This window comes from Trachemys scripta, chromosome 11 (genome assembly GCF_013100865.1).
Source record: "Trachemys scripta elegans isolate TJP31775 chromosome 11, CAS_Tse_1.0, whole genome shotgun sequence".
Lineage (NCBI taxonomy): Eukaryota > Metazoa > Chordata > Testudines > Emydidae > Trachemys > Trachemys scripta.
Genome location: NC_048308.1, coordinates 31,228,558 through 31,300,646, shown reverse-complemented (window position 1 = coordinate 31,300,646; position 72,089 = coordinate 31,228,558). Strand labels below are relative to the sequence as shown.

The 72,089-nt window shown below is 40.9% G+C and overlaps 1 protein-coding gene across 4 annotated transcripts; it reads right to left on the bottom strand.

Moving 5' to 3' along the window:
* Positions 1-15,931: 15,931 nt before the first annotated feature.
* TANK (TRAF family member associated NFKB activator) lies at positions 15,932-56,645 on the bottom strand. 4 transcript variants are annotated; one of them, XM_034785718.1, is made up of 10 exons: positions 56,500-56,645; positions 52,335-52,520; positions 42,023-42,169; positions 38,575-38,683; positions 37,448-37,578; positions 28,988-29,167; positions 27,799-27,875; positions 25,387-25,505; positions 22,498-23,084; positions 17,349-17,543 (listed from the first exon to the last, which is right to left on the bottom strand). In XM_034785718.1, exons 3-10 carry the CDS (start codon positions 42,119-42,121, stop codon positions 17,349-17,351), a joined length of 1,497 nt encoding a protein of 498 aa, XP_034641609.1. In that variant the 5' UTR covers positions 42,122-42,169; positions 52,335-52,520; positions 56,500-56,645. The 4 variants fall into 4 exon arrangements, with proteins under 4 accessions (XP_034641611.1, XP_034641610.1, XP_034641608.1 ...); XM_034785720.1 differs by lacking the exon at positions 42,023-42,169 and having other exon boundaries at positions 15,932-17,543; positions 56,500-56,644; XM_034785719.1 differs by lacking the exons at positions 42,023-42,169; positions 52,335-52,520; positions 56,500-56,645 and adding an exon at positions 40,373-40,575 and having other exon boundaries at positions 15,932-17,543; positions 22,552-23,084.
* Between the last annotated feature and the right edge of the window lie 15,444 nt (positions 56,646-72,089).

The following is a 72,089-nucleotide window of genomic DNA, read 5'->3' as shown; positions in this document are numbered from 1 at the left end:
TACTGCCAACACATTTGCCAGTACAGATGTTTACCAGATCCTGACAACCAAAATCTCAGCTGAATTGAGTACAAAAGCCACAGAAGAAACATACAGCCAACTCCCCCCCTCCCCCACCCAGCTGTTTATGGAAATTCTTCTCACCCCGGAACACGAGAGAACCAAAAAACATTCAAAACCTTCAACACAATGCTCAGCAAGAAATGGGAGATGACCGTTGTCCATAATCTGAACCCCAAAGTGTTCTTTTTGAAATGTCATCCAGGTTATGCAGCCATTCCTCAAGGGGAATTTTGCAGCAGACTGTGACTGTTATACCAGAGCATTTCAATCATTTGCCACTAAAAATGAAATTTCAAATCTGAAAGGGTTAGGCAAGTTCATGTAAGTAGTAAATTCCCCTGACAATGTGAAACTAGATGTCTTGGTTTTTTGAAACAGTCATCAAGACATATTTCCCAACTTCAGCAAAGTGGTATGGTGAGCTTTGAGTGTAGCCACTAGATCAATTAATTTGGATTGCATATTTTCAAAATTGGACTACCTCCAAGACAGCAAGAGGCTCAACATGAGTGAGGATACTTTGAAGAAAATTATGTGAGCATACACACACTAGAATTTCTGGAAAAACTACTGGTTCTGAAAGAGACAAAATATAACTTTGTACATTAAAAAAAGTTTCAATTATACTATATTAAAATGGGTATATTACAAAAGGGGTTTTTTTTGTTTCTTCTTTTTCCCTGATTTTTTAATTTTTAACCCAAATTCATCCCAGTTTTAATGTCTGAAAAATAAACACTGAAAAATTCCTGGATTTTTTTTTACAAGTAAAAACTGAAAACATGGAACACTGGGGATACTATAAACAGACTGTTGAATGGGGACTGTAGTAGTATTGGTGGAGGGAACTTAAATAAATGGTACTGTGAATGCACCTCCTGTAGAGTCTGTGCTGTTTCTGTGGGGCAAGAAAACAGGATTAGATGTGGGGTATTGTCCAGGATCATGATTTTCCCCATCTGTGGTGACAGAAGACCAGAAGTGGTAAGCTGGTGCAAGGAGTTGGTGTTCGGGCAATGGAACAGACTCTACAATGGTTGGTAGAACAACAATAAAAGATGCACAAGACCATGCATTTGTTCCAGCAGTCCCACTGGATGGAATGCCAGTCCCTCCTTGCCTAGCAGACTGAGCAGCAAATGAGCCTGCAAGAGTTCATAAAGGAATTGGCACAGGTGCAAAAGCAATGGATACAGAGGGTGGTGAGTCCCACAATGGGAAAAAGCAGTAAGACACAGGGTTATCCTGTGTAAGATGGGCTCAGCATTTGACCTTGATGCATTTTTACCAACTTTTGAGGGGGTAGCAATGGAAGCCATATAGGATAAGAGATCATGGGCTCTCAGAATGGCACCCTATTTGTCAGAGGAAGCCCAGGTGGCTTATATGACCCTGAGTAAAGAACACGCCTGGGACTGGGACTATTATGGCGTAATGGAGGCCATCCTGAACAGGGTAGGCCTCTCCACTGAAAAATACAGACAGAAATTTCATGCTGCTATATGGACTGGAGGTGGACAGCCCAGGGTATTTGCATAAAAATTAACAGACTGGGCAACTCACTGGCTAAGGCCAGACACCCAAAGTGAAGGGGAAATAATAGACACAATAATATTGGAGCAATTTTTCCAGAGCCTCCCTGAAAGCACCTGCATCTGGGTCTGGAGGCAGCAGCCAACAGCCATAAAGAAAGCAGTGAAGCTTGCAAAAGAGTTTGTGGACATGGACTTTCCCAAGAAGGAATTACAGCTGTTTCAGGGACCAAATTCAGGGAAGAAGGGGGGCAATTTTTCTTCACCAATGACAATCAAGAAGAAAAAGGAGGTGATGAGGAGACCTCGTTCAGGGAACTGGGGCATGGTTTGCTACCAACATGGATGCCCAGGGCATATAAAGTGGTTATGGAATGTGGGCTCACAGAGTTTTGTGGGTGGACTATGGCTAGCAGAGACAGGCAGAAAAGAAAAACTCATAGCATCCCTGTAAAGATGGGGAGGAGATATCAGAGGGGACTGGTGGACACTGTTTCAGGATGTTCACTGATCCAAAGAGATTTATTGAAGCCCCATTGGATGCTGTCGGGTGAGAGCTTAAAACTAGAATGCATCCATTTTAGGTGAGAGGAGACTCTGTCTAATGTTAGAGATATCCCTAGAGGTCAAGAGGGCATTTAAGTGGAAGCAGGTAGGGGTGAAAGATAAACTGCTCATACAGTTGTTATAGGGAAAGACTGGATTCCCTTCCCTTATAAGAGAAAAATGGAAGTCTGGAGTCCCCTGTGACAAGAAGTGGAGCTAATCAGAAACTGGGCAAACGAGCTTGACATACTAAAAATCAAAAAACCCTAGACCTAAAGACACAAGCCAGGAGGAAAATAGGACATCCCTGGCAGGCTAGGTAAGATAAAGAGCCAATTAGCCCATCAGCATGGAAGGATAAAGAGACACAGAAAGGAAGTGCTGGGGAGACCAGAGCTAGGGCTAGCTGAGCCCAGTCTCATAAGGTATGTCCACACTACAATTAAAAACCTGTGGCTGGCCTGCACCAGCTGACTTGGACTTGTGGGACTTGGGCTTAAGGGCTGTTTAATTGCAGTGTAGACATTTGGGCTTCTGCTGAAACCCAAGTTCTAGGACCCTCTGAACATCTACATTGCACTTAAACAGCGGCTTAGCCTGAGCCCCGCCAGTCAAATTCAGGGCGTGGGCCAGCCATGGCTGTCTAATTGCTGTGTAGACATACTCATAAAGACTTCAGGGAAAGGTAACCTCTGCTCTTTTCAGTTCCTGAGGAGAGGACCAAAAGCACAAAGGGTATTGTAAATAGACTGTTGCATGGGGACTGTAGTGTTGGTGGAGGGAACTCAAACAAATGGTGCGGTGAATACACAATGAGTAAGGCTATGTTTTAGTCACGGATATTTTTAGTAAAAGTCATGGACAGGTCATGGGTAATAAACAAAAATTCACAGCCCCATGACCTGTAGGCACTGCTGGTGCTGGGGGGACCACCGGGGCTGCTGGTGCGGACCTGGGGTCAGTCACACTTGCAGGCTGCAGAAGTCACGGAGGTCCTGGAAAGTCACAGAATCTATTACTTCCGTGACTTCCATGACAGACTTGCTGCCTTAACAATGAGTAATCTGTTCAATTTCTGCAGGGCAAGAAGAGAGGAGGGAAGGCATTCCCTGTTATAGAACGTGCAATATGTTCTGCAAAATCATCACATACTGGAGTGAATTAATGACAGAGGACCAAATTCTGCTCCCCTTAATCAGGCATTTGGTCCCATAACTTCACTCTTAATTTCTTTGGTTGGTTAAAGATGAATCCTAAACATTCTTCAAGCTTTTTTTTTTTTGTAGAGTTAGGTTTTAGGTTTTTTTTTTAAAAAATAGTATTATTAACATGCTTTTCTGGAAGTGTGTTGACTAAAGAGACTGAAATGGCTCCTTTGCGGTTACTGTCTGGTATTAATATGAATTGAAATACATAAGGGTATATATTTATTAGGTAGATCCAGTCCTGCTCCATCGAACAGAAGTCAATGACAAAACCTTCAACTGGACAGTTATCAGGCCCTTTAATAGATGAATCCTTAAGAGCACTTAGCCTATAAAACTGTCAGGGTTTTAATATGGACAAAAACAGACTATTCTTCACACGTTAGTAATTTTAGCCTTTCTAATGTTTTTAAGTAATGTCTCTCATATTCCACAACATTTCAGTTTTTAGTATAGAGCGGGGGTTCTCAAACTTCATTGCACCGCAACCCCCTTCTGACAATAAAAATTATTACACAACCCCAGGAGAAGGGACCAAAGCCTGAGCCCGCCTGAGCCCCACTGACCCTGGCAAGAGGGGGGTGGCACAAAGCTGAAGCCCAAGGGCTTCAGCCCCAGGCAGGGTGTCCTGTAACCTGAGTCCCAACACACAGGGCTGAAGCTCTCAGGCTTTGGCCTCGGGTGGTGGGGCTCAGGTTTCAGCCCTGGGTCCCAGCAAGTCCAAGCCAGCCCCAGCAACCCCGTTAAAATGGAATCACAACCCACAGTTTGGTATAGAGTACAAAAATGCAGCCTAAACTACTTCACTTATTTAAAGTTTTATTTTTTCACTTCTTAATCAGACTCTTAAATAAGTTTTACAAAAAATGTACAAAAATATTGAGATGGAGACTTTGTAATACAGGCTTAAAAAATTCTTTGGGCTAAGGTGGTGTACGCACACTTGGAAAATTAGGTTTGTAATGGAAATGCAGACAGAAGACTATTAACTGTAGTGGCACTAGCAAGCAGTGGTTTAATAATAGATTTTTCATGTAGGAGACAAAGCCATTAATTCCACCTTGTGTATGTGTGTGTATGTACATTGGATGGACACCCCAGTAAGACTCATAACTTTATGGAGAATTGGCAGCCATCGTCAATACACAGGCAGGCACAGAGGTGACAAACTCATCTGTGTGGAATTATTGTTTATTGAATTTTCGCTGTATGGATTTCTGTATGTGTCCCTGGTTAAATTAATATTTAAAGAAGTCAAACCAAGCTGGTATTTTCCGTTTAGATAAGGATTCCACAATTCACACTCTGGAAGCTCAAATGTGTCATTAATTGTTGCAATTCCCCAAAGAACTTATTGTTTTAAGGCGCTGATAAGTGGAAGCCAAATGAGTGCATATGCCAAATGAAAATCAAAATGTATGACTCACGTTCTTTACATTAATATTTTCTTTACTTGGTGTAACGGGGCTTCCACCTATCCTTTGGGGGCTATTGGGAAAAAGACTCTTTAAAAAAGTATGCAGCAATGGATAGTTATTCCTTCTAACTTTATTTTTCTTCTCTGAGTCTATTAGCTGTCTGGAAGTCTGAAGCTCTGAAGGGAAAGCCCTGTTTTGAAGACAAATGGGAAGTTACTTTGGGCGCTTGGGTGAGCGTTGGAGGGGGATTTGATGTTATTAGAAATCGTGGATAGTTTGTAAAGCCTTCCCTCTATTGGGCATGAAGTTTCTCTTTACAGATCTGCTTGTACATTGGTGATAGATTAAATAGACTTCTTGATGGTGACATCTCATCTGCATCACGTTCCCAAATTGTCTCAGCTTGCAAGTCAGGTATCCTTGGGGTGTAAGAACAGGAAGGGTTTTCAACTAAAGACATAGTTAATTAGCAATGCAATGGCAATTAATAAGTGTGGGAGCGTAGATGCCACAGGGAAAAGAAAGCAGAAATGGCGATTTTCTGATCTGCATTCACGCTGCAGCATTTTATAATCTGCCTTTTCCTCCCAATTCCAGAGACGCTGAGCGCTTTAGACGTGAAAATATGACTATTACGAATTCACAGATTATGGAAAACATTAGCTAATCACCCCATCCCCGTGCTGGAAAAGAGAGGCGTTGGGAAAGCACTGGGGACAGTCTGGTGTGAAATGCAGTAGTCCTGCGAAGGGCTTTCCAGATTCATACCCCTAGCACAAGAAAAGGATCAAGTGAGAATGCTGAGAAATGCAACGCGCTGAATAAAACAATCAGGCTTCATCAATTGGGAGCCAATTCGCTTGGCTAGTGAATTTAGCCTGGATTGCTGAGGCAGGGTGGGTGACATTTGTAAACCATATCCTTGTCTATTGCTTTAGCATTGGAAAAGTCGCCCTAAGGAGCTGGTATGAAGGCTGTAACGGCACAATCCCAAACATTTCATCTGCTTTGTAGAAAGATGGTAAGCAGTTATTTCCGAAAAACAAAGGACAAGATCACCGGTAGCAGCGATTCCCCTACTCGCTGGAAGCGAGGCGCCTTGGGTATTTTTTCCGTGGGGTATCCTATTGTTATCTTTCATGATACAGGCAAACTCGGCAGGACAACAAAGATTTGATCTTTGTGTGAGAAGAGAAGGTAATAGAGTGAAAGTCCTCTCCAGAGAGTAATTAATTCCTGACCATTCAGAATAGAAGCCCCCGTTCACTGTTAAGGCTAATGTTCAGGTAGCTCCGCTCTATTTTTCTTTTTTCAAAAATCTTTTTTTTTTAGCAGAATGTTATACTATTAATTGCCAATTTGCATATGTGTGCAGCTGCTGTTTTGGCTCCGATCTCCCATCCGATAAGCTTGCTGGAGGTATCACAGAGCACTTGGCAGCTTTCCTATTTGAAAAGAAAGCCTTCCTAACTACAGAACAGCTGATAGTCTATCAGTGATAGACCCTGATGGCGTGAATTACAATTACACTACTTTTCACACTAAATCTGGGTGATAGCTACTTGGAAAGAAGTTTCATCATTTTTTACCACAAACTGGAAAAAGAATTACATGGTCATGCTGTGCTTTTAAAGGCAGTTTGGTTCACTTTTGTCTATTTAACACCTAATTCGGAGGAGTCCATAGGCATCTGGAGATCTGAACGCCGCGTAATGAATTCACTGTTTAGATGGGAAATTTTTTAAAACTACCTCAAATTACATTTATTAACAAGGCGACCAGGAAGTGTTATAGTTGTTAGACGCTTCATTTATTAAATAATTTGTGGGTATTTTCAGTTGTCATATCCAGAGTCATGGGGGTTTACTTATTTTTAATTAGCAATTCCAAAACAATGCTACTGCAATTTAACAATTCATCGCATAATCTGGGGCTCTTCGGTTCAGCTGCTAATGTTAGATCATTCAGATTGTTATTTTGATCTATTTATAAATCATTTTGCTGTGGTAAGGGAACTGCTGCCTTGAAATTAATAGTCAGGATCCTCGTACTTTGCTAGAACCTACCAGCCAGCAGTGTCTACCTTTGGGTGACCATTTAAAAAAAAAAAAAAAAGGTTTGGTATGTGTCAGAGGAATAGTAATTTTAAAAACTCACTTATTTTTTCTCTCACTTTATGATTGGTCCCCATTTCCTGTTGGGTTCCTTTGAAAATCAGCTGTGAGAAGGAGAGAGTGGGGGGGAATAGAAGTGTCAAAGCAAATTTAATTGTAAGACTAAGTCACCCGCATTGCTTCTGAGGTCACAGTCTAAACTTTCCTTTTTATGCAAGGAAGTGAATTCAGCAAGATGCCTTAAATGTTATATAAATATAATCTGAATTTAATATTGAAATGCCCTCTGGAAAGCACGAGGCCTGACGTAGCTAACCTAACAGAAAATAGACTGTTTTCCTTTTTTAGTTGCTTGCTTTATTAGATTTCTCACTCTCACAGATTATCCAAAAACGACCCATTGATTGATCGCCCGTAGAGCTGCATTTGGTGTAAAGAAAAACTTCACAGCTTTATTGGCTCCCAGGAGACAAAACAAACAGAACAAGATATTCTTATTAATACAAACAATGCAACAAATGAGAAAATCATCACATTTAAATAAGATAGTAAAGTCAGTCCACTGTACATCCCAGCCGCCAATATACCAGGGATGACAGCTAAGATAACGACCAGCTCTCTGAGGGACAAGTTCCCCTGAGAATTGCAATATTGCTCACAGCATCTCATCATAGGGAACACAGTTAAGCTAAGTAAATGCCACCGAAGTCAACTATAAGAAAGTAAACTAGCCTGCCTTTCCCACCCTCTTACAAGGGTGTTCCAATACGAAATTGCAACTCTGGATGTAAAAGGCAAAATGAGTTTATTCTTCCGAAAGCGTTTTGAAATCCTTCATGGCATGGGAGATTTATGTAGACTGTGATCTGAATGCAGCTGGTCAGAGTTTTGAGGCCCTATACGAATAATCGCAACCACTATATTTACCTGTGTGAGAGATCAGATCCAAACATCCTGTCACGTCTTCCGCAAGAATAGAAAGATCGTTCCTTACTCTTTAATTAAGACTCCCACGTTACAAATCAGTCTCCACTCAACTTTCCACGTGATTATTTAAAGTGAAACAAATGTCCTCCACTTTTTAAAGGAAGCCAGCAATCGATTAACTTCCTTTGGGGGAAAAGTCGGACTGATATTTGTTTGGAAAAATAAAACAGAAAGTGAACCATTTTCAAGCTCAACGACCCAGTAAGTCAACCACGTGCCCGCTTTATTGGCTGCTAACCCATTAGAGGAAGGGTGTACCCAGCCTCTTGGTTAGTAACATCTCCTCAACTTTACATGGGAAAGCCAGGGAGGCACAGTGAGGAATATGGACTTTTTTGAAATGTTGTGGAAGTCTTAACAGCCTTCTAGTCCTGTTACACTCAGGTAAAGAGTCGGGGGATTGCAGTTCTACCATTCCAGCAATCTCTTCTCTCCTAACAGACAGCCTAAAATCAAGTTAAAGAAACATTTGTCCGAAGTTTGTGTGCTTTTGCTAAACACAGAATGTCCCCCTGTCTGGGTGGCGGCCACCTGACTTCTATGGAGCCCATGGGAGTTTTGAAAAAACTGCACCTGTGCCGCGGCCTTTACTCTTCTAGATCTGCAAAGAAAAGCTGAAAGGATTGGCTCTTATTGTGTGTTTGCAGAGGGCCGGGCCCAACGGAGTGCCATCGTGGTTGCTGCCTCTAGACCCTATTGTGATACAAATAACATAAATAATAACGAGAATAATTAATAAACGCCTACTCCACTCAAACCCGTTGACTTGCGTTTGGGCCTGTGCGCTTGAGAAAGGGCTGCAGGCTCTTTTTAAGTATCAGCTGAAGAACACCAGCGTTCTTTATGCACCGCCAGCTCCCAGGGATAATAAACAGGATCGAGGCCATTCATTCCAGTGGGCATGTTGGGTGCACAAGGGATGCAGAATGGGGCCAGGTGAGCATATATACACACGTGGCCCTGTGTGTGTAACGTGTATGCCCCCTTACACGCTTAGTGGCCAGCTGACTTCCATGACATCAACGAGAGTTTTGCCAAGGCTTCTCTAGAAACAGTATATACATATTTAAAGAGTAAAACAATTATGTTTTTACAGTCCAAATGGAATTGCTTTACCTTTAAAAGAAATGTCACCATTGATTGAATTTGGGCCACACTACTCTTGGTTGGGGCAGTGATTACATAAATGAGTTTCTATGATTAATAAATAAATTATTGCAATGAAATTATAATACCTGACATTTGTGATTTTTTTTAAGTTGTAATCAAACAAGTTCCATTAAAATGCTCGATCCTTAAAATCTTAATATATTACTGTAGGCTATTTCAGGCCAAAATAGAAGCAATTTTCATATTACTTTCCCATCACGTTTTCTTTTTACATTAATTTTGATTGAAAGAATATTAGTAAAACATTAATCGGAACCCCCTCGGAAAACGTTGATATTAGTGTGTTGGGTAAGATTTGCACAAAGGAATGCAAAGCCACTTTGATTATTAAGAAAACTTGCTGTGCCTATTCCTGGTGCTGTAAAATGACTAGACCTGGCAGACTAAGCTATCAAGAATGTTTACCATTTCTTGGATGCCAATGGGCACTATATTCCATGAGCAAGAAAGCCAGATTAAGTAAATTAGGGATGACATTCCTTTTGCCACCGTCTCTTTTGTTGTCACTTGAAACAATTGCGGATCTATAAGTAACAAGTGTGCTTGGTAGACTCTATACAAACTGAAGTTAAATGGACACATGGTTGAGAACTTTATTAGAAATTCATTTTCTGTGGTTTTGGCTGCTGAGTCTCCGTGGGCTTTCACATCTTGAATGGCATGGAGCCCGAGGTTTCTTTTCAGTGCTCCTATTGAGCTTGGACGTGGCTTTTTACGCCCCCACCCTTATGTCCACAGTTATGTACAGTATTTCCACATACTGAAAATGTTGTCTACACTGCTGAGACTGACAAGGCTAACAAAGGCTCTTGGGGCGCATACACACCAGATCTATTTGTGCTCTGGAACACAGCTCTCAAAAACAGCTAGTTTGACTGATCTAGTGCTGGACTGGTTGATAGTATGCATAAAACCGGGATTATATTTTTCTGCTCCTTTATCATTATATACCGCCTATGACTAAGATAATTCCCAAAGGAAGACGTGGATATTGCCGTTTCCTTTAACCCACCACAAATAACCTGCTGTTCACAAGTTGATGGTTCGGATGCCCTTTCAACTGGTTGCCACCTCTGAAACAAGTGCTAATGCACTACATTTCTAGATTGGATTCCCATCCTACCTACGGTTCAGTTTATGCTATGGAGGCACTGTATTGTCACTCACAGACTCGACTTCTCACACGCAATCTGCATGTGCATTCCTGTTGAACGTGTATTGACCCTAGAAATAGCTTTAAATGGTTTTTAGGGCACCTGCTGTAAACACAGCATATTTTACAGACAGCTTCTAAGTCCAGGATCTCAATGTCTTGTTTAATTCCACTCTCCAATTAGTAATTGTTTTTAATAGACGATGTACATGCGCCTAGTGGTGGCGACAAGGGCATTTGATCAGTTACAAAATAACTACAACATTATTTGTCGTACCAATGTTCACGCTCAAATATAAAAAAGATGCTTGTATTGATGCTGTCCGAAGGGTAACAGTGCAGCAACACAGGCTGCCCTGGTGCATCCATCTCTTCCAGTTTGTGGGCAGGTACCGAATCACGTCCCAGCTGGCAGGCAAACGGAGTTAGCAGGAGAAGAGGCTCTTTTTGCGTATCTTCTGTGAATCCTCAGGGAACACAATAGCGTTCCTGATCTCTAGTGCTTGTAATTAAGAGGATGGCATCTTGGGCTGGAGTGTACGGGAGAAAATCACTTTCACAGCACCTGGAGAGTTTGGTGTGGTGCTTGCTGACAAATAGGGAGCTTTTATGAAGGTTCCATAACCTTTTGCCCTAACAGACTGTACATTCGACACAGCAGAATGGCATAATATAGATGTTTGTGTATAGGTGATAGTGCGGGGATTTAAAAAAACCCGAGAGGTTTATTAAAGTATTTTAATGAATAATGAAACCCTAACAAAGCGTCCGTGTCCCTGGTAAGAGTAAAGCCTAATTGCTAGCCAGCTACTGTTTTGCTTAGAGAGATTTTTGTATTGCAATCAGATATAGAGAAAAAGCTAGCAGGTGAGATTCACATTCAACGTTTTCAGCTCTTGACCTCAGAAATGTCACGCCACTTTTCTTCTATACATTCCCCTTTACCTATGGAGCTTTATAAAGAAAGTGGTAAAACAAACAAAACAAACAAAAAGACTTCATTCGCATTCGGCGTCTGCCTTCTGTCTCACACATATTAAATTTCACAAAACAGAAAGAAACAATAGAGCTTATTAAGAAAAACTTGTTCGGAATGGCAAATTAAGCATAACGGAAACACACACGTTTTTACAAGTACGTGGTTCTTTTCACTAATTGAACATTTATAACAATTATGAAAGTATATACTTGTCTCTGCAAAATGTTTCCGTTTTAGTTCACTTTCACCATATCACCCTGTTACATACATCTGTAATTCGGTCAGTTTTCAGAATCCCTTCTAAATCAGAGCACTCTTCGCCTTTATTTTCTGGGCAGATATTAACCAAACAAGTGTAATCACTGCTCGTTGATTTTCTTTCCCAGTGAAATAGCGGGGGAGATGCAATGCACTTCTGTAGGTACAGGTTAGTCCCCACTGAACATTCTTATGGAAGAAGTGATTAATATGATAGCCAGGGTGGAACCCACAGTCTCAGCATTCCTCCTCACGGCCAATATGTGTATCATATGATGATATATATGTTAAACAATCTTGGAAAATTATGTCAAAGGAAGCAACAGCCCAATAAGCCATATGTTCAGGGAACTTAACCGGTTTCCACTAGGGATCAAATATCAGTTCATCTTTGTCTTCTTATGTGCAAATATTTTAAAAAAATCTCATGTAGATAAAATATAAAGAGAGCCGAGATTGCATCCCCCATCGCTAGATTAAGAAGCAGAGATGAACAATCTCCTACTTAGCAAAGGGCACAAAGGTTAACATGAATGTCTCCCCCTATTTGTGTATCCAAGAGATCAGTATTATTTACATATACAAAATTGTGCACCTAGAGTTTTTAACAGTTCTAAAAATGTAAAGAAATGTAATGCTGAGCATCGCGAGGTACTAGACTTCTCCGCATCCTGGGTATTGTAGCGATCTGGGGAATTGTTTTTTGCAGCCTGGGATGTCAGAAAGCCACAGACGCATGAAAATCTCACCATCTGTATGCTCATGGAAATTCTCATCAAATAGTCTGAAATACAGGCTTAGCATAATTTAAAAAAAAATAACTAGCGATATGCATATTTGAAAACAATTAAAAAGCTATCGAAAGTAGTGTTCAACCTGGATTAGCAGGGTCTTCACCGCAGGCCTAAAACTAGCACTTTTCTTTGTTTGCTTAACTCCAAATCCCCTCCAAATCCACACCAAAATGATTTTAAATATCGCTTATAAACAAGGGGTTTAAACTAAACCGAGATGTGTGGCTAGTGGATTTCGGTAAACCACCCTAGGTTTAGGAAAGGGGTGGTGGGCTGACTTTGGGATTAACTAGTATTCTGAACAAAATCCTCCTGTACGTATTTCTCCTGTCTATTCCAGAGCACAAGGGGTGTGTATTATTAGGAACCACCTTCTCCCTCTTAATGCAGAAATTACATTGTTCATATAAACTCCTGCAAGTAATACAGCATCAATATGTTATTCCCTTAACATAAAAACACCCAGTTTGTGTAAATCTGTAATAAATAATATTTTAATGTTAAGGAGAAGTGTATAGTAATCAAAATCTTTAGGGGCAGGATGGAATAGAAACTGAGAAACATTTGACAGTAAACAATCCAACGCTCATTCTTCTGCCTCACACTAGGAATATGGCGCACTTAGCTATATTAGTGCTGCAGATGCTATCGCACTAGGAGCTGCCTTAGTGAACTCCAGGGGTGTTGGAAGTGGGGGGCAGTGAGCAAGGGCCGAGCAGGGCCTGGGCAGACAGCGAGTCTTCCCTCCCCGCCTGGAGTAGGGTGGGCTGCTCTCCGCGCAGGGACGCGGTGCGCGCATGTAAAGCAATGTAGAAGCGAGCACCTTCTACAGCACCTTTTCTCCCACTCGAAGGCCAGTTCCCTTTGTGCCTCCTCGCAGCCAGCACGCTGGACTAGCATGTGCCGCGCTTCAGGCTTGCAAGGCCAAGCGGTCTGCAAGGCATGAGGCTGGGCTCAAGGAGAGCCGGGGCAGGCTGCTGATCTGCCAAAGCCTACCAGCGAGACAGCAGGGACCCCCCCGGGTTAGGGAGCTGCAGAGGCTGGAGCCCTAGTAACAGGGCGCAGCCCTGCGCTTCTCCCGCCTGGGCGCCCTCACTGTGGGTACCTCTTCTCTGATTCCTCGGCCCGCTACACTGCCAGGAACTAAGGAGTCCAGCCTATCTCGGGGCTGGGAGGGGAGCGGGCATTGCCGTGTGAGGAACCCCCAGGGTTTGTGCACGTTGCCCGGGGCCCCCGCCCGGGGACTGCCCGATGAAGGCCGGGCCAGCGGGAGCTGGGTGCCCCCCGGGGTCGGGCCGGGTTCCAGCCTATACACAGGGCGCGCTGTGTGGTTGCGGAGGGCCCTGGGCTTGCCATGCGGCGGGCGGGAAGGAGGGATCGCGGCAGGCGGGCGGAGGGAGGAAGGAGGCCGGGCTGATTAGCATGCAGAAGCGCTCGCAAGCCCGGCTCCATTGTTTTAACACCTCCCCTCTCCTCCGCGCCAATCTGTCACCGTTCAGCAGGCGAACGCTGCTGCCTCGAATGCTGCTCTTCTCAAATGAGACGGATAATTAGCTGCCCCGCACGAATGGCGCACTCTTCTCACCCCTGATTGCTATCACCTTCTTGCTCCTGGCAGTTTTGACACCTCGTAATCAGCCTGCTGCTTTTTCTCTTTTCTTTCCCTATTTCTGATTTTTTTCTCTCCCCCTTCTTTCAGTTTTTTTAATGCAATCCCAGTTGCCATTTGGATTGAAACTCCTCTGCTGAGTTAACCTTGTGCGGTTGCGGGGGAAAGGAGGATGTTCGGCAGGGAGGGAAAGAGACAGAGCTTCCTCTGAGCCCCAGCTGCTGAGCTCACCAGGGGTGGGAGAGAGGAATAGCTTCGTTTGAGCCTCCAGTGCCCTTTTCTACTGAGGGAAGAGCTTCCCTCAGCCTCCTCTCAATTCACCGTATTGTGTGTGTGTGTGTGTGGGGGGGGGTACTTGGAGTGCCACCGGCTCAATTAAGGGAGGGGGGAAATTGCATTGCTGCAGTTTTCTTACGCTTGGGGTATGGGAAGGGGAGTTGAAAAGTCCAATGGCCATTTGGAGACTCTCTTCTGCTGGGAGGGGGAAAGACTTTAGCTTCATCTGAGACTCCTCGAATGAGGTGACATATATCCAGGGGGGGACAGCTCCCACTGGAGTATGGCAGAGGGGACTGATTCCAGAGAGGTAAGAGACCTCAATTAATATCCTGACTCTCTCTTAGCCATCACACAGAGGAGGACTCGTAGGATCTGTCACAGGAGTGTTTTCCTCTCCTCTAACGAGCACTGACATGACAGGCGAATTACTGGAGCTACACGCAGCTGTCGCGGTAGCAGCCAGCCAGAGGAGCTACATGTGTGCTACCGGGCCGCCAGCACCAGGCATTCGGATGAGCCAGTGAAGATCTTAGTGGATCTGACCCCCAACCAGGCGGAGTGTTTCCTCTGCCGATGCCGAGAGGTCTCCCCTACACCAACGCTACCCGCAGGGGAGACCTCTCGGCATCGGCAGAGAAAACACTCTGCGTGGTTGGGGGTCAGATCCACTAAGATCTTCACGGGCTGCTGGCTCTGAGCATGTGTTCGTTGCCACCCACTGCCCTCACTGGGGACAGAGGACTGCAAGTGAGGCAGCAGTGGAGGCTTGTAAACCTCTGCAGCGCAGGGCTGGCGGGGACTCGGCTAACGCCACTAGCCCGAGAGAAGAAGGGGGAGGATGGGAGGGAGTAGATAGAGGGAGGAAAGCAGCCGAATACCTTGGCACGAACCTGCTGCTCCTGCCCTAATTCTGCTTCCTTCCTCCCACCCGTGATGGGTTCTTAATGCACTTCCCATGCGGACTCAGCCTCCGCTGCTGCGTTAAGCTTGTGTAGGGGAGGGGGGAGGAGACATCGCTGCAACTGAACCTGCTCTGGTGATGAGCGTAGTAAAGCAGATGTCCGTGAGCCGCAGCACAGCCGCCGCCTCCTCCTCCAGGAGAGCAGCAGGAGAGCGGCGCCCTCACCTCCCACTGCTCCAAGCGGCTCACAGCTGGCCAGGGGGTGCTTTGGGGGGTGGGGTTTTAAATAGATTCTTACACCCCTTGCTGGGGTCCGGGCACAGCTAACTGCCCTGGACGTGGCGCCCCCTCAGGCGCTCACCAGGCCGGAGTGTTTGCAATGCAGACTTAACTCTCTTCGGCGTCAGGTCCCTGGGGCTGATGGGCAAAGTGGATTTGGACTCCCCATCTTTGGCTTCTTCCTCTTCTCCCCCCTCCCGTGCTCCCGGGGAAGGGAGGAGGCGTTTCTAGGTCTGCCACCCCTGTTGTGCAAAGAGGAGAGCTCTGGCCCCTGGGCGGACACTCTTCGGCTCGGAGCAGGAGAGCCGGAGGGGGGAAAACGCAGGCACGCGCAAAAAAGGTGGCAGGGATAAAGGTAAATCGCGGTTTGCTCAGCTTTTGCCAATGTGAGCTGCGGGTCTTGCTTTTTACGGGCTAGAGGACAAGGCAGTTGTGTGGCGGCTCTTTTGGAGTGCGATTCCCTATCCCCCTTCCCATTTCCCCCCCACACACACCAAGTACCACCCTCAGCAGTGCTCACCTCCCAGCGATAACTGGGAAGGGAACTTCACACACCCCATTGCGCCCAAAGACGTGCCTGCCTCAGACCTTTGCACCCACAGAGCTATGTAGGAAAAGGGGACAAACGCACTCTCCAGGTCACATTAACAGACAAGCATTGAACCCTGCACTTTATTACAGTACATTATCAGCCAACAGCTAGTCACATACACAGCAGGCACTTAAAACTACAGTAAACAGTTGTAGAAAAATGTTTAGTGTAGGAGTATTCTCCAGTTGACTTAAAAATCCATTTCTGAAAACGATGCAAGATTTATATTTCCCTTTAGCTTTGTAAAATGGTTACCATCAGCCCATAAATCTTTGAACAGAGAGAAGTTAGCGCAATGCTTACCTGTAGCTACAGAAAATATATTAATGCTAATTACGACTTAGGTCTGGACTGGAACTGTCCAAAGTGCAGAAGGCTCTCCTGGAGGAGATCATTGCACATCAACTGTTTAAAAACAAAATGCAAGCTAGCTGATCTAACACTCATAAAATACACACACAGCCATCAAAATTTAAATTGTAGTTTAAAAGTGATTTCTAGTTTAAAAGAGAGATATGTATTTTGGTCTGAAGACTTGTGTTCATTTAAAAAAAAAAATCCATAGAGTTTGAGTAACATCCAGTAGGGAACCCCAAGAAATGCTAAATTATCTTTTGAACTTGTAGTTTTAGGGGGAAGTGTAACCTGGTTCATCTCATCTTCTCTGTATGTAAAAGCACGTATCCGCTCCCACAGAGGAATAAGTATTTTCCATGAATTATGAATGCTAACAATATACATTAACAATTTAATAGTGCACCTCTGCCAAAGATACATACCGTTGCAATCTTCATTTTAGCCAGAGAGTGAGTATTGTTTTGTATCGGAGACAAATCTGTTTACTAAAACAGTTTTACAGTGGATTACACTGATCTCTGCCACTGATGTAAGAAACACAAGACATAAATGTATCTTAAGTATGACGTACCTGTTACTTGGTTGCTCTACTGATTTTACAAGAACCTTATCTACAATATAAATACAACACTGAACCTGTCTTAAGTAAAATTTGGAGATTCCTCCCTAGCCCTTCAAATGTTCCGAGGGCCTATTCCTGCTCCTATTTACAACAATGAGGAAATAGGAGGAAAAATTGATAGGACTTCTCACACTTTATCTCCTCAAATTAAAGGCCCAGTTCTGCAAACATTTACTCATGCAAGTAGTCCTTACTCATACAAGTAGTCATTAATTATTGTGGGACTACTCAGGTGAAGATAACTTGTGTAAGAAAAGGTTTGTAGGATCACGCCTAAAGCTCATATTGCAACATGACATACTGAAGTGAAACTGAATTACAGTCTTCTACTGGGTAATTTAAATGTGTAAAATTTGAAATGAACTTAACTGAAAAACAGTTTCAGTAACATCATTATGAACATAGTCTTAATTCTGAAATTAACATACACACTTGAATTAAAAATGAAATATACACAAAAGCGCAACCCAGTATCTCTACAAAGCCTTATTCAGCTTGCTTCCGGATACATTGATTGTTCTTTAAAGTGTGAATTAAGATGCCTGAGAAAATCCCCCCTGGATGTAGTAGATGGTGGGAAAACTTTTTGACAGAATTCACATATTCCAGACTGCTTCAGTTCTGAGTCTGTATAACCTTGTGCCAGTAAGTTATTATCTTGAGTTTGAGATGGCTTCCAGAAGGGCTGAAAAAGGCAAAACAAATTATTACGACTTGTACTTAAAATGAATACAGTTCTAAATATAAAAGTTACCAGCATTTGTTTTGCACTAGTTAGAGTTTGTGTATACTTGATATATCAACAACAAAAATGGCATTTCTGGTTCTCATTACATTAAAATCAAGAAAATACTTCACATTTTAGCAAAGTAAAAGAATCTGAAGGAAACTAAACATTTATACATTTATATCTGCAAACACTTTGTCAAATACAAGAATATAAGTCGGATTTTAAAACACTCTTGATAATCAACTAAAGCTTCCTTTGTCAACAATGTCAGTGTAATAAATACTAAGGCTTTTTATGGACTCTTCAAATATTTCACTGTAGGAAAACTAAACCATGGCATTTGTAGTCTCTGTACTGAGATACTGTATAAACATTCCTGCCCAGATAATATTGCCCTTTTTAGAAAATAAGCAATATACATTTTACGTTCCCCCTATTGGTACATATCTAGTTTTCAATTTAATCAGAAAGCAATCTCCCTGGCAATATAGGGTAGCTTATAATTTTACCTCTATTATCTGTTGCTAATATTACAGTAATGAAATTAAATTAATCCTTAACCTTCCTTTGCAATCCTGATTTCTTCATTACAAAGACTGTGTGTGGCCTGGGGCGTCAGTCTCTGCTTCTTTTTCCTACTTGGCATCAAGTTATAAGCCAAAGTGCACTCAAACTGAATGGCAGCAAGTAAGTGACAGGAGGGGACAGCACAGGAGAGATCTCTACAGTCTTTTTGCAGCAGACCTTTTCACTATAACCTCACGTATGCACAAAAGGGAAAGAGTATTTTGGCAGTAGAAAGGCAAGCAGTTTCTCTTGAAGTTAAGTCTCTTGCTGTCCATCCCCATAAAAGAGCTTCAATTCTCATGTTCCCAAACTTTGCCAGGCTAAAAAGCAGGTGCTTAATCCTCCAGTGGCAACAAACTGTGCTACCAACCTGGCTTTCACAGTGGTTAATTCTTATTGGTAAACCAGACGCAGTTTCTTTTAGGAGTTAATTCACTTCCTAAACAATGTTTAGCATTTCAGGGGGCTGTTGTTCATTAGTAATTAAGTGTAATTAAATCACTTCCTTCTGCAATACAATCTACTGCTTGTAGATAGTGGGCAGTTGATGTAAATTGCATATGAAATCTGTCTAGACACTAACATACTTTGAAATATTCCTACCAAGTGTGTTTGTGGTTACTGACTTGCAACCATCTTGAATAAACTGGCATTTTTAATAACCATATAAAGAGGCATGATATTTAAAGAGACCAAAAAAGTTCTTGTAAAATTTGCTGAAATGTATTGGGGACAAAGTAAGGTTCTAATCTTAGGCCTTGGCTACACTTACCCGCTAGTTCGACAGCTGGAAATCGAACTTCTGGGTTCGACTTATCGCGTCTAGTCTGGACGCGATAAGTCGAACCCGGAAGTGCTCGCCGTCGACTGCGGTACTCCAGCTCGCCGAGAGGAGTACCGCGGAGTCGACGGGGGAGCCTGCCTGCCGCGTGTGGACCAAGGTAAGTTCGAACTAATTCGAACTAAGGTACTTCGAACTTCAGCTACGTTATTCACGTAGCTGAAGTTGCGTACCTTAGTTCGAATTAGGGGTGTAGTGTAGACCTGGCCTTACAAACTGTAACTACTAGACTTAGGTACCAATCCCTCAAAACACTTAAATACCACAGACTTCTTGGGGACTTAAGTATGTGCTTAAGTGCTTCCCTGAATAGGGATAGAATTAAGCAGACACTTAAGCATTGTGCTGAATTGGGACCTTAAGCATCTATTTAACTATCTTCAAGCAATAGTAATCCCATTAGAGTCAATGGACTATTCATGTGCTTAAAGTTATACATTTTAAATGGTTTTCTGAATTGTGGCTTCGCTAGGGTTGGCAGTCCCACTAAATAAAGTACTGCATCAATAATTAATATTTTCAGAATCAGACCTTAATGTTGTATATGTGTGCACATATGTACAGTTAACTATAAATCAGTAAAGTCTTGGGTCCAGTAAGATGCATGTTTATTTTAATCTGCTACATGTTTTAATCACATTGTTTTCAAAGAGGTACTAGATCCTAACAGGGCCACCCAGATGGAGCAAGGAGAGGAGAGGAAAAGGGGCTGTTTGCAGTGAGCCCCTAAACTGAGTGGCATTGTGACCAGGTGCATGGGGTTGCAGTGCCATTCAGGTTTGGCACTGTGACCCTGTGTAGCAGCTCACAATGCCCAGAGTGGGTAGCGTGGCCCAGCCCCGCAGGACAGGAGCCACTTCTATGCAGTAAGTGTGGGGTAGGCTCACTCTCCACACCCAACCCTTGCAGCCTCCCCTTGGTGTTTTTGCACCCGTTTTTCTGGGTGGGGGGATTACTCTGTTTCAGATTTTGTCCCAGGCCTCCAAAAATCTCTGTGCCACCCTGTATTCTAAGGAAACAGCACTGAGTTTTCCATTTAATAACCATAAAGCTGGAAAGAGCTACATTTACCACAAACTGAGAGCAGCAGCTCCAAAGGTTCATTGTTGCCAAATATGTTGTATTTTAAGGGGCTGTTCCATTTATAAGTTAACATATGTAGTAAATATGATAAAGTCCTAGTCTACACTAGGGAAAAAAAAAATCCAACATGTAATTCATCACTGTTGGAGCTCCACCAGTAGCAGCTATAGATAGGGCGCAGGAATGGGCAACGACAGGGAATAAGTATCGATAGGTCTTGGATGTTTATTACTAGTTCCTATCTGACAAGGTGCTAAAAGAGCTCTGGGCACTGTCTAAACTAGAGCACAACTGCTGCAGCTGCACCCAGTGGAGAGAATTACATGTCCAAGTTTTGCCAATGTGAATACAGAGTAAAGGAGTTGTATTCATCTAACTGGATGATACTGCAGCACTTGAACTCAGCTAAGAGAAAATCTTTGACCCTATAATCAGTAAAAAGACAACCGATCAATTCAATTCACCCAAAACAGAATGCATGGAAACATTTTGGAAGCAGTTAAATAAAGGTGATGTATATTACGTAAATATATACAGATGTATATTTAATGGATCCTAAAGTAATATTGGCTTCTGTCAAAAACTTCTGGATAAGATGCAACATTTTAAATACTGTCCTTATGTTCTATTTTGCTACATGGATATGACTTATAAATATTGAAAATAGTTTCTATTGCCAGTTCTCTTTTGAAATGAGACATTCAATATTAAAATCTCCCCATAGAGCTGTAGTACTGGTCATTCACATTCTAAAATGATACCGTCAAACTAAAGTAATTTCCTTATTTTGCACAAATATCAATTATCTAACCCTATGCTCTTGTCCACCAACTCTCCTGTACTTTTTAAGCTGCATACTTCCCTATCAACTTGTAATCACATACCAGCTGTTTCACTTGCTGTAATATACAATGCAGGGTGCCATCTATTGAAAAATGAATTCACACACTGGCTAGTAAAAGAACAAGCAGGAGAGATAATGGAGAAAAAGGGGAAAAAAAAGTAACAAGTAATAGAATGGATGCTTCATAGATCCACAGGAATTCTACTCGTAATAAAATAAGTTGTTTAATTTCTTTTACTCAGTCACAACTATAACTGAGAATCTGGGAAAAATAAAGCACAATAAAAAGAGTACGTAATTAATAATTCAGGATAAAATTAAAATCTACCACAGCACAAACAATATATCTAAAATATGACAATGAATCTATGGTAATTTAAAAAAATTAAATTATGTAAAGCAGACTACAAATCTCAGATTCTCTGCCAAAAATGGTCAGAAAATTAAATTTAAGACTAAGGTAGACAGTAGAACTAGGCTGGGTCAGTTTTAATAATAATACATTTATAGCTCTAGAGATCCTCAGATGCAAAGTAAACGTTATTTTAGCCCCATAGCTCCTCTTTTCCTTATTTAAAGGCAAAGCTGAGGTACAGAGCAGTTAAGGCAATTTGCCCAAAGTCTAAGGGAGTAACTGGAAGAGCGGAGAAGAAAATACAAAAATCCTAAATATCAATATCTGCTCTAGCCTTTGGATAATGCTCCCTCCAATTAGAAAGACAAAAAAGTGAAATCCTGGCCCTATCAAAGTCAATGGAAGTTTTGCCATTGACTTCAATGGGGCCAGGATATTACCCAAAGGCTACGATTCAGCAGAGCACTCAATGGCACTTACACACATAATTGTTCTGCTGAATTTGGCCAAAGGGCCTTATTTTCAGAGATACTGAGCATCTACTGAGCTCACGCTGACTTCAGCTGGAGTTCTGGATGTTCACACCTCTGAAAATCAAACCAAGCGTCTACTTAAAAAGTAGATATACATTTACCTGTATTTCTTTAGGTTTCTATTTATGACTATTTGTGGAAATACGTATTTTCCTATTCCACAAGTACTTCTAAAATATTTTACCCCTTTTAAATTGTTCTGTGTTTGTCCCTTATTAGATCTAAAGATAGATTTTTTTTTTCCCCAGAAGGAAGTACACGGAATTATATGGTATTTTTTAAAATAGCACATATGCCCACATGTTCAGTTGTACATTTTTAAAAAGTATAGTGATGCACACTATATTTGTTTCTATGGAATAAATACTTGGGTAAAGATAATTTTTGGATAGTTATGATTAAAATCACTTTTGCAATGGATACACAAACAGTTACTTAATATCTTCCTGAAGTGAAATTTGTGCAAGCATCTATATTCTTAAATCTAATTTAAATCCCTCCATTATTTCACTGAAAATGTAGTTAATGTACACAAATTCAGTGTCAGAAAGCAGATCAACATAAAATCAAATGTTCAGCATAAAAATGGTGTGATTCATATAGGTTTCGTTCCTGCCTGAAAGACATTTACATAGCACCTGTTTAAATGAAATATTAACCTTTAAAATATATCAATATAAAGATACCTGCTGAGGTCCTCTGACAGCCCTCCTAGTGGCCTCTGAAGAGGGAAAATTTACCTCAGTAGCATCTTGATTTGTATACGGATGTACAAGTTTGGTACCAATGTCTGCTGTTTTCAAATATGGTGTTTTGTCCTGAGTATTCTGTTTGAGCATGGCTGTATGGCTTGGGAGTTTTGTTTTGTCAAGTGTAGTTAGGTTTTGCATAGCTGAGGTTATGTGGTCAACTCCACGAGTTTCAAAGGTGTTACATTCCAATTTACTCAGGTTCATAGCATGGTCTTCATGATCCATGTTAAAATGATGATCTTGAAGCATATTTTCAGCTATTGCAGTACAAGGAACTGTTGGTTTATCTGGAGTGCTCTGTAAGAAAGTAGAGTCATTGTCTGTAGGTGGAAACTTGACACTAAATTTAGAAAGTGATTCTACAGAGTTGTCTTCCTCATCTTGGCCCACTCCTCTTGGTGTGATAGATGTTATGCATGATACACCTCTATTTATATCTGTTTTAACCCGAGGTTTTAAAAGTTCTTCTGCTTGTTCATCAGTTTTATCAGTACACTGAATAGGCATGGAAAATGGAATTTCTGTAAAAGGGGGAAAAAGGAAGTTGTCAGACGCCATCTATGGAAATAATAGTTCGAAGTAATTGTTAAAGCACAAATGTATGGATCAGTTATTTTTCTTGATTCTTTTTCTTAGAGTATTTTCCTGAAGTCAGTAATTTGAGGGATGCTCCCCCCATTCAAGAATGATAGCCCCAGTGCAAAAAGCCAGAATGTGAAATAACAGAGCTTGATTAATTTATTCTAACAATTCTCTCTCTCTCTTAGGTTTTGTTAAAACGTATGTTGCCCCATATTCTCAACACACACACACACACACGTACATTTACTAAAGTGTTCTGGCACAAATAGAAGCTGCAACTCAAGATATTATTTTATGGCGTGCCAACGGTGTGCTAGGCGCTGTAGTGCCAAAGCATTTGAAGTGAATAGACCTTCACCATAGGGATTGTCTTCCTCTGTGTTTGAGAGCTCTCAATATTATTTGTAGTTCTCAAAATGCAATCTACATATTACTTCTAATTAAATTGGGGAATAGTTTTACTATATATTTCAAGTATGCAAAGTCCTCCTGAAATCACTCCAATCTCATGGTGATAGACGCCATATAAATTCACAGGCAGAAAGTGGCATGGTAAGTCTACTGCTTTCTATGCTACAGATATATATTTTTTAAATTATATGGTGAATTTGCCCTTTCTAAGCTAGTTGTAGTCATGTTGGTCCCAGGATATGAGAGAGACAAGGTAGGGGAGGTAATATCTTTTTATTGGGCCAACTTCTGCTTTTCAGCTCCCCAGAGCTCTTCTTCAGGTCTGGGGAAGAGCTCGGTGTGGTCAAAAGCTTGTCTCTCTCACCAACAGAAGTTGGTCCAATAAAAGATATTACCTCACCCATCTTGTCTCTTCCTGAATGAGGCAGAAAATCTTTTCATGTGAAAAAAGGACATCATATTGTTTGTATAGAATAAACAATACACAATAATAATGTAGTGTAAAAAAACCCCCACAGAAATCAATTTTACAGGCATCTATTAATTAACTGGAAGCAGCTTGACAGATACCCAGAACTTTGGAATATCAGGTCCCTAATTTATGTCTTAAAAAATGGACTTAGGAGCGTAACTTTAGACTCATTCAGTATTTTCTTTTCAGCATTTGATATCCAGGTTTAGCTGAACTAAGTAGATACTTGTACATATTGATTTCAGCTGAGTACAGCCATAAGTGGGTACCATTAAAATTTTATCTTTTCAATTGTTATTCATGGGAAATTATCACAAATATGGTTACCGTTTAACAGTTAGTGAATACAAGTTTTAAGGGAGTCCAGTGTACATCTTATTAGGACTACAAGTCATGTTATTAATAAATATATCACAGTCATGATCAGCAAGCACTTCATTGCACTTGCCTCCAGAAAAGACAAAACATCAACTTAGGAATAAACTTGCTGAGTGCCCCAAATCAGAGATAAGAGGGGCACATAATAAAAGATCAACTTTCATCTACCCTTTTTTCCCCTTTAATCACTTGAAGTCATGGACCACTAGCTCTTATTTCATGTAAAGTTGTAACATATAGTTTGCCAATATGTACTGGAGACATCTGCAGGGAGCTGGAAAGGTAAGGTAAATTTTTTTTTTTGGTGAGGGTTTGAAAAGTGGTCTGTAAAACCATATCAGGACCTGATCCTGCTGTCTTACTAGCATGTAAAAGCTAATGAAACTACTTCTAGTATTATGCACTATGTCCAGTATAAGTGTTAGCAGGATCAGGCTCGTAGAACTTAGTCCAGTTCTCGCTGAAGTCAGTTTTTCCATTGATTTTGGTGAGTTGGACCTTTAGTCTGTATAATAATAAAGTGTTTTAAGTCTGCACAAGGCACTTTGTTTTAAAGTCCTCTACCTCTCCACAATCCGCAGCCTTCTGTGACAAATGTGAGGCTAGAAATATTCATAATGGGCATTTTTATAAACAGAGCTGAATTAAAAAAACAAAAAGTGCTGTCACTTAAGAGCATGCTGGGGCATCAGACTGAGTGAGAGCCAATGATCTACATCAAGGGATAAAAAAAGAACCCTGAAAGTCAGTTACATGGTGACTGCCTCTTACCCATGTAATTTGGAATGTTCCTCATACAATTCCAAAACTTGTGGTGCATTTTCTTAGTGAACTGCAGAGCACCATGCAAGCAGACTTGAAAGAAGCAGATGGTAAACAGTAGAAGTACTTTCAATGTATGTGTAATTTACAGTATTTTCAAATATAAAGCAAAGCTTTCAAACAGTTGAATCACAATAAGAGCTAAAGTAAGATGTTACCATTTACAGGTTCTCTCTTTATGTTAAGTTTACTGAGTTGGTCTGTTTGCTTTCTTGCTAATGTGCATATTCGATGACATTCTTCCTTCATCTCCTGGAAAACCATCTCTAGATCTTCCCTAAAAGTTCAATATTTTAAATCAAAGTGTCAGTGAGTTCAGCTCTTTCATGACCTCGAATTAAAAAAATAATATTCCACAACTGTAAGCCAGAGATAGTGTTAACAGCTAAATTTTTCTGGTAGTCTTCTACTTAAGGCGTGCACACATACATTCTCCTTTGCAAAAGCAAATGGAAGGGAAGAAAATAGTCAAACATGATGAAATATGTAGCTGTTTGGTCATATAGCACATGCATAGGCCCCCTGCATGAAAATGATGGAATGGAGCAATAAACCTTTATAGGCCAGGGATTCAAAGGAAACCTGAGCCACAGACCTTTCATGTTTCACTGAGTTCCCTCCAGCATTGGCAGTACAACATAACCTTGGCAATCATAGTGCTCCTGTGTTCATGTGATGGCCAGTCCAGAGAAATTAGCTAATGCTGTTGTGAACATACATTATTTCCCATTTTTTGCTGTGGACTTTAGTCCATGCAGGAAAGGAAATATGCTATGCAAAAGCAGCTGTTCCCTTGAAAAAACAAAAGTTTTGCCGGCGACAAGCACCAGTTTGAACAACATGTTGTCGGCAGGAGCACTCTCCTGCTGACAACTCAAACACTGCTTGTTGGAGACCCGACAAACAGCGACTACACAGCGCAACTTTTAGCGGCATGGCTGTAGCGACGCAGCCATGCTGCTAAAAGCTGTGTAGCTTAGCTATAGCCTGGTATTCCCTTCTGCACAACCCAAATCCTAGCTTTTTTTCCTCTTGCTTTGTTTCCCTACAGACCTTTCACAGGTTCCTAAATGACTGTCAAATACTTAGTAAATCACACTAAGAATGGGAAACATAGCTCTTCATACAAGTGCAGTTTTTGGCTTCTTGAAAAACATGTACACTACATTATTCTGCTTACTTATGCATCACAAATACTTGAATTGAGACACATTAGACCACACAGACTAATAAAGCATAAGTTCTTAGATCTTGCAAAAACGACTTTTAGTTAAAGGTGAACTGATGATTTGGGGTGGGGTAGGGGAGAGAGACACAGGGCTCATGCCTTATTTTGCTCCTTTATGCCACAGGGTTGTGTTGTTGCTTTTATAAAAATGTTTTTTTTCCCCTGTGTTTTTATTCACCCTGTAACAGTTTGGTCTATTAAGTGCTGCCTTCCTCCTTTTGCTGAAGGTGTTCTTTGGAGGACCCAGAGATGTGGATTAGGAACTCACTCAGAAGAATGAGGACAGCTGGTGAGAGTGGTTTTAGTATTTGTTCCAACTGTTTCTCAGGTGTTTCAGTTTGTTAGTAGTTAAACACACCAAAACCCCACTCAAAAGCTTTAAATATTTTGCATTGATATTTTATTCAATCAGATTTCACTTGCTTCTCTCTAATGCCATGTCATAATCCTGCATGTTCTCCAGTCACGCATAGCCTTGCAAGAAGAACTGGGCATACAAGAGCTGAATTTTAATGTAAAAAAAACATGCGGAGGGTAGGGAAGAGGGGGAATAATTTTTAAAAAGGCACTTCAAATAAGCTTTAGGAAAAAATAAAGTAGCAAAAAAAAAAAAAAAAAAAACATAATCCCATTTTTTTTCACCCCATGTGACACCTTTAAGAATCTCCCTCTAAATGATCATTCAGCAAAGATTGGTAAAAACCTGGCTTAGGTCTGCACTTTTCACAGGAGAATACTACTAAGGCTCTGGTCAAGCCCCTTCACCATAAAACATGCAGAAGGGCAATACTTGCTCATTAAATACAGCGAGGCTCAGTGTCATACACCTCTGTGATGCCCTTCTCTTGATTATACAGGGATCACAAGGCCTCCTCTGTATTGTGGGCAGAGGTGCCATAGCTAAACCTGGCCCTGAACACTCCGATTTGGACCCATAAAATTGAAGGATTAGTCCCTTGTGCAATCTGTTGAGCCCTCTCCTGGCAGCACTGCCCTCCTGTACTGCCACTAGTTATTCCAGCATGACTGCACATTCCCCCAAAAGGAGTTAATGCTGGTTACTGTATGAGCTTTAACATCCATAGCTATTTCCCATGGAGCTTAAACTCCTGCTGCATCAAGTGGCTGTTTTTTCTTCCTCCTGATAGATCCCTGAATGCCCACAGAACACCAGCTATGTGTCCACATGCCACACTGGCTCTGCTCCCCTCCCTACGCCTGCTTCTGGGCCCTTTTCTGTTCTTTCGGTATTATGAAAAGGAAGGGAAGCAGCTGGCCTTATTACCTTTTAGTAAATGTGAACATTAAAAACTGTTTACAAAAATGCTGCAAAATTATTTACCTTTCATGCACAGTTAAAATACCAGGGATCCCTGGAGATAAATCCTGTCTAGCTGGAGCAATCTTCGTATGTTTAATCTTAAAGTAAAACATGGGATTAGGGAGCTTGTTTTGCTGTACTAATTTCAATTCTTACATTTTCATGGATTTAACACAAAGGTAGATTAATAAATGTCTCAACATTCTTCAACATCAGCAGAACCAACTAATCTTGCTTGCACTCCAAGAAGCCATTTAGAAAACAAATGTACAAGAAATCTCATTCTTCATTCTTTGATTTAAAATCCCTTCTAGTACAAATTTGGTAATTCCACTATTTTTCCCTTATACAAAGGTTTTCATTTGAGACTCTCACAGGACTTTAATATGTGGGTAAATGTTATCCTCCTCCTTATAGGTAGGGAAGCTAATGCACATAAGTTGTATTGTATTATAATTCAGTTTTAATCATGTATCAGATCATAGGCTCATTTCTAAGGAACTGACGTATTTTAGTTCCAAAAATCAATTGTCCCTAAAATTTTCAACAAGCAGATTAAAAGCTGATAAGTATTCTATCATGCTTTTAAACAAGTTGTTACCTTTGACTACCACCTTGTGGATTAGACTCGTATTACATGGACTGTAAATTGTTCACTAAATATAGGCTACCCAGTAGTTTTCAACCTTTTTTCAGTTGCGGACTCCTAAAATATTGCAAATGGAGGTGCAGACGCCTTTGGAAATCTTAGACATAGTCTGCCGTCCAGTAGGGATCCGTGGATCACAGGTTGAAAACCACTGCTCTACCCTGGATGTTTTTCCTGGTAAGTGAAATACCCAATCTGACCAAAAGAGTGGGATAAAAATGGAAGATTGAAGCTAGGGATAATATTCAATCTGAGTCTGAATTGTAAAGACCAGCTACAATACAGCTATGTCATTTTTCTCCATCAATATTATATTTAATTCTATAACAACTTAAAATAAAAATAAGATGAATAGTTAAATTGCACAAAATAAGATTCAAGTATTATGGCTTAACTGAAGGAACATTACAGTTAGTGTTACTGTACATAGTTTAACAATTTTCTTAGCAACTTACATACAGTTGTAATCTAAAATCTGTTAAGCAGAATAATTTGTGTAAACAAAATCTAAAATAAGCATAATTATTTGCAAAGGTGTGGTGTCTCATTTTATTTACTTACCTCCATTTCATACATTGGCATATGTATGCAGTCCTGTGCTTCACTTTTTTCTTTTAATCTGTTTTTTAGAAACCTTATTTCTTCTTCTTTAACGGCAATAATAGATACAAGTTTATTTTCCTTTAGAATGTTTTCTTCCTCAGTTTCCTTCAATTTAATGCTCTCTGTTTCCAACTGGTCCTAAAAATAGCACAATTGGTTAATATTTCCAGAACAGGAAGATTATTATGATGCAACAGCCTGGGATAGACTAAATTAAGTCTTGGCAACCTAAATGAAATGAGTTTTATCTACTCAGTAACATCAGTTTGCATTGACATAATTAAAGACCATTTAGTACTATCTACAGATATGTCTGATCATGGACAGTTACTCAAAACAAGTGTGTGCTGTTTTGAGTTTATAAAAGCGAACCCAGCAGATGTTCACCTTAGTGTTTTAAAAAAGTGGAAGACATTGTCTTACTTCATTTATATACACTGTGTGCAGTAACATTTAATTAGTTTCATAGCATGCTAAAATCAAGTTACAGCAATTTTAAAGAAGGTGACAAAGTCTTCAGAGTTAATTTCTGGAGCAGTTAGAAATGTAGCTCTTTATCACTTAGGTGATTTAGATTTCCAAAGACCCAAGGTGCATGCAATGCTGAAAAGATAAGGAATCAGACATTTTAAGTGTAAGCCCTACCCCAAATATTCAACCAGACTTTTGTAGAAATTATATAAGGAGAAAATCTAGCAGGTCACCAAAGGAAAACTTAAGTTTTTTTTTTAAATGTATAAGAGGGCAGCAATCCTTGGATTATTTTTGAGTAAAAGAATATATGGCTAGAGGCATAGACAAGCAGTTACAACAGCTAACAAGTAGTCTTTCCTTGAAAGCTGTGGAAATGTCTATAGCCAAAGTTTCTATACTAATAGAAGCATAGGATTTCTAGAAAGTTTGCAGAGGACAGTAGAAGCAGTAGTGACAATTATCCAGTTACATATATAAACACATTTAAGAAGGGGGAAATAAGAGAGGGAATTTTGGCAGTTATTTTTGGAGGGATTCAGGAAGCACTGTGGCAGTCAAATAAGAAAAGGCAAATTATGGAAGAGAACTATTTGAATATGGATGGCTGAATTGTATTTTTAAAATGCCACAATGCGAATAGGAGACATTCACTTGATTCAAATTAGTTTTATTATATTTGTCCAGAAGCAACCAAATGCACCAGAAATATTCTGCTCTTATAATTTTGAAATTGGGTACAAAAGTCTCTCTCTGAAACATTTCTAATTGCTTTGCAAGTCATCCAAATAACAGAGTAATTCAGGTGTTTCATTCCCAAGACATTTTCCCACTAAAATTAAATGTTTGTTTATAAGTGTATTGATCTAACTGATCAAAATGGTTAAATAGAAACACTGTGACTTTGACCTAGGGCTGCAAAAGTCGCATGCAATGTCAAGATAAATAATGTGCCAAAATGCAAGTCACACCATCTGGAAAAATAATTAGTTTAAAAACAAGGTCAGTGGAAAGACAGATAAAGAATGCTCAAGGGATGAGCCACATTAAGTCAGGTACCCGGCTCCAACAGGATAAAACTTAAGTAACTGAATAGAGAATTAGGCCCAAGATATATCCTGTTCAACACCCCCCTCCCAAATGTTTGTATTTGCATGTACAGGCTTCATAAATGTACTAGAAGTACAATGTGTACATGGGATGGGGGCAGATGGAGAAGGATCCAGCCCCAGGTGTGGTGATACAAGGAGGGGAGTGTATTCAGATAACCCATTAGCAGAGCCCCAAAGAGGCTGCTGTAAGAGTCAAAATATAGATGCATTCTGGGATGAAGTTTAGAGAAGACGTTTCTATATTTAAATTTCACAATTTAAGCCAGTTAACCAAGAGTCAGTGCTCCAGGTCAGCTCACCCTGCCCCCCAAATTACCTAGTCCATAGTAGGCCTTCCCTTTTCTCAAGGAGTAACAGTCAGCTTCCTCCACTCACTGAGTGGTCAAAACAGTCTTTAAAATGGGTTCTCTTCACCAAAGGGAAACCCCATATCTCACTGGCTGGCTGAAGTCCTAGCAAACCCAGTTCCCCTGATGCTCTCAATTGGCAGGACAACCCATTTCTAAAGCCATCCCCCTACACCTAGATATGCTATTACCTTCCTGATTACTTCCTACAGCTGGAGGACCCTACTTTCAGGTTTGATGCTTCTGGCAGGTACTGTGGGACAGATTTCAGTACCTGTTTGCAGGACAGGCCATTAACCCTTTTCTGTCCTTGTCCAGGTTAGGATCTATACACCCCATTATGTGGAGTAGAAAGAAGTCTAGAGTCCAAGGAATGGGATGAAGAGAAAAGATGCAGCAAGAGAAGGATTAGTCTTGATGGGACACAAAGACTAGGCAGGAAGAGATGGTTGTATTCAGTTCTGAAATGGATAGGAAGTCTGTGAAGATTTTAGGCTAAAGGTCATGTGTTCCCAACTTCCAGAGGGGTCTGAGATTTTTCAAAATATGACATGTAAATTTGACTGAGGGACTTAGGGAAAGCAAAGGAAATCACAAAAGTGAGATGAGAAGAAGGCATAAAAAGTTTCTGTAGTCAAGGCAATATTTTATGTGGATCAGGTTAGGAGGGGATAAACATTTACTGAGTTGGGAAGCAAGTAAGAACTTTGCTGAAGTTTAATACACAGGTTCATGACCATTTGGGTGAATGCAAGATGGAGGTGGTGGTGTTTTTGGATTAAGGTATTCTTACCAGTTTTGAATGTGCTGAAGTTGAAGGAAGTTATGGTGGAGCCAGGAGTTGGATAAGGTTGAAGTACTTAAAGAGTGAGGAAAGGGCTGTAAGAGTAAAGGTTATAAAGCATAAGGAGGTCTGAAAAACATTACACAGCAACGTTAAGAATAAAAATGTAACAATTGCAAAGCAGGGTTAAGCATGAAATGTATCAAGTACATACATTAGAAACAGGCAAATGTGCAACAACACTTAGCTCATGGCTCCTTCAGTCCCTGCACACAGCTCTTGCAGAGTCTAAATAGGATTGTGCTCTTTTTTCTTTGGCCAAAAGTCAGACAAAGCAAGAGGAGCACAGATTACAGGAGAGCCCCCTGAAACACAAGGCAAACACCAGAAGCAGTGTGGGAGTCGCTATGCCCTTCCTCTGGTAGGGGAACAAAGGCAATGGGGCACAAGGAAGGCAGAGAGAAGAGAAATTCAGTGGGAGAGTCACTACATACCAACACAACAGCCTGTCTGTGTACTAAAACGAGCATCATGTTGTTGTGAAGAAGCTATTTCATCACATACTGATGAAAGTCAGCATCACTTTGCGCTGTCATGACATCATTATATTGCCTTTCCCATATCTTACAGACACTAACAGTGACAATTCAACCTCTAAGAACCAGAGTCACCAAGACTGATTGGGTCTGAGTGGCTTCAACATCAATATGATAACTCTCTTAGATTAGTTTATGAACTCATGATATATTTTATATATCTTATATCTCATGATCCCATGACAGCTATGAGACTGTCTAGTGGTATCTAGCTCAATTAACATATCTGGCCATGTTCTGAATCTTATGTATTGGGATTGGCAGCAGGGATAGAAATTACACCTGTGTCATGGAGCTCTCCATTATGACATATCTTTCCTGTCAGGGTGTGGCAACCTATTTTAATGGTCTGTCCTAGGAAGCTAATGGAACAGGTAAAATTTCAGATGGCTCTACGGAAGAATGCTGTTCAGCTGACAAACTTCCACCAATGGCCTTATGGAACACTAACCATCTTTTGTGTGACTACTGATAAGTTTACCAATAAGTGTCCCATTCAGCTTCAGAGGTCACCTGGCTAATTCTGCTTTTCATCACTCCAGTGGTGCACAAAGAAAGCTTAAAACTGTTTCAGACAGGCAGGTGCAGGAGGGTCCACAGCTGGTATAAATCCAGCATATCAGCTTTCCATTACCTGCTCCCTCATCTCAGAGGTAGGTGGTATGGAGGAGGCATACTGGGGTGGGAGGGGCTGGAACACACAGCACTCCAGAGGACTGCCCCAGCTAGCATTTCTTAGAGTAGCCTCTCCGACTGCTTTAAGTTATATGGGGGGGGCATTTCAGCCCCAGGATCAGGGGCACAGGAAGGTGATTTATAGCACAATCCTCACCACTCTGCTTATGCTCTGAACAGCTCAGAACCTAGACCACTAAGTAACTTATTGCAGCATAAATCGTTTTTGAGATCTGATGCCCTGGCTGTGCCGGAGATGTAGAAGCATTTCTTTCCCTCTGCTATAGCATCTAAAGTCCTGGAATATTTCTGGGAGGAGTGTGAACAGCATGGTAAATATGGGTGTTTTGTCTTGGGTGTGGAGTCAAGTATTCATGCTTCACAGATAAATTTACACTGATTCACATGGCACTGTTTGCCTTTGTGGGGAGAGCTGTGTTTAGGGGAGAGAAATGCAAGGTCTTCTTTGCTTGGGTTTCATGTAGTTTTGCCTGCAAAGGTCATGGCTATGGTGGGGACATTTGGGCTGTGACATGAAAACTGGACCCACGTCCTTCCTAGTTGGGAAGTATTCAAGACCATTCCTGGAACAGAATGGGATGTTGACCCCTTGGTCTCCTAAAGGGAAGCATTGACAAATAACTCTCTCTTAGTCCCTTTGGTCATTCTTTACTGTCTCTGGGTCCCCACAATTATGCCAGTTATCAACCTCTCAAATCTCCTTTTCTGAGGGAAGATTGTTGAGAAGGCTGTGGTGAGACAGTTCTGGATATAAAGGAGTCCACAGATTTCCATGATTTCATTCTGGTTTGAGCCTGGGTATGGTACAGAGACTGCACTAGTCTCTTTGATCAATCCCCTGTTGGGACGTATGAAGATCATATCCGTGATAGTTCTTTTAGACCTAGCAACTAAAAAATACAAGTACTTAATGGTAGAAGGCTGACTATGAGGTATAGCTCAGACACCTGCAGAGAAGACAAAGTTTCTCTTGAGAGGCTATGGTTTTTCCTCTGCAAGAGGATCCAGAGGGATATGTTGAGCAATGCTCATATGTCCCAAGGGCACTCATGTATGGCTATATAGGAATTATTCTGTCACCCCTCTTGATCAATGTGTAAGAATACCAATCTGGGAAATGTGTTTGGGTTACAATGTCAACAGTATGCAGATGAAATAGAGCAGTGGTTCTCAACCAGGGGTACATGTACCCGTAGAGGTACACAGAGGTCTTCCAGGGGGTACATTAACTCATTCAGATATTGGACTAGTCTTACAACAGGCTACAGAAAAAGCACTAGCTAAGTCAGTACAAATTAAAATTTCATACAGATAATGACTTTATATACTCTAAATGCTATATACTGAAATGTAAGTACAATATTTATATGCCAATTGATCTATTTTATAATGATATAAATTATATAATATATATAATTATAAGACAGATCTGGCTTCAAGACTAAGCTTGATAAGTTTATGGAGGGGATGGTATGATGGGATAGCCTAATTTTGGAAATTAATTGATATTCGACTATTAGCGGTAAATATGCCAAATGGCCTGTGATGGGATGTTAGATGGGGTGGGATCTGAGTTACTACAGAGAATTCTTTCCTGGGTGTCTGGCTGGTGAGTCTTGCCCACGGTTTAGCTGATCACCATATTTGGGGTCGGGAAGGAATTTTCCGCCAGGGCAGATTGGCAGAGGCCCTATGGGGTTTTCGCCTTCCTCTGCAACGTGGGGCAAGGGTCACTTGCTGGAGGATTCTCTGCACCTTGAAGTTTTTAAGCCATGATTTGAGGACTTCAATAGCTCAGACATAGGTTAGGGGTTTGTTACAGGAATGGGTGGGTGAGATTCTGTGGCCTGAGTTGTGCAGGAGGTCAGACTAGACAATCATAATGGTCCCTTCTGACCTTGAAGTCTATGAGTCTATATGGTAAAAGTGAGAAAGTAAGCAATTTTTCAATAACAGTGTGCTGTGACACTTTTGTATTTGTATGTCTGATTGTATAAGCAAATACACCTCATTTAAAAGCTAACTTGGAGCTACGTGAGACAAATCAGACTTCTGAAAGGGATACAGGCAATTATACAATTGGGGAATGTTCTAAACCAGAGGTTCTCAAACTTCATTGCACCGCGACCCTCTTCTGACAACAAAAATTATGACAGGACCGCAGGAGAGGGACCAAAGCCTGAGCCTGCCTAAGCCCCGTCACCCTGGGGAAAAGGGGGTGGCAAAGCCAAGCCCCACCCCCCCCAGGCCGGGGGGCCAAAGCCCAAGAGCTCAGCCCCAGGCATGGGGCCTGTAACCTGAGCCCTACCGCCCAGGGCTGAAGCTTTTGGGTTTGGGCTTTGGCCCTGGGCCCAAGCAAGTCTAAGCCAGCCCTGGTGACCCCATTAAAACAGGACTGTGACCCACTTTGGGGTGCTGACCCACAATTTCAGAATCACTGTAAATCTAAACACTAACCAGAGACAGAATGAGGGGACACAAACTATTTTAATTTAAATCCCACCACCATGGATTTTACACGTACTGAATTTATACAGCTAGTGAATGAGACAGTTTTGCTAGGGATGTAACAGAAAGGAGTTCATGTGGTGGAGGACAATGGCTGTGGATATAGTTTACCTGGTTTAGGAAAAAAAATTTGATAGAGCATTTCCCTTCCCCTCCCCCCACCCCCCGCAAAATAGTAAGCGAACTATCACATTTGGGTTGATAAAGAACCGACTCTTCTACCGTTTACAAGAGAAAGCTATTTAGATTGGACAGGGTGGCAAATGAAATACTAGGAGGATCAATTTTGTTCAATATATACCAAAGATCCATATTAAGTAAGTGATTAAATTTACAACTGATACATCTCTTACTCATGCACATCATTTTGTAAATCAGAGAGATACCTGAATAGTCTAGAAGCAGGTACCGATAGGTAGTTTGTGCCTCGAAAAGACAGTCTTGTGGTTAAGACACTGGACTAGAACTCAGAAGATCAAAGTTCATTTCCCAGCTCTGCCATAGACTTCCCATGACAATGTAAGCAAATCATAATCTCTGTGTCTCAGGTCCTTATCTGTAAGATTAGGATAATTCAGCTTCCTTTCTCACACTCCTTTTCTGTCTTATTTAGATAGATTGTAAGCTCCTCAAGGTAGGGGCTGTCTCTTAATATTTGTTTGTACAATACAGATTACAATGAGACCCCCAATCATGGCTGGACCTCTAGGCTCTACTGGAATACACATAATAATAATAATGAAATTCAATACAGAGAAATGGAAAGACCTGCAAAGATGTTTTGACAAGGAATTAACTCTTCAACAAAATTCTACTCTCATTTTCTAATTAAACGCAAAAAACTACCATGGAAATTATATTGTGGGGTTACAAGTGCTAAGCCAGAAGCAGAGACTATATGAGGATGAGATTCTTGTATCATCCTTTCATTCTAAAATGGCCTTAGTAACAATAAACTGAAAATGCTTATCTAAAAAAAAAAAAAAAAAAAAAAAAGTTTCAAATTAGATTCCTACAAGATAATTAGCAACTGTCACTAATCCGATAAAATGATTTTCAAATTAACACCTCTGATTAAAATGTGCTTAGTTCACCGAAATGCAGGATCACTTTGTCCATGGCTCAGATTTAGCAAACAAATCCCCAAATTAACTTTTTTAGTCTGAGCTTTTGGTTTCACAAGGTTTATTAAGACAACACTGTGGGGTCATGCTCAGACTGACAATTCAGCCTTATGGGATGTGCAAGCCCCAGAAGACGCAGCAGGCCGAGCAATTCAGAGAAAGGATCAGCTTGGTACACAAGGTCTGCTCTGGGTGTGGGAGCCTCATGTAAATCAATTCTTCCCTCCTGACCACTGCTGCTCTATTCTCATCCCTGCCAACCTCAGTAGGTCTATGATGAAAACACTGGCGTGACTTCAGCCAGCTGCGGATGGGGGAAAGGAATATATCCAGCCAGTTTAGGAAGTCACTTCTCACCCCAATCACTTGCCGCCACGCAGACTTGCCAAGTCCCCATCCCCACCCTGACAACTGCATTGTGACAGATTCTCATTACAGAAAAGGGGAGCTCCTTCTTGACTGTCACGTATGTGAGGTGAAGAAATAAGTGAGCAGACAGGGTCTCCCCCCCTTCTTTTTCTGAGTCAATATTATTCCCATGATCCACGCTGTCAAACAGCAACAGAGCTGGGAAGAGTCAGAGCCTTATCCTCAACTGGTGGAAATCAGCACAGCTCAACCAACTTTGATGCAGCTATGCTAATTGACATCAGCTGAGGATCAAACCCATAAGACCCTGGAAAGGGAGCAGTTCAGGGCATCTCTGAAAGTTCACTTCTCCATTTAGAACCTAAAAGTATAAATACAATAATCATGTTAAAGACAATCAGGCTACTGTACCTTTAAAAGTTTCTCTCTTTGCATTGCTAGTTTCAGTTTTTCATGGAGCTGATCAAAAGTTAGATTAGGGGAGGTGTCATTTCTCCAGGTTTCACTATCTTCAGGCACCAGAACATGGCCATGTGCACTACCTGTAAAATAAAAACAGCTCTCTGAGCATCACTGCATGTCCCCCCAGCCATGTTAAGATTTAAAAAAAAAAAAAAAAAAAAAAAAAAGCATTGTATGAATTTGGTATTTTCACTGGGCCAAGTATCACTGTAAATACATATTAAGTTTATTTTAGTTTCCTTTATTGGACCTAGTATTAATCCAACAGAGGCCCAATTCTGCCCTCTAATACTCAAGACAGATGGGCAAATCCAGCAATAAACACATTGTTGAAAATAAAGCCATCAGCTTTGCTGGCATTTGTGAAAAGGAAAAGCGTTAGACTAGTATGAATAAATAAATATTCACAGGAGTGCTTTTACTGAAAGAGTTTTAATGGCTATTTTGAAAAGTTCATTTCTATCCTGTGTAGAATTGATTCAGTTAATTAAGAATGTTCACTGACAATTTGAACAGAAAGAGAAACTCCTGTTTCTAAAGCTTAAGTAACCCAATAAATTAACAAAAAAGAGTGCCATGTAACTTAGCTGACCACTCACACAACATAGAAAGTCACACCTATTTACCCAGTTCTCAACCAGACTATAGGCTAAAACTTGTTCACACTAATTAGTCAAACAATTGTGATCAATATTCATAAAAATAAGTCATATCATGTTCGCAGATAATTTGTTACTACAATTAACAAGTCTACTCAACTGAAGTCCATTGACTTCAATGTGAGCAAGCTGTATATTTTTTTTTAAAATCTCACTGTTTCTTCTCGAAGAAGATACAAAAAGGTTTCCAAGATTTTTCATTTTATAAACAAAATTTGAAAAATACAAAAGTATGTTAAATCTTTCCGTTCACAAAGAAATAGTCTTATTGCCATTAAATATAGCATTACCTCAGAGTCCTTTTGGGGATACACATTGTAGAATCTGAAGCAATAAAGAAGTCAAAACTAAACTATTCTGCAGTATAATACATGATAAAAGGAAAGACATATAAAGCACACAAATTAGAGTACGTACCTCTGTTAGCATTCACAGGAGCCAACTGTGATTTAAGTTTTGTAATCATACTTTTTTGAAACTCTATCTGTTCCTGCTGTTCACATATTTGCTGCGTATAGCTTTCTGTCTGAAAAATACAATAATTTAATTAGCATTAGTCTTATTTTGTTTTGATTAAGGGCTTCAGTTTTAGCAGATACAGTTTATCAGCTCTCTTTTTAGGATGCCTGCGGCTACAATTTGTGCACAGAAACTTGACAGTTGTCACCTGTGACAGGTCTAATTTTAAGTCTGTACTGATTGGAAAAAGGTAAACTACTAGATAAAACAAGATTGCTTTAAATCTTGGTTAACAGTGATGGTAGTAAATGTCAGGATAACGTTTACACAAGAGGCAATTTTTAGTCGTAACCACAAATTAAATTATTTGTGTTTTAAAGTTAGGATTTGTGTATTTATTTATTCTTTCACAGAGTCGGTTAGTTACCCCAGTTATAGCTATATAAGGTCACTATCAATTTAACTTTTCAGGAAATAAATCTAAATGTCTAAGTAAAGATATTAGTTTTTTCAAATTTAATTTGAAACAATATTATAGTTCCACTTCCCATACCTGTTTGTTGTTTAACTAAAAAATAGGAATAAATATACATGTCTATATTTAATACATCACACTGCATGTCTTTGCTACCTTTGCCTTCCAAGACTCCTGGAAGAGGATGGGGGGAGAGGCCAACTAGCAAAGAAAAGAATAGCCGATCAGTGTTACTCTTCATCTAACTTTGCCTGATCTCCTCCCCTAGGTTGACCTGCCCTGTTAGAACCTAGAAGAGCACTGAGCTACTCTAGGGTAGATGAATATTAGTCAGCCAGTTAACTGAACAACAATCAGGGACCATTCAGGTAGCTGAATAACAGGATTAAAAATATATATATACACACATGATTCCACTAGCCCATTCCTGATGGTACAACACTAATAGTGCTGAAGTTATGGGAGAAAACTTGTGAAATTCTAACAAGAAAGTTTTAGGAGGATTATTTGAATTTTTTCTGAAATTACTGCACAGAAAGAGTGGGGGCAAGATTAGTGTGTTTAAATGAGTTACTTCACTGTTATTGTATCTGTATTGTAAGCCTCACTAAAGTTAAAAAGACTTTTTACTGAAAAGATGCACTTGTCCGTACAACATGCAAGAATAAACCTACAATCGGACTAAAGGTTACTCTGAAAGGCTGAGTAATTGTTGCACTATGAGAGCATTTAAAAAAAAAAATGATCATAGAGCAGTACACTCCAGCAGCTATAAAAGACCTCAGAAAGCAGAAAAAAATCACTGAAAACCAAATTGAAAATGTACAACAGCAATGTCTTGTCAACACTTCTGTACAGAGCACAGACATGACAGCTAAAACAGACAGAAGAGAAGATGCTTTTGACAGCCAGTGTGCACAAATTATTCTTTGAGTCAGATGGCAGCAACAAGTTACCAACTAGAAGATCTGCATGACAACCAACTATCCATCTGTATCAAACACCATCTGGCCAAGATGACTCTGGCTTCTGTGTGTTTGACATGGCTCCCAACTCTAGAGACTGGCAAAACAAGTGGCCTACCAGTAACTTTAGTAAACTGTTAACAACAGAATGCTGGACAAGCCAACAAAGTGCTAAGGCCATGGAGCGAACAGAGGAAAAGGAAGGAAACATTAGAGCAAGCAACATATGTAGGTCATCCAAAAAAAAAAAAAAATCTCATGTTTGGTAAAAACCTGCAGTTTCTATAGGTTGACTTCCCTTAGGAAATACTTTTACCTTTAATGGTTCTTTTCTGCAGTCAGAGAATCTGATTCCTGAGGGTTGATTAGGGCAAAGACAAGCTATTATGAACACTTTATGGAAGATCTGTGTATTGCTTGTCTCTAAACAAAACAAACAAAAAAATGCACAACAAAATCCCATAGAAATTTGTTTCCGTCACTGTAGAATACACACATTCTCACCCATTTGTTCCTTATGTTCTAATTTTCCACTGAGCTTTCCATAAGCATGTATTTATTTTCTTGTTTTGAGTGCAGCATATGTATCCAAAGAGGACAAAATTAAGTTTATAATTTGGCAATTAATTTCAAAGAACACAGAGTTAGAGTTTAGGAACGTCTCAGTGGTGTTGAAAGAGTGAGAGCCCCAAGCCAGAATAGCAAATAGCTTGCAGGTAAGGCACTCAGCTAGGATATGGGTGACCCAGGGTCAGGCGTCTGGTCTTTGACTCAGGCAGAGAGTGCATTTGAACTGAGGTCTCCCACATCCAAATAAGTGCCCTGAGCACCAGGCTATTCTGCAGTGGGTCTTTTTTGGGGGAGGCAGGGTTACTGGATTTCAGAATAAAGTGTGCTCTCTGGCAGACATTTCCTTACCCCCAACTCCATTACTTCCTCTCTCTGAACTGTAAGATAGTTTAGGGCCCATGTTCCTCCAGACAGACCCCACCATAGCCACATCCACTGAACTGTGTGTGAACTGATGAAGAATGAGAGATTCCATTGAAGAGCAGGATTTGAAATGCTCTAGAGACCACGGTGTGCTAGGCAGTATCACAAAACCACAAACTGCTGTTTTTGCAGAGTATTGGACTGTATGTGCGACTAGTACCGTAGCTCCAGACAACTCATGGAAATGTTGTTGTGTCCAACATGGTCGCAATCTATCCTTGTAAATGCTTGTTCGCATCAGTCCAAAAACCCAAAGGGCTCCAAATAGTTAAGAATCTTCCTTGAACCGCCCTCTTCACTGCTCATTGTTGGATAAAAGGATATAAGTATACCGTTTGACTCCTATATTTTAAAAAGTGTTAATATTGAAACAGCTTGTAATTTAGGTAAGTTAATTAAAAATACGTATGACAGAAACTGTATCTTTCGATGTGCTTGTACAGCATCTAGCACAGTGCCTAAAGACCCCAATATAACTAATTATTAATAACTTATAAGGCACATCTTTGGGTCAGGTAAGTAACAATATAAATAACTGTCTGAAAGAGCTTCAGATTTCTCTATCAATTTGCTGTAAAATAAGAAAAAGATAATTAGATTTAATATTTTCCATGAAAGATGGATACTTTGTAGACAGCAAAGATACATTTACATTTTTAAAGAGCTCCCTGATTATCCTTCATAGACAACACCTTTCCCCCACCTAAAACCACTTCAAAATTAGAAATGAATAAAAGATTAAAGACTGCCAGATGATACACATGCATATTGGGTGTTCCCCCCCACCCCACACACACGCACATACCATAATGTGCTATTCTTTGATTGAGTAGTTTGCTTTTTAATTGCAATTTCTATCTTTAACAAGATGCACTGAAACTTCAGTTGCTGAAGTAAAGCAAAACTGAAGTCTCCATATTTACTATGTTCTCAACAGAAGGGATAGCTTTAAAAAACAAAAACCAACACATACTTTTTGCTGCAGTTCTTTCACAGCATGGTCTCTATCCATGCATGCCTGTCGAAAGGCTTCATAAGCTTTATTAAGCTGCTCTCCAATATTTTTATCCATACTTCCCAGCGCTGTCTCATCACTGAAAAGATGGACAAATTAACAGACCTGAAAAGTGATCAGAAAGAAAAGGATAGTTAATTACCAAAGGTAAATTTGAGAGACAAGGTGGGTGAGGGTAATATCTTTTATTGGATCAACTTCTGTTGGTGAAAGAGACAAGCTGTCGAGCTACACAGAGCTGTTTTTCAGACCTAGAAAAGGTACTATCACAGCTAAAGACAAGGTGGAACAGATTGTTTAACATAGGTAGTTAGCACATATTCCAAAAAGGGACCATGCAAGGTGGAGTGTCCCGTTAACACCTCTGCAGTGATACAACCTCTGCAGTGATTACACTAATTACAGATTAGTGTAATAAACCATAAATCCAGTGTCTCTGTTCAGTCCACAATTTTTAGTGCCTAGCAGAGTTATGAATTTAAACTCCCAGGCTCGTCTTTTGAAAGTGTTGTGCAGGTTTGAGGATGAGGACTGATAGATCACTTTATATCTGACTTCTTTGTGAAAAGTGTTCACCCACAGGTGATGGGGTGTTTGTCACACAGAAAAACGATAAAAGACAATCACTACGCTCTCAAATGAACTCACACAGAAAAGTGAAAAAAAAGACATCACTTGTGGGTGAACACTTTTCACAAAGCCATCACTCTGTATCTGACCTATCAGTCCTCATCCCCAAACGAAACCTGCACAACACGTTCAAAAGACAAGCCTGGGAACTTAAATTCCTAACTCTGCTAGGTACTAACAAAGACACTGGATTTATGGTTTATTAGACTAATCTGTAACCAACTAACCCCCCCCTTCCCCCATTTTGTCCCACACTGCACAGGTGTTAACAGCACATATTCAAGGTGGAGAGTGGTCCAACTACTTATGCTAATCTGTTCCACCTTGTATTATTAAACTGTGACACTCATAGTACCTTTCCCAGACCTGAAGAAAAGCTCTGTGTAGCTTGAAAGCTTGTCTCTCTCATGCACAGAAGTTGATGCAATAAAAGTTATTACCCCACTCACCTTATCCCTCTAATATCCTGGAACCAACACTGCATACAAAGGTAAATTTTTAGTTTTATCATGTCACTTAACAACGTGCATCAATATCAGACACTTAAAACAATCAAGTACATGGGACAAATTATCAAAATCACCCAGTGTTATGTGCTATGGTCCTGCCCATGCAAATACTTAGGGCCTGAAATGTGTGCCTGAATCAAGGCTTAATGAAGTCAGTTTGGCTTTGGTTCAAGCTATATATGCACATGCATAGTTCCACTGTGTTATGCATATTTAAGTGTTTGCAAGACTGAGTCTGATTGTTGTATATCATCAGCTTTCTGATCTGAACACACAAGTGTTGAGCTTAATGATTATTCGACTGTCCGAAACACCAGAAAGTTTTCTATTATGGAACAGAAAATAAACAAACAAACATCACCAAGTAAATAATGGACACATCCCTTTCCTGTCATATCTAAGAATGCCAATACAAGAAACACTACAATGAATTTCAGAACACCTTTTATCTACAGGTTAACAATACCAAGCAGTGAAAGCTAGCAAAAACCTAGGACCTGCTGTATTAATTTAGATGGAATAAGTGGGTCAGAGGTGTTAACATTCAATGGTGTTAAATGAGGGCCGGGGTTGGGTGTACAGAGATCTGTCTGCTTAATACCATGACAAAAATATTGACTTTTTAAAACCATTTATTAAAGATACAGAAAAGTAAAAACAGTTAAAGCATTTGAAGTGTAAAATATTAAGTAAGGCTTTTATTTTAACAACATTCTTGTTCCCTTTAGCTGGAGAGAGCGTTAGAAGAAAAGAGTCCCTTGTTTGACAGTCTTTTAGAAGGTATTAAATATTGTACTAATTGTCTTTTTGGGTAAAAGGGAAGTTAGTTGGCATAAGCTGGAGCTGTTGCTGCTGCTGCTAAAATCCAATCCAGTTTCATTCCAGGTGATGTTTGGGATTCAGCTGGAGCTGGTCATGACATCCCTCAGGATTACGATAAAGAAGATCTGGGGTCCCAGGTAATGGGGGGTGGGGAGAAGGGACGGGAGCAGCAGCTGACACAATGGGGAAACTTGTTTCAGTAGCCTCCACTTGTTCCATGCCCCATTTTATTTAAGGGCTTAAAAAGAGTGTGATGGGTGGAATAGCCCATCTCCTCATTATATGTCAGCCATTTAGGTCTACTATGACACAGCAGTTCTGACTTATTAAATTTCCAGACTTGTATTTCCTTGCTTACTAAATCTCACTTAACAGTCTGACTTTAGTATTAAGCTTTGTTGTTTGCACTAATCTAGTTTTTACTGTTGGTCTTCTTGCACCTGTTTTTAATCAACATTCTTTATTGAAAATAACCATCTACTTTCCATGGTAAATTCCTAAGCAGGCAAAAGATAGACCAATTGTCACAACAGACCTTTTTCCATATGTTGGGATGTGTAACAGGAAGGGCTGGAGGGCCAAGGGTTAGACAACTCTGATTACTTTAAAGAGGCACACCTGAGAGGAATCAAGTGATCTCCCCTACAAACAGTAGCTGGAGGCTGCAGTTTGCTCAGGGATGAGAGACTGCTAGGAGTGAGCAGGTGTAAACAGAAGATTGGGACTAAGACTCCAGGTAGGGCTTCATAGTGGCCTACCAAACCAGGAAAGGCCTGGGAGGAGTAACAGAAACATATGTTTGGTAGAGTTTGAGTTTTATTTTGAGTTAATCTTCTAACCCAGACCCCCAGGAGGAGTATTTTGACCATAAAAGAAGTGTATGTAATGGACCCTGAAGAGGGGACAACAGAGGCAGGATACTACAGAGTGACCTCTGGCTGTAAAGGGGTACTCTGGAGGCACCCAATTCTGTTACAGGATTTATGTTTATGTATTGTATGTAATGAATATCTCCAATTCCAATTCTTAGAGCGGGAAATCAGTAACCCCTCCTCCCGCAAACACAACAGTCCCCAGGACACAACTATGACAGACTTCTATTTCAAACAGAATGAACAAAATGCCATAAATCTTTTGCTTGGACATCAAAGGAAAACATGTTCCTGAAGCTTATGGCGGAATCTGGATGTAGTCCTAGAGAGGGTAAGCCAGGAAAAGGGGAACAGGGATGTGCATCTTCCCACTGCTGGACAGCTGGTGGGAATCCACCAAAAACTGCAACTTGAAGTGGTGTTAGTGTTTTTTTGGGGTTCCTTTTGTGGTATGCCCTCCATGCAGTGGAACCTCAATAAGGGGGTGGTGGTTTTGGAGGCAGTGGTGGAATCTTTGCTGTGAGACTCCATTTGAGCAGCACAGTAGGCCTCTACACGGATGCCCCTGGCTAGGGGAGATCCTCAAAACCATAGGATCTGATTGTTAGGCCAGTTGTGTCTGTCACTAAATTCATGTTTAATGAGGTGGCTGGAATGACCGCTATTGCTATGGGAATTATGACATGAAAATTAAAACTTAGCTTCAAATGAATTAGAAATCAGAAGATGCACCTGAGTCACTGTTTCTCTCTAAAGACAGTTTATAATCAGAATAGCCACATTCAGCACGACCACGATTTAACAGTGTTTCTGCCACTACAGCACTTTTCTAACATTCTTTTTAGGTGTTAAAGAGTGAGCTTAGGCAAACTTTAAATGAAACTTCAGTTCAGTAACGCAGAAGCAAAAATATTATTATAGATCACAATCCCTGCTACATCAAAGCAATTATGCTCCTGGTAAGCTTCAAAGCAAGAAGATTCATGGGGAGATAAGGCAGAATACACAAGGTAATCTTTCATACTAGAAATGTTTCAAACACAATTTATGCTTTTATAGAAGGCTTTTATTAGGGAAAAATAATCAAGTTCCTGATCTTCCTAATAGAAGAATAGAAAACAGTCTGCCTTTACAGATGTGAAACTAGTAAGATAAGAGGAAGGTGTCAGTATGGGAATTTTTAGTGACGTATGACTTCAGGTCCATATTTAAAGCTATGCCACCAGGGAAAGAAAACAGTATATTTAAATAAATGGAATGTGATACTAGTTTAAAACTGTACGAGTTAGCAGGCTGAAAAGGAGACATGCTTTGGCCATCTATATTCTTGTGTTATATATATTCTTGTGTATATAAAGACCTGAACAGGGAGGCAGAAAACGGAGGCTGCAACATGCATGCGACTGTGATTATTCGTTGGTAAGCTACTAGCAACAAAGTGGACAGTTTAATTAGTGCTGTAGTCCTTTATGGGGGAATGCTAGTAGACTTATCAGGAAAGGAATCAAGTACAAGGAGATGTACTTAACGGGACCAAATTTTCCAAAAAGGCTCAGCACACACAAGTGGGTCAGATTTTTAAAAAAAAGCTCAGCTCCCAGTTAGACAACTAAGTAAAGTGGCCAAACTTTCAAAAGCAATCAGCCAGTCTCCTTGTTCTTAATAAGACGTGCTGGGTTTTGAATGCTTTAAGACTGGCACAATGTGGGTGCTGAGCCCTTCTGAAAATTCTGGCCATATAAGCGAAGGCCTCAGTTGGTGTAAACTGGCATAGCTCCCTTAACTTAAGAAGAACCACAGTGATTTACATCAGCCAAAGAACTTGGCTCAGCATTTTTAAGACAGTTATATTTGTGAGAGTCGCTCTAACAACATCTGTAAATAACATTTCATTATAAATATGCTAACAGGTACAAAACAGTGTGTGTGTGTTTGTATCAGAGAAAGGAAATACACATTACATAGCATTTATGATCGCTCTCTCTTCACATTACAATATGACCTATGGTTGTGGTTGCTTCAGCTACCATAAGGTCAAGGTAGATCAGTACTTACATAGAAGATAGGAAAAACCCAGGTGCTCCAGGAAATGGTGTTGGTGATTCAGAAGGTGACACTACTGCTTCTGAGTCAGTAAATTAACCATTCCCCCAGTATGGTAGTCGGATGTTACACAATTTTTGTATTGATACAATTACTTAATTCAGGGGTGTGATCTTTTGCTGAAATAGTTCTCAGTGCAATTCCTCCTGTCAACGTAGGTATGCAAGTATAAAGGTGCCTTAGACTAGTATAGCTCTTTCCCCTTCCCATATGGGGAATAAAATACTTTTACACTGATATAGTTGTGTTCACACCAGGGGTGGGTGGGTGTATAACTGGTACAGTTAAGCTGTGTGTGTGTGTGTGTGTGTGTGTGTGTGTGTGTGTGTGTGTGTGTGTGTGTGTGTGTGTGTGTAGACAAGCCCTCAAACTGCTTCAAGGGTATCTTTCAGCTAAATTGTAAACCAGAAGCCTTAACTGTTGGGTATGTGTCTTGTATCTGTTCTACGTTGTTTTATTTTAACTGTTCTTTTAAATGGAGAGAAGATCTCTTCTCTGCTGTAGAGGCTGTAGTTATTTTGTGATCAAATGCAGCATACCAAAGAGGAGAGACTCACTGGGTGCTCCCCTGCTGGGACCTCACTCTTATTTTCTAGATATAAAATATAGCTTGTGTCTGTAAAGGTATTCGAAGAAACAACACTCTGATCATTAAATCTCAAAGATATTTTTCACAAAAATGAAGGGTGACAGCACCAGTGACTGTGCCACATTTCTGTGTGTGTAATTACATTCTGCCTACCTAAACTTCCCACTGTACATGCAGTTGAATAATGCAACTCTTCACTCACTGTTGTGGAGTACTTCCGAGTGCTGTTGAACTGGATGAATTTCAGCCCACAAGTGACTGCACTTTCGTAGCAGGTGAAGCTATTTCTATATACTAGGTTCTGAAGTACTTGGGGATATTTAGGAATAAAAGGCACCATGTGGATGTAAGATTATTACAATATAAGTAGCTAGGTGTGATTGTGGGCTATGAGCGCATAATTTTCCTCCACCAATGCAATGTAAGGGCAATGCATACTGCCTCAAGGCATCTTGTATAATGTACACTATTTCTTCCTCTTCCCAAAGATTAGCAGTCTTCCTCTAAATGGAATATTCCTCACTGTAGTCTATAGATGGGCAGGAAATTAGCTGCATAACTTATAGGAAGTAAAAAAGGAAAAGCATTGTTAAAAATCAGAATTACTTAAAGCGTGCTCTTATGTTCCTGAAACGCTGGCACAGGACAATGAAACTGATTTTATACCTTTTTGTAACTTCCCTCAAGTCACCCAACAGGTTATTAGGCAAACTGTTGTGAGTTATGTCTTATACAAACAAAAATGAAGTTTGCAAGATTTCTTCTGTTCACAATTCTAAGTACAGGAAGATATGGTTTTTAGCTTTAGATGACCCACACTCTGTACAAAAATGAAGACCCTTTAGCTTGTTTCCAAAATACCTTTAGGCTAGTCTCTTGCACTTGGACAGTGTAGTTCCTCTGATTCTCTATGAGGCAGTCACACAATGACTAGAGATGTTAAGTACTGAGACCTACCACTCAAGACAAAGTACTGAAGGTAGGGGGCCAGATCAGCCACTGATGTAAATCAATCTAACACCATTGAAGTCAAGAGAGCTACAGTGATTTACACCAGCTGAAATCAGGCTCCTTATGTACTGTTTAATATTTAACTAATCACTCAGGTCAGAGGACTAGACAGCATTTAATGAACCCTAGAAAAAACCTCATCACCTCAGAAATCCAGGCCTTTTGAGGCATCACTTTACCAACACAGATACCTGCTGCTGGGGGAGGACTGAGAAATCTTCCTTGAAGACTCATTCTGGTCTCAAAGCAAGAAGGGAAAGGCTACCAAGTAGAGCTAGGCAAGACACAGTTTATGTCCCATCCATATTTTTGAGAGAAGATTTCTCATCCTGAATCCGGACAAAAAGTCATACTCAAATTTTCCTTTTAAAAAAAAAAAAAAATGTTCAGTCGAATTGACTTAGATTTCTAAATAAAAAGCTGTTTTGAACTGGAAAACTGGAAACTTTCATTCTGAAAATGTCAAAACAAAACATTGACAACGTTTACACATTTCAAAAAGCTTGAGTCAGGAGACTGGTCAGTTTCAACAAATTGGCATTTTTTCAACAACAACAAAAATTGTAAAAAAAAATCCCAGACCAACTTCACTATCTGGGGGAAGGGTTGATAGTATTAACAGGAGGTGTCAGAGGAGATGACACAAGGAGAACAAGTCATGAACAGGGCCCTCAAAGATTTAGAACAAGCATGCACAGTTCTGGATACTTGTCTGACCCTCCAAACTTTGAGTTTGTGCCCCCTCCCTAATTACAATATAATCACAGCACAGAGGGAGCAATACAAAATGCTACATACACCATATACATCTACTGTTATATTGCATTTGCCAAACAGTATCATCAAACAGTGTTAAGTAGCACTTTTACATCCCTGTACAAAAGCTGTGATTATGTAATTAAATATTTATTGAAATGCGTACTCAGAAGAGGGGGCGGGGGGGAGTTACGGTCTACGTGACATCCATACGGCCCAATCTTTGCAAGTAAACTGCTGCACCTACATGGAGTCTCCGTTGGGCCTTAGTAAGTCTTTCTTGTTTAAATACACAGCCATGTTTATGTAGGTCTGATGACACTGCTCTGCTACAGGATGGTACAATATCATGCAAAATGTATTACAATAAGAAATGGCTACATTATCAGGACTAGTTTTAACAAAACACTGGATGGTGCTCAGATACCATGGTGACAGGCACAAAACCAGACATTATACACAAGAGAGGAAACAAAAGATACAAGAGCCTATGGCCATCTGCACACATGAGATGCCGACTGATTTCAGTTGTTGAAAGCAGCATGTTCCTTAATGCTGTGCTATGCTGTTCCATTAATAGTACCACTACACAGACAACCATTCGGCATATTGTAAAGAAGTAGAACAACTTAGTTTGTCACTACAGGTCTGTCTCATCTTATGCTGGGGTTACGTTCCGCAGTCAGCACGTAAAGCGAAAACCATGTATAGTCAAAATGACCCTTGAAAATCCCTTAAATCACGCATAAACTTGTACTGGAAGATAGCCCCTTTCCTGTATGATTTTCTTTAATTGTTCAGGGTAGGCTTTTGCTGCCTCCCCATTGGCAGATGCAGCTTCACCAGTAGTCTGCATGTTTTTGAGGTTGAATCGGTTCCTAAAACTGTTAAGCCAACCTTGGCTGGCTTTGAATTCCTTCTTATCAGAAGGCTGTCCCTCTTCGGTGGGAGGTTTGAACAGCGCATAGATGCTAAGAGCCTTTTCTCGCAACATGTTGCCATTGACAGGCACACATTTATGGTTCATATCTTCTAGCCATAAGTTTAATGCCTTTTCAGTCTTCATGAAAGTCTTATCGCGCACTTGGCTTGTCACCTTAGCAGTTACTGGAGTACTTGATGCAACGGCTTGACGAATTTCTGTCTCTCGAATCTTGATGGCATAGATGCTAGATTCATTGAGGCCGTATTTACGCGCCACGTTGGCAATGGACATACAGTCTCTCAATAAGTCCAACACAGCCAGTTTTTCCTCCAGCATTGGAACACATCGCTGTTTCTTCGGTTGACCACCAGATGAAGTAGGTGCCTTGCGTTTAGGGGCCATGTTATACAGTACGAAAAATACGTATTGTCTCTTTAAACAGTACAGGCACAGTAGAATCTCACTCAGCATGGCGAGATGCGCACAATATGAGAGGCACAGGGGGACTGAGTACTGTAGTGGGAACAGCAGATTCGCTCTCCCATCTCACACTCACTCCGGGGCAGACACACTATTTAAACTTTTTTTTTTTTTTTTTTTTTTGCCAACCCTCCAGGGTTATTATAGGGGAGAACTTTATCACAGGCCTAAAGACATGCTGTTGCTGTCAAGTCCCCCCAAAAATATTTTAGAGGAACAGCAGATTCACATCTCACGTTGGTGGAATCACCATGTTCCCCCCCCTCCCCCTCCCCCGCAAAGCTGAAATCACGCATGTTAAATGCGCGTAAGATGCGACAGACCTGTTTTTTTTTTTAAAAATATATATATATAAAAACTTAATACTCCACCATACTGATAATGAAGATGTACACCATGAGTGTCCTTGTCAGCAACTCCTCGAAAGCCTTCTTACGTGTTTAAAAACAATTGTATCAAATTGAGTGTGTGTGTATATATATACACCCCCCCTTAATGCTAAAAGGTTCACATGAGAATATTGGTGCCATTCCAGCACCAAGCACTTCTCTACACTTCGTCTGCTTTTCTATGCAGTTTTCTTCCATGGGAATATTTTTTAAAAATTACTTTGCCACAGCCAGACCATCACTGAGAACTGGTGAAGCAGCTGAAGTCATTATTCATAAAAAGTTGAGGCTCTTTTCTCTATAGTTGCGCTCTTTTCTCCAAAAGTACCCAACAATGCCTGATTTTACACCACTGCCAGTGAGAGCAGAATCATACCCAAAGCCTCTAGTGCCATGACTCTGCCTTGTTGTGAAACAAGGGTGAGGACCTCTGTTCTTAGGTTTTATAAACACAGATTGTTACTATCGATTCTTTTAAGAGCTGAAAAATCTCCCATTCATTCATCCTGTCCCAGCCACCTGTGCTCAGCCCCTGCAGAATAAAACCTTCTTTGGAAGCCACCGGAGAGGGGGATCATTTTCTCGCATGACTGACCCACCCTGGCTCACAGAGCAGTGAACAAAAACCCTCCCTGCCCTGGGACCGCTGCAGCTGCCTGTCAGCCCCCACAGAACAACTCCTCCCTCTCCTGTCCCAAACAAGCCAAGCAGCCCGCACTTAGTTCTCCCTGCCCCTTGCAAACTCAAAACAGGGCCCTGGCGTGACTCACGAGCACCCCAAGTCCCCATCCCCCTTTTCCTCCACCCCAGGCAGGCGCTTCACTTCCGTCTTTCTGGCAGGATCTGCACGGTGACTGCGGAGCTCATCCTGTGCCGCCTGCGAGTCCCCTGCCCTGGTTACGTGTGTACGAGCTACTGAGCACGGGGGGGGGGGGAGTCCAGGAGTTGCCCCCAAAACCTGAGGGGGTGGGGGGGCTGAAGGAGAAGCAAGCTGCCTGTAAATGCAAGACTAAAACTCAGAGGGGCGCCCGACCGAGGAGCAGCTCGCTGAGTGGTTCGAGGGGCATGTGGCTAGTCCGCTAAGATCTGAGCAATAACTTCAGCTGCGACATTAAGGCCGCTCAGGCCCCGGCCGCTCTGCCCAGCAGGGGAAAGACAACGGTTTAAAAGGGAGTTAAACTTACGAACTCTTCCGGGCTCAGACAGCACCTCTCCCTGGAGCTGATTGCTCTTCTCCAGCCTCACTCTCCTTAACCCAGGAACCAGCATTTACTTCCTGTTGTGTCCCACATCCGCCCCAGCCCATGTGACAGTGTACAGGAGAGCATCACAGCGCTGCCCTTTCCCCCAGGGTTAGAGGTTACCAGCTCCTGGATGGTTAAACGAGACATAACTTAAATGTTAATAACTGTAGCAAACACACACTTTGTATTGCAACATGGACGTTAAAAGATCCCCAGTAGCACTTTCCTTAAGAACAGGAGAAAGATTGTTTCAGTGCCTTTGGCCATCTCTCCTCCATTCACTTTTGTGCGGTATTATGTGCTAATTTTCTGCCTGTTTGTTACTCCCCATCCCTCTCCCCACCAAAGTGTCTGCACTTTCATGCCCAATGGAGTGATTCCTCTGTCCATGCCATTTGTAACGTTGCATATGTGTGATAAATGTATGAGATACATTGCAGTTCCAGAGAGCACCTTTCATCCAAGGATTTGAAGGTTTCGTTTGATCCTGTATATTGGTTTAGAGTGATACTAAACTTGACCACACAATTAATTTGGGCAAATAATTCTGTTTCTCTAAGCTGCACAGCACTGTCTCTTTTTGAAAATAACATTAGAAAATAAGCTAATCAATCATTTCATATACATGTTTATTATGGGTGAACAGTAATCACTCCAGAGCCAAGGTTGCAACTAAGTTCTGATTATAACCTTGTATTGTCTCTGCCCCATACACTGCTCTCTCCAGCTCCAGTAGATCTCTTTTAGGACCTTGCGGGAGGGAGGCGGGAGGAGACTAGAGCTGGGAGAAGATCTGGGTCATCCCCCATTCTCCTTCCTCTGGCCCTCCTGATGTCAGCAGGAGGGGAGGATACCTGCTGGTATTCTGAGGGTAAGCCTCAGTAAGGTCATTGGGGCCCATACATATTCCTCCTGGGAAGCTAAGGCTTATTGTGGGGTAGCTACCCGGTGAGGTGTATCAAGGGCCACTCTGACTCACACCATCCCCTGCCCCTCTGAGCCTTGGGAGGTTCATTGAGGCCTACCCTTAGTCTCCCACAAGATTAGTTAGTCCCTGATAAAACGATTTTTACTGATAAGAGGCTGACAACTCTGTTTTGGCCCTTTTAGTGCTGAGTAGTCTACTATGGCTTGAAGACAGCCACAAGGAACCTAATTAGTCTTTGAGTCTTCCCCAGATGAGGCCCTCATGAGCCTCCTAAAGCTTGCTAAAGGTTCTCTCCTGTTATAGACCCCTGGACATCTACAAGAAAGGGGGAACTAGGCCCTCAATTTCCTCCATCTGGGCTTTAACCATCAGCAGACATAGAAGGCTCAAATTCTCAAGCAATTTTAAAAAAATTTTTTGGCATATAAAGCTTTTTATGGTTTTTTGTTTGTTTTTCTACTTTACAAGATTTTTTTTGTACTGATCCAGTCTTGCCACCTACATCTGTACTTCAGCATTCTGTTCTTCAACTCCAATTTGTCTGCTCACGAAGATGACCCCCAATAAGTAGCTGAAATAAGAGAACTCCTGAGCTGCTCTATTCAATTCAAGCTATGCTAAATTTAGTACCATTTAAGCCACATTAAAAACAGGCTAAGTGTATCATAAATCAAATAATGTTATGTGACAACAGTGAAGATAGTCTGGTATGTATTCAACTGGTGTAAATTGTCATAGCGCTATAGATGTCAGTGGAGCTATGACAATTTATACCAGATGAATAGCTTCCTCAGGGTATGTGCTGATGGTTTTACAAGAAACAGAAGTTCTCTGATCAAACTCTAATACACTCAGTACAAGTTCCATATTAACTTATTAAAGCTGCCAGACCAAAAAATGACAGCCATTTAGAATTTTTTTCAATTCATAAGAACAGCCATACTGGGTCAGACCAAAGGTCCATCTAGCCCAGTATCCTGTCTTCCAACAGTAGTCAATGCCAGGTGCCCCAGAGGGAATGAACAGAACAGGTAATCATCAAGTGATCCATCCCTTGTTGCCCATTCCCAGTTTCTGGCAAACAGAGGCTTGGGACACCAAATACATGTACATTATTCTTCTGTTTAGCACCTTGTCAGTAATATCATTTGTTGATATGCTACAAGGAAAGCTAGTCTTTCCACCTTGATCAATATTTAGCATTATTTTTCTCTTTCCCCAGGTATGATTTGATATATAAGGTGGTACATGCTGTACAAAGGCCTATCCTAATTTTCCTCAGAATCTCCAACTTCTTACATAAAAATCTAGTTCTATAGCCTTTCTAAAAAGAAAAGTAACTCTCTAAAATCACAGTGTAAAATCTATACACTCTAACAGGATTACTGGAAAACGGGTATGAAAATATTTTGGTGGAGAAGGCCAAGTTCTATTTTTCATTATGGTCCATAGTCTGGGATATAAAAGTAGAACTTGGCCTTTTGGGAATTAAGATTGAGGCTCCAGGCAGGAAGTGCTGGGAGGAAAAAGAGAAACATTTATGTGGACTTTTGGATGGGCTTAAAAACTTTAGTTTGAATGTTTGTTAATTTAATAAAGTTAAACAACCTGAGAAGGGATGGGAATGGATTGTTTGAGTTTCTTGAAAAGTCCAGGATGGGATACTGAGGCAGGCTGCCTGTACTGTGACCTAGAACATACATTGGAGGCAGTGGGCCCACTACAACCTTATTTCAGATTTAGCATCACTCAGTGGAAGAATATATTCCCCTATAGAATCACTGACATTTCTGCCCTTTGTTTCTTTTCCCCCATCTCACGTTCTCTTTTTCTCTTCTTCTTCACTGTATTTGTGTCTCCTCTCCTCTTCCCTCTGTACATCCTTCCCTGCAGCAACTCCCACTAACTATGGGCTTCACTCCCACATCAGTTTTTGACACTATCATTAATGATATTCAAGCAGCATCATTTTAGCAGTAACATCACAATGAGATTAGTGGGTGGAGGAGTTCACATTTCTGAAGTGTTGTTCCAGGCTGCCTGCAGACATATTGGTTATACTTGGTCTATGTTTGGAAGTTGTTCTTTGTGGCTCACATTCTACACAAACTGAATAGGTCAGACAGGCCACATAACTACTTAAAGTGGGCTGCAGCTGGCCTCAGCCTGGGTGTTTGACACCCCTGCCATAAAGGACAGTTTAACAAAAGATACAAATACTTTACTCTGGGGTCAATATACAAAACATATTATTGTAGATAACATCAGTCAGACTACTGCCATTATAAATCAAGTAGCAATAAAGTGTGGGGTAGAACTTACTACACATATGTTTGCAATGCAATATAGCTTCAGGAAGACTACATTTAACTTTTAGTTTAAGGATGATCCTTCATGATGTTTTATTGCTCATATATGAATTGGCCTCTACAAATCAACTTTCAGAAGCTGAAAGGTTAAAATGTTTCTCCAAGCTTCTTTATGTATCCACATTTTCAAACACTAGGTGGCTCACGTCAGATGTTTAATTTTTTTCCCCAGGACTATTAACTTTTACAGGGAAAGCATAGTACATTGTGAGGCACAGACACAGCTTTTAGCATTATATGAATTGAGAAGTTGGTGTTACTCGGGATATTCACAGAAAGGTAAATTATCAGACTAAGAGAGGAGACCGAATCTAAAGTTTGGTCACAGAATTAACATGTCAGATCTACACTATGTTGATGCAGATGGAAGGTATCACCTCTGGGTTGGAGAAGGAGAAAGAATTGTGGAGCAATGTAAATGAATCTGTAGTGGAGACTAACTTTTTTTTTCTGAGAAAGTAGTAATCTGTAAACTTTAGCTGTATGTAACATAAGTTTGGTTTGGTTTTTGCATGGAATATTTTCACAGTAGACAGAAATGCACAGAAAGCTTGAGTTCCAGAGACTAGCTAAACAATTATCTTTAAATGCAGTTAAAAAAAAAACAACTTGGTGTAATCTATAATAATCTTAAGGCAAACATGAATACAATTACAGTATTTACATCTCCTCTTGCAACCTGACTATAGCAATACAGTAAGATGATAAAGATAGGAGAAAATCATAATCTGACATTGTTTTAATTATTTCAGTTTGACTGCATGCAATCTTTTGCCTAGAAGCTATAGCAGCTAAAGTTTTTGATTACCTTGTAAGTAATCTCTTTAAGAATATTTTTCTTCAGTCACTTTCTTCAGTAACAAGATAGGCAATTTTTATGTAGTCTGGAAGCTTTATCAACAGGATTTTGAAATGCAGCTCAGTCAGTCTCCTATATTGGTTATGACTGACAATAGCAGGGAACTTCCACTGAGAAATCCCCCACTTAAGAACTTCCTTGTATGCAGCTGCAAACAACCAATCATTATGAGATAATGTTGGCAACAGAGACTTTTAGCAGAAGACAATCTGTAAACCAGCTATGGGCCTGATCCTGCAGTCCTTAGTCTGAGTAGTTCCAATTATTTTAATGGTACCACTTGCATGAGTAAATGCTACTCTGTATGAGTAAGGGTTGCTGAATCAGGCCCTATTCATTTAAATGGCTGCTTCTACAGAGCTAATGGTAACTATTCCATTTGCAACTAGTTTTTTACGTCTCGATGGGGGGGAAATCTAATATTTTTTCCTAAACCTGGGTTCCAAAATTCACACGAAGTCTGTGTCACTGACAATGCTGATAGTAAATAGCAACAACTTTGTATATACCTAGATAAAATATATAGAGATTAGATGTATATGGTACGTAAACACAGGGTGTAATTCATCACTCTGCAGAGAGCCTGAGCAAAACCTAGGCACCACTTAAGTCTCATTTAAGCTCTAAAGCAGTGGTTCCCAAACTGGGGTTCGTGAAATGTTACAGAGGGTTCTCGGGGGGAAAAAATTCCCTAATGGCGACAGAGCTGTCCCTAGGAACTCCAGGCAGCACAGGGCCCCGGACTTCCAAGGGCTAAGCAGATCAAAACAAGCATATCTATCACAATGAAGAGATTTAAACTTCAAGACTCCTTATAAGAAATGGAAAAATGCTGTTTTTAAAATTAAATAGGCAGCTAGTATTGTTTTTAAAATTATTATGAAGAACAAGTTTAAGCTTTGTTGTAACGTGCGTTGTTTGCCTGGACTGCTCAAGACCTGAATGCTTGTGTAGGAGGAACTCTTTGAGTTGGCGTCTTAAATACCTTCATGCTGTTTCACATCTGATACTCCTTGATGAAACATAGGAGCCTTGTCTTATAACAAGCTTATTCAAAGTGATACAAACTTATAACAGGCTTATTCAAAGTGATACAAGCTACGAAAGTGAGATTTTGGCAGAGTGTTGCCATTTTCATAATGTAATAAAAATACTGTAATGATAAATAATAATGAATAATAAATAGTGTGTAATAAGTATGTCATAAAAACAAATTTTATATTTCCAAGATCACTGCTTTTATAATTTGTACTCAGGTAAACGAGAAAATCCCTGGAAATATTCATTTTTAGGAGGGGGTTTGCGAGACTTGACATTTTAGTGAAAGGGGGTCACAGGTTGTTAAAATTTGGGAACCACTGCTTTAAAGGGACTTAAGTGGTGCAGACCTTGGGCTTGGGTGAATTTTATCTCTAGTGAAAATTCTTTTCCCCACCAAAAAAAATGTATAGTGAAATTTATCAACTGAGTTTTGATGTTAGAATATGGAGGAGAGCATCTGTCTGGGGAAAACTCCTCTTCTTCCCTCCTGGAGGAGCAGCGGCATATTCTCTTCTCACATCCTTCTGATGCAGGGTACTCTTAGTGATGTCATACTGATGCAGACTTCCAGGAATTTCCCTACATATGATAACCTCCTGTAGAAGCCGTATGATGTTGGAGGAGTAGGGGCAGGTAGCAGTGCAGTCTCCAACTCTTTAGGATATCCGTGAGTTTAGAAAAGCAAACTTTCTGCCCAATTAATGGAAGGAGATTGGAAAGTTGTAACCATGGTTTCTGAAATGATGCTGAACAGTTTGTCCTTTGATACACCTGCAATTACACTATGGTCAGCACTGACTCAGCTGTACCTTTGTTGGCTCCTGTTGGCATAAGAGACACCAATTTATCAGCACAGCTTCAGTTAAACTCAGATCTCTTTCTAGCAAAAGTGACAGTGCAAGGAACCATAAAGAAACAGCAATGTGACTTACATGCTAGCAGCATAGGAGAGTTTTTAATAAATGTAGGAACTTCTCAGTCAGGAAGTTCTCTAATTACTGCTTGAAGGATGACTTTTCATGTTTATGTCATGCTTCAGCACCCATTGTCAACAACAGGTACATTCCACAGTGTAGACAAGGCTTAAAAAGTGGGTTACAATAAATCAATTGTGTGGGGTGAAATTCACCCCATGCAAAGGGCCTGCACAAGGCCTATGCACCATTTAAAATTTCACAATCGGGTGTGAGAAGGTAAAGATGCTGCAGTCTGTAAAGATTACAAAGTCCCAGCTGGACTCCTGGCCGCTAGGGTGAATCAAAGGGGAAGGGGGAGGTCTTTGGGGAAATTATTGCCTTGTGTTTTTCACTTGATTTGCTTTTGTGATTGTTTGGTGGATAATAATCAAGCCTTGAGGAAAAGCCCTTACAATAGTGAGGGGGCTGGAGCTTTATTTCCATTCCTTGACTGATAAAACCACACAGCAGATTAAATGGGATTTACCTGGTGCAAAGGCTTTGGAATGGCCTGCTGCCAGGAGGTGAATGTCACCCTGGTAGCACTTTAAATTGCTTCAGTTAGGAATCCAAACCATTTTCCATTGTCACCCATGTTTTTTCATATGCTTGTGAATGTATGAAAAATGCTGTCGTTTTCCAGGGTTGGTTTCTTCCCAAAGGTAAATTATTTGGGAAAACTTTAAAACAACAACACCAACAAAAAACAAATAAACAAAAAAACCCTTCAGCCATTTGATTCAGAGGAGAATTTAAAAAGAAAAAACAAATACTGCCCGCCCCTTCTCTAAACATTCTTCTTTAGAGCAACCCAAAAGAAATATCAGCTGAAAATATTTGTACATAGTAGAGCTGTCGATTAATCGCAGTTAACTCACACAATTAACTCAAAAAATTTAACTGCAATTTAAAAAATTAATCGCGATTAATCACACTGTTAAACAATAGAATATCAATTGAAATGTATTAAATATTTTTGGATGTTTTTCTCCATTTTCAAATATATTGATTTCTATTACAACACAGAATAAAAAGTGCACAGTGCTCACTTTATATTAATATTTTTATTACAAATATTTGCACTGTAAAAATGATAAAAGAAATAGTATTTTTCAATTCACCGCATACAAGTACTGTAGTGCAATCTCTATCGTGAAAGTGTAACTTACAAATGTAGATTTTTTTTTTTGTTACATAACTGCATTCAAAAACAAAACAATGTAAAACTTTGGAGCCTACAAGTCCACTCAGTCCTACTTCTTGTTCAGCCAATCGCTAAGACAAACAAGTTTGTTTACATTTAGGGGAAATAATGCTGCCTGCTTCTTATTTACAATGTCACCTGAAAGTGAGAACAGGCATTCTCATGGCACTTTTGTAGCCAATATTGCAAGGAATTCACATGCCAGATATGCTAAACATTCGTATGCCCCTTCATACTTCAGCCACCATTTCCGAGGACGTGCTTCCATGCTGATGATGTTTGTTAAAAAAAATAGTGCATTAATTAAATTTGTTATTGAACTCCTTGGGAGAGACTTGTATGTCCCCTGCTCTGTTTTACCCGCATTCTGCCATATATTTCATGTTATAGCAGTCTCAGATGATGACCCAGCACATATTGTTTGATTTACGAACACTGCAGATCTGACAAAATGCAAAGAAGGTACCAATGTGAGATTTCTAAAAATAGCTACAGCACTTGACCCAAGGTTTAAGAATCTATAGTGCTGTCCAAAATCTGAGAGGGACGAGGTGTGGAGCATGCTTTCAGAAGTCTTAAAAGAGCAACACTGAGATGCAGAAACTACAGAACCCGAACCACCAAAAAAGAAAATCAACCTTCTACTTGTGGCGTCTGACTCAGGACATAGGCGCTGACTCCATGGGTGCTCCGGGGCTGGCCAAGCTCCCCGCCCTGCCCCAGCTCACCTCCATTCCGCCTCCTCCCCTGAGCAGGCCGCGTCCCTGCTTCTCCTCCCAGCGCTAGCCACTGCAAAACAGCTGTTTCACGGCGTAACAAGCTTTGGGAGGGAGGAGGGAGGAGCGGGAACGCGGCACACGCAGGGGAGGAGGCAGGGGCGGGGATTTGGGGAAGGGGTTGGAATGGGGGCGGGGCAGGGGTGAAGTCGGGGCGAGGCCAGGGGAGGCGGGGGTCGAGCACCCACCGGCGCCAGGAGAAGTTGGCGCCCAGGGACTCAGATGATGAAAATGAACATGCATCAGTCTGCTCTGCTTTGGATCGTTATTGAGCAGAACCCGTCATCAGCATGGATGCATATTCTCTGGAATGGTGGTTGACGCATGAAGTGACATATGAATCTTTAGCACATCTGGCACATAAATATCTTGCGATGCTGGTTACAACAGTGCCATGCCAACGCCTGTTCTTACTTTCAGGTGACATTGTAAACAAGAAGCAGGCAGCATTATCTCCTGCAAATGTAAACAAGCTTGTTTGTCTGAGCGATTGGCTGAAGTAGGACTGAGTGGACTTGTAGGCTCTAAAGTTTTACATTATTTTATTTTTGAATGCAGTTATTTTTTTTACATAAGTCGACATTTGTAAATTCAACTTTCATGATAAAGAGATTGCACTACAGTACTTACATTAGATGAATTGAAAATACTATTTCTTTTGTTTTTTTACAGTGCAAATATTTGTAATAAAAAATAAATATAAAGTGAGCAGTGTATACTTTGTATTCTGTGTTGTAATTAAAATCAATATATTTGAAAATATAGAAGACATCCACAAATATTTAAATAAATGGTATTCTATTAGTGTTTAACAGTGCGATTAATCACATGATTAATCACAATTAATTTTTTAATTGCGCGATTTATCATGATTAATTTTTTTAAATGCTTAACAGCCCTAGTACATACACTTCCTGATTTAATTGATTTGGCTATACTTTCCTGGGGGTTATTAGACTAAACATTTATAGTGATCTCTGAAAGTCAGATAATGCTACTTCTCTACATACTGAGTGTTAGTATCTCTTCTTTTGAATAATTCATTTCCTCAGTCCTTTTTAAAACTGTCTTAACATGAAAAATCTATTTCTTTACAATCTGAGTGCTTACTGCTTTTTTTCTGTATTATTTGACTGCAACCAAGACATCAAGCTTACTGGCAATTGTTTATGTTGGCAGATGGTCAAAAAGAAATCTGTATTATTTTGAAAATGCAGGGTCTGGAAACTTGAGTCACAGCACAGGGCTTTTCAGGATTGTTCTCGAAGGACTGGTGATTTCCATCCTTAACTTTTCCTCTGTAAGGCTTGTATTGGTGAAAATGGTGAAATAACTTTCATGGCTCCTTAGCTGATGATAGTATTTATAAAAGCAATCAGCCGCTGTATATGGTTGGTCTCTTATACAACCTTTTGTAAGACTCAAGTGTTTGGCTTTAGTTCTTATTATCTTCTCTAAGGAGTCTAATGAGAAGGGGAGTTCCCCTACAAAGTACTTTTGCCACTTTTCTGATTTTCTTTTAATTACACTCAGTTGTCCCATTTTAAGGGCACTAGAACTTTCTTTCTGAATATTGTGATACAGTACTAGGCTTTTTAGTGCTAGCGACTTCCTCTGACTCCAGCTGATTTTGAGGAGTGGCTCTCACACAGCCTCCCTCTGTAGGCAGGAGAAGCAATGGCTCTTAGCCCTGGTCTACACTATGAGTTTAGGTTGAATTTAGCAGCGTTAGATCGATTTAACCCTGCACCCGTCCACACGACAAAGCCATTTTTGTCAACTTAAGGGCTCTTAAAATCGATTTTTGTACTTCTCCCCGACAAGAGGATTAGCGCTGAAATCAACCTTGCTGGGTCAAATTTGGGGTAGTGTGGACACAATTTGACGGTATTGGCCTCCGGGAGCTATCCCACAGTGCTCCATTGTGACCGCTCTGGACAGCACTCTCAACTCATATGCACTGGCCAGGTAGACAGGAAAAGCCCCACGAATTTTTTAATTTCATTTCCTGTTTGGCCAGCATGGCAAGCTCAGAGGTGACCGTGCAGATCTCATCAGCAGAGGTGACCATGGAGTCCCAGAATTGCAAAAGAGCTCCAGCATAGACTGAACGGGAGGTACTGGATCTGATCACTGTATGGAGAGAGGAATCCGTGCTATCAGAACTCCACTCCACCCCAGAGGACTGCCCAAGCAACAGAAAGCTGGCATTCAATAAGTTTTGAAGTGCAGTGTGGCCTTGTCCTTCCCTCCTCCACCACCCAACCTGGTGCTTCCCTCCTCCCCTTCCCCCTCCCAGGCTACCTTGGCAGTTATCCCCCCATCTGTGTGATGAATTAATAAAGAATGCATGAATTTGAAACAACAATGACTTTATTGCCTCTGCAAGCAGTGATCAAAGGGGGGCGGGGCGGGCGGTTGGCTTACAGGGAAGTAGAATGAACCAAGGGGGCAGGTTTTCATCAAGGAGAAACAAACAGAACTTTCACACCGTAGCCTGGCCAGTCATGAAACTGGTTTTCAAAGCTTCTCTGATGTGCAGCGCGCCCTGTGTGCTCTTCTAACTGCCCTGGTGTCTGACTGCATGTAATCAGCTGCCAGGCGATTTGCCTTAACCTCCTACCCCGCCATAAACATCTCCCCCTTACTCTCACAGATATTGTGCAGCACACAGCAAGCAGTAATAATGATGGGAATATTGGTTTCGCTGAGGTCTAACCGAGTCAGTAAACAGCGCCAGGGAGCTTTTAAATGGCAAAAAGCACATTTGACCACCATTCTGCACTTGCTCAGCCTATAGTTGAACTGCTCCTTACTACTGTTCAGACTTCATGAGCCATGGGAGTAAGGGGTAGGCTGGGGTAAGTGCGACCCCATATTTGGGGTCGGGAAGGAATTTTCCTCCAGGGTAGATTGGCTGAGGCCCTGGAGGTTTTTCGCCTTCCTCCGCAGCATGGGGCAGGGATCGCTAGCAGGAGGGTTCTCTGCCAATTGAAGTCACCAAGACACAGGATTTGGGGACTTCATCAGCAGAGTCAAAGGAAGGGTAGGGACGGTTTTGTGGCCTGCAGCATGCAGGGGGTCAGACCACATGATCATAATGGTCCCTTCTGACCTTAAAGTCTATGAGTCTATGAGTGCTGCCGGCTGGGAGAGCAGCCTCCAGCTCGCATGACATTCCAGGCAGGACTGAATCTCCATGAGATGAAACTTAAAAAAGAGAATGACCTGGAGTCACTCCCATTTATGCCCAGGCGCCCCTGACCGACCTCACCGAGGTCTGCCAGGAGCACCCATGAGAAGACGACGATGACGGCTAGCAGTTGTACTGCACCATCTGCTGCCACGAAGGCAAGGAGCTGTTGCTGTGTAGTAATGCAGTACCGCATCTGCCAGCAGCACCAGGAGACGTACGGTGACGGTGAGCTGAGCGGGCTCCATGCTTGCCGTGGTATGTCGTCTGCACGGGTAACCCAGGAAAAAAGGCGAGAAACGATTGTTTGCCGTTCCTTTCACGGAGGGAGTGAGGGAGCGGGGCCTTGACAACATGTACCCAAAACCACCTGCGACCATGTTTTTGCCCCATCAGGCATTAGGAGCTCAACCCAGAATTCCAATGGGCGGCAGAGACTGCAGGAACTGTTGGATTGCTACCCACAGTGCAACGCTCCGAAAGTTGACGCTAGCCTCGGTACTGTGGACGCACTCCACCGACTTAATGCGCTTAGTGGGGACACACACAATCGACTGTATAAAATCAATTTCTAAAAAAATCAACTTCTATAAATCGACCTAATTTCGTAGTGTAGCATACCCTTACTGAATGTTTGGCTGCTAGATTAATCAGCTGCAGTAGAATGATGGTTCTTCCTCACTTTTTCAGCAGTAGGGTCTGCAAGGGAAGGAATTCTTCCTACTGATTGTAATAATCTGCATAGTTCCTCCTGACCTCAGCCTGCTAACTCTAGCTTCTCCTCCTTTCTCATTAGGGCATAGGAAGGCCCAATAGAAAACACCTCATGGCTTCCAGAGAATTGATGGGTTCCGGAAATCCTGCCCCCAGCCCCTATGCAGGGAAACCATACTGTATCAACTGCATCCAGGCGTCCCTCAGCCCAAGGAGGGCGAGCAGAATTTACCCCAGTATCTATAGATACTGTCCGTAGTAAGATCAGAATTTGACCTGTATATTGAATACATGCAACTGCCAGTGGAGTTACATATGTGAGACAGACACTTTGACTACATTTTAATTAATACAGGGAAAACTCTATAACTGACAAATTGCTAATTGTGTGGACAGATTCCTTTGTATCCCAAATTCAAAAAGCAAAAACATGTTCTGTCTTGGCTGTAACTGCTATAAAGCCTTTATATTCTTATTTTAGCATTTATTTGAAACACTTTCAATTCAATGTTATCAAACAAGTCAATGGGCCAGTTCATGAATTATATTAAGGCCCTTTTATTCTATTCTGACAGGGTAAAGTGGATGGAAATAGCTCCCTCTGTAAAACTAATTACTGGAGCTCTACATCAACCCTCTTCTGTACTCACTGGCGTAGGCAATGGATTTGGGGTGTTGCTAGAGTAGACTACAGAATGGCTATTCTCTGCTTCCCAGGACCATGAAAACAGAATGAATTACAGCAGTCCTGAGGCTGCTCTAAATTACCCAGAGAACTAGGTAGGGCCCTGCATGGCCCCAGAATACAAGGAGAATAAAGATGACTTAAAGCTACCTTAGGCCCAGCCTCCCTTCCCTACCTCAATCACAGGAGTGGAATAGCTGGGAATCAAGCCCAACATATCTAAGGTTGTTCAGTACTTGACATTTAACAGGGAAACACAGAGACATGGGAACCTCATTCAGACAGTACTGTTGCTCTCCATGCCAGTAATTTCAGACATTATTGAGCCACATATCAGTTTACAACCAGTGGCTACAAAAGTCAAAAGGAATCTTCTGAACTCAAATCCCATGTCAACACGAGGCCAATTGACAGCCTTGGCTTTCCTGAGTGGGAGCCAAATCTGAGTAGAAGGCCAGGTTTAATGGCAAATCATGTGTGTTTTTAATTAACTATTAGTTAGTTCACTTCATCTCTTCCCCCTCATCTACCAGATAAAGTTAAGTCTAGATTGTAGCACTAATGATGTAGGTTAGAGATGAATGATAACATAAAGAGGTACCACAGGGGGGAGCAATTATTTGGGAAGTTAGCTAGTCATAAACAAAACATGTCTAATCATGTCCTGTGTTCCTAATTATTGTACTCTCCGGGTTATAATAATCATGTCATGTCCCATAATCATGATGGTTCTGTCATGATAATGGGACAACAGGTCAGTTTAAAATGAGTAAAATTAAGCTACGCTTGCAACCCATGTAAATCTGCAGCAGTAACCTAGGGTATATCTTACAAATTGCCTCATTTCTTTGCCACATGGTTCATTGCACTTTTACATGTGTCATTACTTATAGGGGAAAGATGATCTGAATGACAGCTCCACGCCCCTTTGACTTCTTCTGGTCTTTTAAGTCATCTAGTGTTTTTATTATTGTTCCTTGCTGATCTAATTGCTCCATCTTCCTGTTTTAAAATTCGTACTGTTTTTAGAATAGGAAAAGCGGCTTTGTGGCGCAAGCACAGAACTGGAAGTTGGGAGAACTGAGCTCTGTTTTTGACTCTTCCATACATTCGCTATGCAAGCTTGGACAAGTCTCTTTGGCCTAGATGCACAGAGACATAAGTCTTGCAATGCTGAGCATTACAGTGCCTAACTTTTTTGAGCTTAGAAAATCACTGGGACAATACTGAGATTCACAAACCCTGAGTACGGCACCTAGATTCCCTATACAACAAATTGGGGGAGACAGGTACCTAAGAAAGGGACCCACAAAAGCAAGAACACTAGACAGGCAGCCATCTAATATAGCCACTGGGAAATGCCAACAAGAAGGGTGTAGCCTAAATCCTGTCCCTATCATGGAATTAGACACCTAAGCCCGGGCTTAAGGGAGGCACCTATCTCTGCTTGCAGTCTACAGCTGGGAATCACCTCTTGTACAGTCAGGTGGCTTAGGTGCCAAAGTCGTTTCTTGTGAGAATGAATTAGGCATCTACCTCACTCCACACAAAATGGCTGGAGGAGGAGATTGCCACCTTAGAGCTATTAACCCAGTGGCTAGCACAATTACCTGTGAGGTAGGAGACCCAGGTTCAATTTCCCCCACTGTCTCAGGGAGAGAAAGGAGACCTCTGTGCAAACCCTACCTCTCAGGAGGGTGCTTTAACCACTGAGCTATGGGATATTCTGACATAGGGGTTTCCTCAGTCTCATCCCCACTGAAATATCCCCTAGAGTGATAGTTTGTCTCTGGGAGCCTTGAGTGAAGCTGCAGTGCTCTTCACCACAGGGGCAGAAACTTATGCACACAGGGAACTTTTACGGTGGAAAAATTAGAGGCATCTACAGCGGTGGACCACAGCTAAGCAGGAGTTTTGTGGATCACAAAACTTAGAACTGGAGTTTAAGTGCCTAAGTCTGGGGTTTAGGTGCCTAAGTACTTTTGGGAAGCTGGGTCTTTACTTTTTCATGCCTCAGTTTCATCTAGCTGTAAAATGGAGGTAATTTACCAACCTCAATTAATATTGAGAAGGCTTAGCTGTAAAGTGAAATGAGATGCTCAGATAAAAGACATGGTAGAGGGGCAAAGTATTGATTAATTTAGCTTACCTAGACACACATGCAGAGCTTCATGAAACTTCTGTAACAAAGCTCAAAGCCAGGTGAAAGTCACTTGTTTTCAGCAAAAGCCTGTACCTCTGCCCAGGTTTGCCTTAATGTTTGCTGAGGTCCATGTACTTTCAAAAGAAGTTTCAGGTGAAAGAAGCTGAATTTTGAACAACCATGGGATGAATTTAGGGCTGATCTCCTTCCTCCCCCAAGGTATAGAGAATTATCAGTTGTGTTTGAAGCTATATGCTAGTTGGTGATTTTGTTTTGACATTTTGTGTTCATTTGAATCCAAACCTCTGTAAGAACTAAGCCAGATGAAACAATACAGACTAACCCCTTGCAAACCAAAGCCACTGTCTTTCCATAGCTGTATTTGCAAGTGTTAAAAAGAATGGCAAAATTATTCATTAGGCTGGTTTCCCAGCTCTTATTCACACAAGTTATTGGTAATAATTTTAACTTCCTGAAAGAATTGTCACACAACTTGTATTTATTCTTTAGATGAAGAAGGAAGAGAACAATATGATCAATGGAGTTAGAGATTTTGCATAATTAGTTTGGGGGGGGGGGAGAAACAAGCACAAAAAACATGCACAAGCTTCGTCTGGCACAACTTCAGTCTTCTTATTCACCAGCTGCTAAGTCATTTTCATATCCCTTGCTGCTTTCTCCAAGTGAAAACACACCTGTTCCTTCAGTATTGTACCCATTTATTGTTGGCTCTCTGTAAGCAAGAAATGTAAGAGCATTTTGACTTGCATCAGAGAGCTGTCATGATAGAGCTATTTAATGGGGCTGTAGCCATATTAACTGCTGATTCCCTTTAGCTGTGTCCACAGCTATAGCTCATTCAATGTGAGTATATCATATGCGCTGACTGGCATTTATTCTAGTGATAGCATGCTGAGACCATTAGAAAATACAGTCCAGTTTATCCTGGTTTGGCCAGTATTGCTGCACACTTCACAATAGCCCTCTACCTACACAGCAGTTATAAACTCCATGTCCATCAAATCTGCTGGTCTGAGAAGGGCAGGCAGAGCTGTAGAAGTAGAGCCCAGGAACAGAGACTTACTGAATTGCAGCCTATGTTGCAGGTGGAAGAGCAGGTCAAAGGAGCCTAGATGAAAGCGATATATCAGAGTAGGGATAATGGTAGGAAAGACCAAAAGAATAGTAGTAAGGAAGGAGAGTGATGGTGCCTAATAGAAAACACAGGATGACTATGAGGTGAAAAGTGCTATAGGATAGAATGAGAGAAAAGTAGCAAGTCATGACTTTGTGCCTGATCATACCCTACTGTAGGAAAATTCAAAGAGGAGACTAAAGAGGAGGAAACTATCAATTGGTTCCTCTCATTGAGAAATTCTCATTCTTTCCATTGGAGGCCAGGGATTTACACACATGGCTGTGGGCCCTGCTTGCAAGCTCTGGTAGCTCCCCGAGCCTACGCACATCCTGCAGGATCAGTGGGAAGGTGGGGCTATCTGCATGGAAACTCTGGGTCTCTGGTGCTCCTCCCATTCCACATGCACACCTTGCAGTGAAGCCACACTGAAAAAGCTTCTGTAGCATATCAGCATTATAAGGAACAGACCAATGGTTAGCTGCAATCAGTGACTGGAAACTTTTCAGGAAAGGAAACAATTTGCCTGATTGTTGCCTGCTACCAACACTAGTCTGCTACAGTCAGTCATAAAAGAGGCATTATCATCTAAGTACTGATTAATAATACTTTGTAGCACTTATATAGCACTTCACAGACATTAGTTAATTCTCAGAATACCTGACCAAGCTAAGAATTCCCACTTTACAAATAAGAAATTGAAGCACAGAGGCTGAGTAGTTTGTCAAAGGCCACACTGCAAGTCTTGGTAGAGCTGGAATTGGAGCACAGGAGTTTCTAGCTCTCAATTCTATGCTTACACCAATGGTCTATGGTTTCTCTTATTTACCATGTGACATCAGCACTTTTATTTGGTTACTATCCAGCATCCATAGGTTTCTTTTATTCTAGCAAATTGCCTTTTTTACCAGTGTCTCTCAAGTGGCTACATACTCTTCACCATCCTTGATAGGATTTTTCTACATTGTTTTGTTTTTTGTTTTTTTAATTCCAGTATGTATTCTTCCCATCTGGCTAGTCCATCACTCTTCTTAATTAGTAAAATGCCATCCTGTTAGATTCTCTCCTGCCGGGAAGTCATTCGGCTACCAAATCATTTCTTCACCTCCATCATATATTTTAACATTTTAAAACTGCAAAACTGTAACATTCTTCTTTAACAGGAAAAAGTGAAATCAACTACAGTAACACTAATTAGCATTAGCTAGTTTAGCATTAGCTTGAATTTAAAACAGTCCTCATGAGATTTCTGAGCATGTACCCAAAGTATCATAAAATATGTAGCCACACTCCTTTTCAATTAACATTCATTTATTTGGGAACAAGAAAAAGAAGCAACAAACAGGCACAACCTGTTCCTCGCTCCTTTTCTCTCTAGTATTTATCTTCTGCCCAGCAACACCAGACTGCTTTCTCTGCTTGCATTCCAAAAAAGAGCTCCTTCTTGTGTCTGGGGAATACCAAGGTAGTTACAGCATCATTATATTTCCCTTTCTTGAGCCTTAAACATGTTTTTTCCTTTATAAAGCCACTTAAAGACAAAATATTGGCTATTAAATTGTAAGTCTTATGTTGAATGTATCAGTTGTATTGTATTATAAAAATGTCATTATTTTGCTTCTATCTAACAATTACACCAAGTGAAATGCCAACCATTTCTGATTACTGAATGGCTTAACTTTATTTATTGATATGGTGAAGAAAGAAAACTTAAGAGTCACATACTACCATAATGATGTCTTTTTAAATGTAAAATTAATTCTTTATTTTTATAATAATATAAGCATAATATAGCAATCATATGGAGACATATTCCACCTGTTTGTAAGCAGTCAGAAAACAGAGGGGGGGGGACTTAAACTACAAACTTGTATGAGAAAGTCACATTTAATAAATAAGGATTGATTCAATGGGAAATTAATCTAGAGATTTATAGAAATGAAGAGATAATTTCCATTTGTCAAGAATTTTTTTTAGCTGTCCTAGCAGAGATGTAGGTTTTTTTTATAGCAGAGATGTAGTTCTACTAAATTCTATATGACTCTTTTATAAGGAAGTACTTTAAAATAAAATAAAATACAATATAATGAAACATTGTTAAGTGTATAAATATATACAGGTATAGTGATACATACTATTTTAAGACTATGTAAATGCTCTAATATCAACATAAGTTCACTGAAGTAAACAAGTTGTGTGGAGTAGACGGAAGCAAATTTCTGTTAATCACAAAAAGGCCGATTCTGCCACACTTGTTTGGAAGGAGTGTTACTTTACTCCCCACGCAGTCTCATTGAAGCCCTGAGACCAACTGCCTGAATACAATACCACTCGCTCTCTTTAACAGACAGATTTAGGCTATGGCATTGGGAGACATGTAGAGAGCAAAGGCCACTATGCTCCCTCCCTTGCTATGGAGCTTCTGGGGAGCCCATAGCAATGTGTCAATAATGTGTGAACAGAATTCTGTGTGAATTGAAGGACATAGCCCAGCAGAAAAGGAGTTAGAACTAGGGAACAGACAATTTACATGCAAAATGTCATGACAGGTTCAGCATTAACTCACCTTCTTCATTTTAACCCCCCACTGGAGGAGTCAGAAGTGCCACGTGCCTCTTGGGGAGCTGTAGCATTGTGGTAAAAGAGCAAAACTCTGCTTCTAGTACTGTGGCCTTACAGAGAGGCCCAGCACTTTCCATAGGCTGAGACCTGTGGGGCTTCATTCAGCAGTGTCCTGCAGCAATCTAGCTTACATAACATTGTGACTGTTCTTTCAGACTTAGAGCCAGATCCATTCCTTATACATGAGTACAGCATGACCAATATTTTAGTACATGGGAGCATGTAGCTAGTCTCTGTTCATCACTGTCACTTTGGATAGCATGTTGCCTCCTCAAATGTTTGTCAGACTGGTGGCCCAGGGCATGCATGCCTGGAAAATATACTCTTATTTGGGCATTTTGAATAATACGGCACATCTCATTAGTAATAAGTAACTTCTTTTGACAGAACAACATAAGACTTATTAAGCATAACTCCGCTGGGTTTACTCAATGTCTAAACAGGAGCATGTATCAAATCCCTATTTGTAGGCTGTAACAGACATACAGTAAATTGCCTTAGGCAGTATCTCAGTGGCTCATAGGAATAATGATCATAAACAGTGATAATAAATCACATGGCCCCTTTAATATAAAAGAAATGAGAGCACCATCTTCAGTGTTGCAGAAAGGAAAACAATGATTAACAAAATATTGAGTGGTGTTCAGGATAATAAAAAAGGCTACTTCATCCATAATAGTGGTGGTATCTTGGCTCTCTCCATAAGTAAGTCCAATTTTGACCCCTCCCCCTATCTTTGCCAAACTAACTGTAGTACATGAAATTTCTCAGGCATAATGATATGCAGTTGAGTGATTTTTGCCCAGACAGTTGAGGGTCACTTTATGAGGCTCCCAGAAGCAAAACTTCCCTTCTTTCACCCCGACAGTCTGTTTCTGTCTTTCAGGTTAAATTGTCCTTCCTGATTGTGCTGCTTCTCCCAGAATCCTCTATTGTCTTTCCAGTTCCCTCTGGCTTTGTATCTGCAACCTTCCCCAAAGTCCTCAGTCTCGGTTGCCTTTGCCCAGACCTACCATCTCCTTCTCACACATCTGTTCTTCCTCAGTCTTTGCCTCCAACTCACCAGAGCT

Excerpts from the sequence above, each read along its gene's own strand:
- TANK (XM_034785717.1), bottom strand. The coding sequence starts at position 40,519 with ATGGGATTTTGTTGTGCATTTTTTTGTTTGTTTTGTTTAGAGACAAGC. Across the intron at positions 38,684-40,372 it reads GCAGAAAAGAACCATTAAAG|ACAGAAAGCTATACGCAGCA; the intron begins GTAAAAGTATTT and ends TGTATTTTTCAG. Across the intron at positions 17,544-22,497 it reads CTGTCAGAGGACCTCAGCAG|CCCTTCTGGAAGCCATCTCA; the intron begins GTATCTTTATAT and ends TGCCTTTTTCAG.